This window comes from Crocuta crocuta, unplaced genomic scaffold (assembly GCF_008692635.1).
Source record: "Crocuta crocuta isolate KB4526 unplaced genomic scaffold, BGI_CrCroc_1.0 scaffold343, whole genome shotgun sequence".
Classification (NCBI taxonomy): domain Eukaryota; kingdom Metazoa; phylum Chordata; class Mammalia; order Carnivora; family Hyaenidae; genus Crocuta; species Crocuta crocuta.
In genome coordinates, this window is record NW_027532679.1 from 2,417,740 (window position 1) to 2,489,828 (window position 72,089).

Consider the following 72,089-nt stretch of genomic DNA (forward strand, 5'->3'; position numbering starts at 1 on the left):
CAAATTTTGTTCAAGTCCTGCACCCTCCATAAAGCTTTATCTGGCTTATGTCTGTACTTTTGAACTCCAGCCAGAAGGATCTCCAACGTTAAGTGTATACTTAAGGCTTTGGGTGACAAGAACATTTTCGCTATGGTTATGAAAACATCAACTATCCCCAATTCGTCCCCTAACCTCTGAGGTGCCACTCAAGCCTCTCAGCCAAGGAGATAGGAACCCTACTTGCAAGGTGACAGCAGTTGGTTCAGGGACAGAACATGACACCAACATAAACTTTCCTCCAGGGATATCTGCTGCAACCAGTGAAAATGATCATCTCTTATCTTGTTGCTGTGATGATACTAAAAGGCACTAAGTCTAGGATTACCAACACGCCTATCAAATGGGCACAGTTAGATATACCCAAACACCCCACCTTCAGTAAGGGGAGAGGCAGCGTTGAGACAAACTGATGGAGTGAGGAGTCATGATGGTTTTCCCTGAGCCCTGCATCTTGTAACACCTCTCATTCTTACTCATTTCAAGCCAAAAAATCATTATTTAAGCTTATTGAGTTTCTGCTACTTAGGAGTCTCACCTATAATCAGACTTTGCTAAGAAGGAAGGTCTAGAGATGGTCTAGTAAAATTCCAGGATCCTCTGCCTACCATCAACTCTGGGGCTGGTTTGGCCATGAACTTGCTGTGTGATCTCAGAGAAGTCTTTGATACCCTCAGGTTTCTCACCTATAAAATGGGGAAACTGGGCTTTCCAAATAACCATTCACATGCTGATTGCTGAGGTTTGCCTGCCCCCATCCTCCAGGAAAAGAAGCATTTTTATCCCATTACTTTAGGCCCAAGGTGACGGTTTTCACAGAGCATTATTTGACTTTGTTCCAGAAAATTTAATCTCGAGCCACACATAGAAGCAGGAGTCTCTGTTTACACTGGACTTCTCATTCCGCCTGCTTGGGCAGCATCCACACACAAGGCAGTGACGTTTTACCGTGGTTACATCAGGTATCTCATGAAATACCTCAAGTGCTTCTTCAAAAATGTAACAAAAAAACATGAAAAGATTTACAAATGTCTTAGAGGCCAGCATGATCTAGAAGGAATTCTAAACCTGGCTGGAAAGGTTTTCTTGTTTCCTATTAAAGGCACCTTATTTAAAAAGGAAAAAAAAAATCAGGAAGATTTCTGACAATGTTTCTGTCCTTAGCTGCATTCTCTCCTGAGCTCTGTTAGTCATGGATCAGCCTGGTCATAACACAGATCAAGATCATCACAGTGTTTCTCAACTGGAGCACCGTTAACATTTTAAATGAGATTTTTCTTTGTGCTTTAAGGTCCCCTGCATTGCAAGACAGTTACCATCCCAGCTAAGTGCCAGTAGTCTGGTCTCCTATCATTGTGATGCACAGTCCAGAAAGACCCTATTCATTTCCAAGAATCTGAGGAAGCAAGTACTACCTTCCATCAAGCTCTCATTTTACAAATGAGTTACCTGGGGCCCAGAGATGTGACATGATTTCCCAAGGTCACACAGGTGAGAAAGGGCCAAAGGATGAATTTGAAGCCACACATTTTGACATCCAATCCTGGCAATCTTTATTCTATCTTAACCCATCTCTGATAGCTGTGGTTTTCACTTCTACAGCTGATACTATTATAAAACTTACAACCAAGCTATTAATATCAATACTAACCATTACCTTCCAATTATACTTTGATTGAATTTGATATTCTTATACTGTAGTTCAGCAAGTCTTTTCATACTCATGAGTCTTCATTGCCAGAAGTAGCTCATAATACTTGCATTTGTTAGTAGATTAAAAAAAAAAAAAAAAGCCTATCAGCATCCAAAAGCAGCCTTCTAATTCTTGTCCACTGGTCCTCAAGGAATGGAGCGAGGAGCCCGTGGGCATACACCCAGAGTGATCAAAAGATATTCAGCAACTGAGGAAGCTACTCGGTCCATAAAATCCTAGCATTTCTGACATTTGGAGCACCGTCTGGTCAATGCTTAGGTCTTCTCATGAGTTGCTCCTACTAAGTGATTCCACAAGTGGCCTGGGATACTTAGAGACGTGGGTCTCTAAGTTTCTAGCAGTAATAAGGGATTAGGGTGAAATATGCTCATCTCTATCCATTACAGTCCCCCAAATCCTACCCCATAACTAAGTGCTAGAGAAAGAGATAAACAGATAGGAAAAGAAAGATTTTAGATTATGGTTACCGGTATTTGCGTTGCCAACTCCTGCTACAACAGTCACTGGCAACAAGGACGGAAAAGCTTGCCTGCAGATCATCTGTCTCAGACGCCTCCTCACGCTCATGCCTACCAGATCCATCAATATTGCAAGAAGGTGAAAAAGGACAGAGCCTCAGGACTCTATGTTCTCATGGTATTTTCAGTGCAATTCATGAGCCTCTTTTAATGCATTTGCTTCCTCAAGATGTGCTTCAGACAAGCCCACATGATCAATGATCGAGTGATGCCTAGTCACTTTTTCAGAGTTTGGTAAACCAACAGGTCTGGAGTTGCATTTTAATAACACCTCTCTCTTATAACCCAGTCTTTTTTTTTTCTGCACAAGAAATTTGAACACAGAAAATAGATTGATTCAAAAGTTTAACAAGGGAACAAAGCTATGGTCCCAACTTTGTATACTTTTTAGTCAAAAATATTTAGAGCAATAAATATGTTGTTGGAATACCAATGTAAAGCTAATAACCATCAGGGGAAAATGATAAATAAGTAAACACACAAATCTCAAAGAAAAATGCGGTAGCAGCAAAGAGTTTTCCCTTTCGTGTTTTCAGCAATGTTATTAGAAACCCATTAGGAGTCAATTACCATTTAATTTCTCTACAATATCCAATTATGGTTTTGCTGTCCAAATGTTCCTGCATGTCACATTGGCCATTTAAAATGAAAATTTTGGGGGTGCCTGGATGGCTCAGTCGGTTAAGTGTCCAGCTTCCACTCAGGTCATGATCTCACGGTTCAGGAGTTTGAGCCTCCAGTTGGGCTCTGTGCTGACAGCTCAGAGCCTGGAGCCTGCTTCAGATTCTGTGTCTCCTTCCTCCTCTCTCTCTCTCTCTCTCTCTCTCTCTCTGCCCCTCCCATACTCACACACTGTGTCTCTCTCTCAAAAATAAGTATTTTTTAAAAATTAAATACTTTTTGGGGAGCCTGGGTGGCTCAGTCGGTTAAGCATCCCACTTTGGCTCAGGTCATGATCTCACAGTTCATGGGTTTGAGCCCCGCATGGGGCTCTGTGAGGACAGCTAGCTCAGAGCCTGTTTCAGATTCTGTATCTCCCTCTCTCTCTGACCCCTCCCCTGCTCACACTCTCTCTCACTCTCTCTCTCTCTCTCTCTCTCTGAAATAAATAAAACATGAAAAATTGTTTTAAAAATTAAATACCTTTAAAAAAAACTATAATTTTGCCCTTCTCCCCTCCCCCCACACCACCAATAAAGGGTCAATTTTGAAATACAAGTTCCAAAATCCCTTTTTTGACAATTATCTTCCAGGGAAACTAGAGAAGCTAGGTGAGTCCTAGAAGAATGCTGGCGGCTAAGCACAGGGATGCCCTCTTTATCTCCCCTTCCTTTGTAAAGCTGAGAGCTATCCAAAGTGTTGATCCAAATCCATTCTTCAACAAATATTTGTTGCAAACAAGTAAAAGGTATACAGAAATACTGTTAGCAAGGAAAGTGAGGGAGGGAGAAACACCACATTTGTGACAGAAAAAAAAAAAGGACTCTAAAAAATGCAATTATCTGGCATGCCTTAAAGCTAGTCATAACTATTTTAAATTACTTTGTATATAAATATCAGTTATCCCAATGGGAAAATGTAAAACCCAAGAGGAAATGCCTAGAAATGATGGAGTTATAAATCTGGTATTACAGTTGGTAAAGTTATACAGTACAAAAATGCCTAACTCCCTTCTTCACAACCGCAACTCCCCTTCAGTTCTTTCCTGTGAAGCAGATTTGCAAAGTAAAACTTTCTGATAGTGGAGGATGGAAAATAACTTGGAAGTCAGTCCAAATAATGGTATCACACAAAAACCACTAAGACTAGTCTTCAAATCAATTGTTTGCCCTCTAGGGATGAGGAGCTCTCTGGACAAGGGATTTATAAATATTCTTCTGGCACATGTTTTTGTTTTTTTTTGTTTTGTTTTGTTTTTTAAGAGAGAGAGAGAAACCATGCACAAGTGGGGGAGGGGCAGTGGGAGAGAGAAAAAGAATCCCAAGCAGGCTCCATGCTCAGCACAGAGCCAGACTCAGGGCTCCAACTCATGAACAAGGAGATCATGACCTGAGCTGAAATCAAGAATCAGATGCTTAACTGACTGAGCCCCCCAGGTGCCCAGTGTATTGGTATATATTTGGTTTGCTTGAACATAACCTTGCATCTTGGTCTTTGCTGCTATTTCATTCTTCTCCCAAGACCTCAGCTTCATCTTCAAGAGGTCCCAATCAGGAAATATTCACGGATTAGGTTGTGGTCTTGCTGCAAACTGCAGATGGTAAAGAAGCAACAGACTGGATTTTGAAAATCTTGACACAATACAGACATCAGAGTTTTTAAAGCAGAAGTGAATAAACTTTGATCATTTTGGTTCCAATATTCTTTGGCCAATAAAGGAGAATCTCAAGCCCTCTGATCCTAGTCAATATAAATACACACACACACACACACACACACACACAGGCTGATTGTTGAAATAAATCTTCGGGGCAGAAACATTTTGGCAGAACGGTCATCAGAAATGTTGCAGATGCAAAAGGCAAGAACCGAACAGAGAGTCTCTCCTTAACCAAACATCAGACTTCTCAAAACCCTTTTTGAGGAGGCCTCATTCTTGGGCCTGGTTTTCAAATGCAAGAATCCCCTACCCTCAGAGGAGAACAGATCATCTGACCAAATTCCCTTCTCCATCCCTCCCCATCTCCAGGTATACGGGATCACTCTGGCTCACCATTAGCAAGGCTCCTGGGGATACTGACTCAACCAGAAACTTTCCATTAGTAATTTCCCATACACTGATCCCTCCTGCTCCTTGGTGTTAATCCTCACTTGTTCATGTTATATTTGGAATTGAGCCCAGTTCTGTACGGAGGTCACTCTTCCCCTATTGGCATAGTTTCTGAGTAAATCTGTTTTTACCACTTTTACTACTGTTCAGCTCTGTTTTGCCTTGACAAAAATCACAGAAGTACAACAAACAATACAAAGTGTCCATGGGAGGGCATTTCTGGGGTGGAGTTCAGGTTTGGGAGCACTTCCTGTCTTTTGCGGGTTTTTTGGTTTTGCACCAGTTGACCGTTCGTGTTCAGGAGAGGCATGGATACAGATGGGTCTTTTCTTTTTGTTTTAAAGTGTTAGTTCAGAAATTCTCTCCTTCTGACTCTCTCTTCTACAAACGTGGGTGATAGCTATACAAATTCAGGGTTTTCTGGGGCTCCTGTATAAGTGACATTTTTAATCTGAAAGGGAGCCAAACTGGGGGGAAAAAAAAAAAGATCATCCTGAGTAACTTATCAAAAAAGAAATTTTCAAAGTGGTCAGGTCACTTTGAGCCTAAATGGTTCAACTTTTTTCCTACGGTCTTCAGTGATTAGTGAAGTTCAGAATGTTGCCCTAATTACGCTTTCTCTTCTTCATCTTAGCAATTACTAAGAGGGGAAACAAACATTTGGAAATAATTTTCACAACAAAATCCAGGAGTTATCTGTGATTGGAGGATGGATCAAGGAAAACAAAAAATTAATGATGTAGGTAATGGGGTTACTTCAGAAAACGCCAACCCCCGTACATCCCCTTCTGTTTTATTAGTGATGTGGAGATTGTTTTTGAAATGGTCTTATAGGATAAAAAGTAGTGATGTAAACTGGAAAGGCAGTGGTGAGGACCTGGATTCCAGCCTCTATTCTGACTATTTTCACAGAACAGAGGGCACTCATAGGAAATGGTAGGAGCTACATGTGGAAAGGGAGGTGGGGAGCCAGGGGTTATGTACAGCCCACAGAACCCACTAAATGCATCTGGCAATGGCATCCTCTGGACAAGGTGAGCCAAAGATTTTGAAGAAAGGAGGGGCGCCTGGGTGGCTTAGTCGGTTAAGCGCCCGACTTTCGCTTAGGTCATGATCTCGCGGTTCGTGGGTTCGAGCCCCGCGTCGGGCTCTGTGCTGACTGCCGGCTCAGAGCCTGGAGCCTGTTTCAGTCTGTGACTCCCTCTCTCTGACCCTCCCCTGTTCACGCTGTCTCTCTCTCTCTCTCCTAGAAATAAATAAAAAAACATTAAAAAAAAAATTTTTTTTTAAAGATTTTGAAGAAAGGAAAGGCCTTGATTGGAATTATGATTTAGAAAGCTCCCTCTGGCAGCACTGGTCCTTAATGAATGGACAGCAGAAAAGCACCACAGAGAAACCAGTTAGGAGGCTACTGGGACCTCGCACACAGAGGATAATGAGAGCCTAATGTGGACAAGGCAGTAGGGACGGGAGACACTGGATACGAGGAAGCCCTGGAAGGAGAAGCAAGACAACAAGATGCTCGGTTTGGAACATGCTGGCTTCATTGAATGGCATTTGGAGCAGAGCTGTTTGGAACAGCAGGACAGGAGGCCGCAAATGGGTAACAAGTGATCAGAAATACAGAACCAGAGAATCAGAACCAGCTAAAATTCATCGCATTCCTGCCAGGTGCCAGACCCCTGAACTCTATGGGAGGTATTAAAACAGCGAAATCGTCTATACAGCTAAACATATGCAATATGCTTCAAAAACAAACTGAAAACACAAACAGATCTAAGGAGCAGCCCTGCTCCATCAGCCAGGCTTGCAAATGGCTTTACACAGGCTTCCCCACTTGGTTATTTCTTTCCCCCAGCACACTCAGGTTCCTCAGGAACAGACTCTGGCCAGTTGCTGGGTTAATCCAGTAACCCATGGCGTCTATCCCGAGCTGAGGGTATTGTTAGCTCATAAATGCTGCAGCCGGAACAGGGTGCTGGCTCACCCTGACCCCAAGAGAGGTTTGTATTCTGCCGCTTACTTTCTGTGCATCTCAGAGAACTTGAACAAAAGTAAATCATTCCTCTGACTTGGTAACAGCCTTCTTAAATTATCCCTCATTGTCATGGCCCGCAATCTGGGAGAAAAGCCTTCCTCCCAGTAAATATTTCTGAAAGACTCAAGTAGACTCCAATAGTCAGGCCTGACTGTTTGACTCCCTCATCTGGCTTCAGGGAACCAGACAATTTCATCCCTTTGTCTCACTCCCTATGTAGTAAAGCTGCAATTTAAAACTAGTGGGAAACATCCTAAATGCCCATCAATATATGACTGTAATAAATTATGGATCCTCCATGCAGCTGAGAACCATTTGACACTCAAATTCCATAGAACTTGGGGCACCTGGGTGGCTCAGTCAATTAAGTGTCCGACTCCTGATTTTGGCTCAGGTCATCATCTCATGGTTGGGGAGTTCGAGCCCCTTTGGGCTCTGTGCTGACAGTGCAGACCCTGCTTGGAATTCTCGCTGCCCCTCCCCCCCCAAAATAAACCAAAAAAATTGTTCAGTGAAACATCTGCTTATGCTGCTGTGGAACAACCCCCACACTCTCAGTTAATTGAAGAAAAATTCAAATCATGTGCTTGATCACCATTTGAGCCAGGAAAGTGGGCTCTGAATTTGTATCAATTAGCTCTGGTATAGCAGGAGCTCAATGGGTTTGTATGGGGAAAAACTGAGCCCCAGTAAAGCAGGGTGTAGCCTTTTATGCAATTTCTACTTCTTTGTTTTGCATACATGGTGACACATATAGTCTGACTGGACACAGTCCAAGTTACAAAGCTATGCATTCATATATAGGAGTTGATTGGGCCACCTTGCCTTCCTTTGTTCTGAGAGCATCTCCTGCGCATTCCTTAGGGAGGGGCTTTACCTCCACCACCCTGGTCAAACACTGTTTTTAAGTTACAGGCAGTCAATCTCAGAATGTAGTGCCCAGAGGTTTATCCCAGGAGTGGGGAGTCAGGGGAAAACGAATGTACAATGAAATGACTCTATTCACTACTTTTCTTCTGTCCTATGGAAATTGGTAAAAACAAGTTTTCTGTTAATGTCTTGTTACCAGGATACCATTTTTCCAATTACTCGCAAAGAGCAGAGATTATTAGCCCTGTGATTTTTTTCCAGCAGGACTGTTCAAAACTGTACTTCCTGCCATCCATGGAGGTTAAATAATGAAGTATGAATGGCACAATGATAATGAAATTCTCCGAATGAACTTTTGTAAGCTTCAAATAGGTTTTCTTGGTAGGGTGGAAGGGGGCAAAGAGAAGAAAGGCAAGTATTAATAGTGTGAAGGTCTGATGTACTCAATTTGATTTTATAAAGCAGCGAGAAAGTCCCCAAAGCCTCTTCAGAATTGTCTCTAATTCCATTCAACAAACATTAACCACAGTTCTGGGAGATTTCAAAAATAAATGCCGTAGGAACCAATTGCAATGGCGCCTGCTGCCGTATTACCTTTGGAAGAGCCACTTTGGAATTTCCACCAAACCAGGATTTGTTGCCAAACTCTGACGTCAGCAGCTTTCCCTGCACAGGAGGGGAATCAGTCTGGAAACGCCAACCCTGCACCATGTTCCCTTATATTGAGTTCACAGCAGATCTGTGAGGTGCTCGGCTCAGCCCACCAGGTGCAGATCATTGAGGGGCAGAGGTGGCGCAGCCAGTCCTAGGAGCGACTGAAGGCTGAGCCTGGGCTCTCCTTGCAACCCAGCCACCAGCAAGCCAAAGAAAAGCCATGGCAGCCCCTGAGAGCTTGTTAAAAAATGCTGAGTCATGGACCCCACCCCAGCCCTTCAGAACCAGCAATTTAACCAGATCCCCAGGTTATTCATATGCACAATTGAGTAGCTAGAGTGTTAAGCCGATAATGAGGAATACCTGCTGCATTGAATACAAAGCAGCAGAGAGAAAAAAAAATCGCTCCCTTTTCAGCCTAGACTTGCAAATTACTCAAAACTTATTATTTTCTCACATTTTGGCCTGGCACTGATGGCCTTGGGAAAATACTCCTGCAGAGAAGCATGGCCTCCGTCGTTTACTCTGCACCAAGGGGAGGGGCGGAAGGCGTAATAAGACGCAGTGAAGCTTCTGGTCTAGGTTCAATTGCTAATTTGTTTTCATCTCAGGCAAGCTCATTGCCCTTTCTGCCTCTCATTTTCTCCACAGGTGACATGAAGACTTTAGAAGGCGGCCATCTCCTCAGCCCCCTCTTGGGCAGTGACAGTCTAGTTCTATCCATGGCAAGAAGTGTCCGCTGTGAAGTCTTCAGATCACAGCGAAAAATGCCCTCCAATTTCTCCCCTTCATTGCCCCCTAGATTAGACAAGGGCCTCTTGCCAGAGCCTGTTGTGATCTTTTAGGCTTTCTTGGTGGTGCCTCGCAGCCTGTCAGTCTGCCAGAACTCAGCTTTACCCTAGGCCAGCCTGCTCTGCATTTCCAAGAGTCTTCTCGAGGAGGTTCCTCTTAGTCACTCAGACACAGATGTGTAGAAGTCTAAGCTTCTCTCAGGACAAAAGACTTCTTCACAGAAGGAAGGATAATGTACATACAGAGAGAGAGAGTTTATGAAGATGAATGGTTTAGCTTCTTTGGTGTTTGTTATGTAGTGATAACTAAGATCAATTTAGCACAGCCCACATAAGCACAGCTGATTATCCTTAACACAGAATCCCAGGGTAAAAGGTACCCTTAAAGATCAAGCATCCCAAATTATATTTAACATCCCCTTTACAATACAGTGACAAACACATCTTTTAGTCTCTGTTTAAATATCCCTATTTTAAGGAAAACTAATGATCTCCAACGTAGCCCATACCATTCCACCTGCTTTCTTCTAGAAGTTTCCATCAGCTTATGGGTCATAAATCTGACTCCTGGTCACTCTGCCTACTGGGACTCTTCTTCCTCATAATGCTCCATAACCTGTCTTCTTCAGGGTAGCCTCCTAGCTACTGTTCTTTGACTAGGCATCCCCGGCTCCTCCCAACACATTGTTCCAAATCTCCTTCATCTCAAAGTTCATGTGGATTTAAAGAGCAGCACCTGGACTTGGAATCTGTATTTTTGGATGTGGAAGAGCAGGACTCATTGTGGCTGCGTTACTGGCTCTCTTTTTCAGGAAGTGAAAAGGCGGCATGACCTGGCAGGATGATTTATTGAGATATGGTTTGTGTTTTGTTCTTCCTATTTGTCTCACCGTGCTACCCAGAGCAGGTAGTGGGACCTTTGTGCTCCCATACTTCTGGGGAGGTTTGTGTTGCAAAGTTCAGAACAGCAGTTGCTCTCAAAACACTCTTGGCTTTTGTTTTCCAGGATCTTTTTTTTTTAAGTTTATTTATTTTGAGAGAAACAAAGGGAGGGAGGGAGGGACAGAGAGAGAGGGAGACAGAGGATCTGAAGCGCGCTTCATGCTGACAGCAGACATGCAGGGCTCGAACTCGTGAACTGTGAGATCATGACCTGAGCCGAAGTGAGATGCTTAACTGACTAAATCACTCAGGTGACCTGTTTTCCACCGTCTTATACTCCTGGACAGACTTGGAGAGCAGAGAGAGAGGAGTGCCCTAGAAACAGAAAGGTTGAAGCAAAAGGTAAAAAAAGAGAAGATGCTCCAAGAATGAAAAGGCGATGGAAATAATCCATAAAGTAGTGGAAACCTTTGCCAGGGTGGTTCTTAAGAGATGTGGCATCCCATGCAGATAGTCATAATCAATTTTCAGTAATCATGAGATATATTGCTTAGGATATGGTTTCAAAGCTTAAGCTCCAGGGTCATAACATCTAGGTTTAAACCCTGACTCTGTCTAACTCTGGGCAAGCTTATTACCCTGCCAACATTTCAATTGTTGATAAAATAGGAATAATAATAGTAGCTAATTTGTAAGGTTTTGTGAAAATTAAGTAATATAAGCCATGTAATGCTGCTAGCAATGTGCTTGGTGCATTCTAAGTGCTAACTAACTATTATACATTGACGAAGTTGAGATGAAAACATTTGACAAAATTAAGCACATCATAAAAATGTAAGTCATCACTATTAAGTACTTGGTATTTCAGTTGACTTGAAAAGAAATTTCCCCATTTCTTAAAATAAATTAAACATCTGGATCTAAACCCATAGAATTATAACAACAAAAGGAGGGAAAACATTTACATCCATAGATGGGGAGTATCAGTTTTTTGGGCCTAAAAATAACCCAACGCTGTCATATAACTCAGATCCTGTTCCATAAATAATCATGGGAAGATTAAGTGATGGAGCATTAAAGTACAGTACTCAGAACTTCTTTTCTGCATATACATCTGAATACGAACATCTTTAAAATTAAATAGTTTTCCTTCATCTGCCAGGCAGATGATACAAAAGTCTAATCAATAATTCATTCTGGCGAAGAAACTCATTACTCAGCCAAGGCTATGACGAAACTCCTGTCAAGAAGTCTTGTTTTGACTAAATAAGACAACTTAATTTAGTGCAAAGTGAATAATCCAACTCTAAATCATTCATTCTAGGATTCAACATTATGCATTTGTCCATTAAATATGCATCTCGGGCCTGGACATGTATTAACTTCTGCATTGCTTGGTCCTGAGGGATGGCCAACCCAGTGGGTATTTTTTTTAATTCTCTTTGAAGCTACCAGGTCTCCTGGGCAGAGCAAAAGCCAAGTAAAGTTCTTGGAGAAACCAAGAACTTAGAGTTGGAAGTCCTCAAAGCTAATCTTCCATGTATTCTGGTGTCCCCTCCATAACGACTCTGAAAGCTGGTCATCCTCTTCTGCACAAATACTACTGTTAATGAGGAGTTTACTACCCATTTGAGTTAAAATTCTTCACATTTCAATAGCAGAAAGCCTAAAGCAATCTAGCTTAGGCAAAATGACAGTTTATTTCCTCGTATCAGACAGCATGAACAGTCTTCTAGTTCATGGTAAACATTTAGCTTTTATTAGCTTTATACTTTTAGTCTTGGCATGACCAGGACTCAATCAATTTCACCAAGGTTTATTTTTTACTCCCCTATCTGAGTTCCACTTCCTCTTGAATAGTCCCCCCTTGTAAGGGCACAAAAGTGGCAACAGCCTCTTACTCTCTTTGTAGTCAGTGGGAAAAGATCAACATCCTGCATACCTGAAACACAAGTCTTAGAATTGCATCTTTTTGGCTCTAGTTGGCATCACTTGGGTCTTTTGCCCATCCCTGACCCACTCTTTATTGTGGGGAGTAGGGTGAGGCAGTGCTCTGATTCCCCAGGCTCAGTGTACATGCCATGGTTGGATAGGGGGTGAGTCAGGTGCAAGAGAACTACAAATAATGAAAAGGCAGAAGAGAAGCATCAAAGAAATCAGTCTAAAAGGAAAAGCAGAACAATGAATGTTAGGGAACCAAAATCCTACTCGCCACACTATTCTAAATTATTCTGGTAAAGCATTCCATTGCTTAGATAGAAATTGATTTTTGGAATTTAAAATTCCCAGTCCTAAATTTGCCTTCTGAAATAACACAGAACAAGGCTACTTCCTCTTTCCAGTGGCAGTTCTTCAATCGTCTGTAAACAGACATCAAATCTCCCTTGGTCTGTTCTCCTCCAGGTAAAATGTACACACCTGGAAGTAGACTTTGGGATTGGAAATAAATCAATGCATGCTACTCAGTAGACACTCATCTTTTTGTCACTTATAAGACACTAATCTTATTGTGGAACTAAATATATTTTTGTTGTCTTCATCTTTGTTTCGAAGAAAATGGTTTTATTAATAAATTTGATAATTAGCATTAGCTAGGCCATTGGGGAAACAGACGTTTTCAAGAACAATTGGTTCTGACAATGTTGATTAGGTAATTTAGACTAAGCACTGAAGACATAGAAGCCTCAACAAAATATTTTTCAATGTTCTTTAAAATGGCAAAAGGCTAACAAAATCATGAAAAATCACTAGGACTAAAGCCAAAGAATATGCTAAATCAGAAAGGCAAGTCTAGAACTTAAAGTTGCCTTTGTTTTGAAAGTGTTTCCTAACATGGAAGGAATATCTACAGAGTTGAATTGTGGTTTGACTGCCTCATGAAGTTAGATGAAAAGTGTCAAGGTTTAGGGATTCCTGGGTGGCTCAGTCAGTTAAGTGTCTTGACTCTCGATTTCAACTCAAGCCATGATCTCCCAGTTTCATGAGTTCAAGCCCCACATCAGGCTCTGTGCTGGCAGCACAAAGTCTGCTTGGAATTCTCTCCCTCCCTCTCTCTCTGCGTCTCGTCCATTCACACTGTCTCTGACTCAAATAAATAAATAAACTTTAAAAAAAAGTTTTTAAGTGTCAAAGTTTAGAACTCACAAAGTTAGGGACTTTGGTGAACCACTACTCAGCGTTCGTTAGGTCAAAAAAGGCTATACTCTCAGGTTAAAGGTGAACCAGTAGTAACTCTGGTCTCTCAGGAGCTTGCAACCTGGCTTCAAGTCATCTAAGTAATCCGTGGAACTGTGAGCAGTATACTTGAGTTATGGTGGTCCTAGACTGATGACACACAAAAGTACCTGGCAGAAGCAAATGCAAGTTCTTTCTGGAGTAAATCACATTAAGCTGGAACTCAAATTATTCCTGCAAATAATTTTCAAATGCAATAACCCTTATACAATCAAGAGAGCCAGGCACACAAGAAATTAAGACACCATGAATAAGAACATGCAGAGACAAAGGACAACAGAAATAGAGCCCAAAGGACCCCAAAGAGTGAAATTTTTCAGACAAACATGCTTAGTATTTTCAAAAAATAGAGTTAAGCTTGAGTTTCAAGTCTATTCAATGGAGAAAAGGAGCATCTCTTCAGCAAATGGTGCCAGCAAAACTGGATTTCCACATTCAAATAAAAAATAAAATAAAGTTGGACTCCCTACATTACATCATAAACAAGTCAAAATGAACCAATGACTTGGAATGTTTGGGTGGCTTAGTTAGTTAAGCATCTGACACTTGATTTCAGCTCAGGTCATGATCTCACAGTTTCTGAGATCAAGTCCCACGTCAAGATCTGTGCTGACAGTGTGGAGCCTGCTTGGGATCCTCTCTCTACCTCTCTCTCTGCCCTTCATTCACCCTGCTCGTGCTCTCTCTCTCTTTCTCTCTGTCTCAAAATAAATAAATAAGCATTAAAAAAATGAATCAATGAACTAAATATAAGACTAAACCAAAACACTCTTAGAAGAAAACACAGAGGTATATTTTCATGACTTTGTATTTAGAAGTAGATTCTTAGATATGACATTAAGGTAATAAGCAACAAAAGGAAAAGTATATGAAATGGACTCCATTAAAATTAAAAATTTTTGTGTATAGGACATTATTAAGAAACCAAAAGACAACCTATAGAAATGGGAGAAACTTTCCAATCATATGTCTGATAAGAAATCGATATCCAGAAAATATAAAGAACTCCTACAACTCACAACAACAAGACAAGCAACCCTTGAGGCACCTGGGTGGCTCAGTCAGTTAAGCATCCGACTTCGGCTCAGGTCATGATCTCACGGTTTGTGGGTTCAAGCTCCACGTTGGGCTCTGTGCTGACAGCTCAGAGCCTGGAGCCTGATTCGGATTCTGTGTCTCCCTCTCTCTCTGACCCTTCCCTGCTCATGTTGTCTCTCTCTCTCTCTCTCAGAAATAAATAAAACATTAAAAAAAAAAGAAGACAAGCAACCCAATTTAAAAGTGAGCAAAGGGCTTGATAGACATCTGTTCAAAGAAGATATACAAATGACCAAATAAGCACATGAAAAGATGCTCTACACTATTAGTCATTAGTGAAGAGTATAGATCAAAACCAGGAGATTCCATGTCACACCTACTAGGATGGCCATAAGGGTTTTTTGTTGTTTTTTTCTTTAAACAAATGAATAACAAGTGTTGGTGAGGATACAGACAAATTGGAACCCTCATACACTGCTCGCGAGAATTCAAAAAGATAGCCACTGTGGAAAACAGAATGGTGGTTCTTCAAAAAACTAAACATATAGAACTACCATATAACCCAGCAATTCCACTCTTGGGCATATACACCACAAAATTCAAAAGCAGAGATTTGAACAAACATTTGTATGCCAATGTTTCACAACAACCAAAACATGGAAACAACCCAGTTGTCCATCAATAGATGGATGGATAAACAAAATGTGGTATATATGTACAAGGGAATGTCATTCATCCATAAAAAGGAGTGAGATTCTGATACATGCTACAATGCAGACAAACCTTAAAAACATGCCATGTGAAATAAGCCATACATAAATGGACAACTAGGATTTAATTCCACTTATATGAAATATCTAGAATAAGCAAATTCAAAGAGACAGAAAGTAGAATGGTGGTTGCCAAGGGCTGAGGGAAAGGGGGAATAAAGAGTTATTGCTTAATAGTTACAGAGGTTTTGTTTGGGATGATGACAAAATTTTGGAAATAGACCATGGTGATAGTTGTACATCGTAAATGTAATTAATACCACTGAGTTGTACACTGACAATGATTAATTTGGTGAATTTCATGGGGTGCCTGGGTGGCTCAGTCGGTTAAGCGTCCGACTTTGGTTCAGGTCATGATCTCACGGTTTGTGGGTTCGAGCCCCGCATCAGGCTCTGTGCTGACAGCTAGCTCAGAGCCTGGAGCCTGTTTCGGATTCTGTGTCTTCCTCTCTCTCTGACCCTCCTCTGCTCATGCTGTCTCTATCTCTCTCTAAAAAATAAATAAAATGTTTAAAAACAATATGGTGAATTTCATGTTTTCTATTATATATCCATAATTTACAAATTATCTATTTACCTATCTAATATACCCACAATTTAAAAAGAAAAAAAGAATCCAGAGAGAAACCAAAGCATTTTTCTATTTTCTTTTTTTTTCAGAGCATTTTTCTTATATTCTTAATCATTTTGCAGGGGTGAAAAACCCCCACATGAACCAAGATCTATGAGATGGATTTAAAATTGAAATAAAAAATAGCCCAGCATATGTCTTAAGGGCAATAAAAATTCAGTACACGGTCCACTCTCCACATTCCTGGTGTTTCAAAATCATAATTCAAATTCAAAATGGTGCCCTTGCCATCTTCCTAGATTCGTCATCACACTGGAAGTCCAAAGGGGTGCCTGGTACCAAAAGCGTGAATGAAAGGCAAGAGAGGATGGCAAATGACCACTGTAACTGGTGCACAGAAGCCGTAGGAGTGATGGCATCACTTGGGAACAATTGAGCATGGAATGCAAGATGCAGCCAGGGCCAAACCCCAGGCAGGTAGGGGAAGCTGAGGCTAAGAACCAGAGGGTGAGCATGCCCTGGCATTGAGCACGGTGAGCCAAGAAAGAACACAATCAGACCAAAACCAGAGCTGAGACCAGGGTCTAAAGACAAAGGTAAAGCAGGGTCAGAATTGAGGACGGTGTGGCAGGACAGAGTGCTTAGGAACCAGGCTAGCTGCCACGAGCACTCTTTGAATGTGAGCCTCTGAGTCACACTCCCAGAGGATCCACTGCTCCCTGTGTCAGAATTCTACCGAGGTCATAAAAAATCCAGGTAGGAGGGCCCAATTCCAAGTCACTGAATCAGGATCTCTGGGGGTCGAACCCAGGTATATGTATTTTAACATGTTCCCAGATAGGTCTTAGGGTGTCTAAAGTATGAGAACCCCAGATCAGGGGACATTTGTGCAGCTTCTGAGATAGACTGGAAGCCCGCAGGTTCAACATCCCAGTTCTCCAAGTGCACTGTACATATCCTTCCCGGGAGCCTCTGCGGGGCCTGCCAGCAACTCTCAACTAACTTAGACAGGTAACTCTAAACTTGCCAGGGCCACAGAGTGAACTAACAACAGTGTGTACTAGTCGTAGAGCACCTACCCTGTGCCAAGCACTATGCCAACTGATTTACTGGCATTGCTGCGTTGAATGCTTACCTATGAGAGTCTGGTTACTATCCCATGTTTATAAATGATAAAGCTGAGACTAAGAGAAGCCAAAGCAACCTGTCCTGGGCCACCCAGATGGGCAAGAGCAGCTTCAGGTTCCAGGCCAGTTTAACTCAGAGACCTGTGTTCTTTTCATATACCAACATGTTACAAAATTTTCATAGTTAAAAAAAACAACCAGGGGGCTGGTTGTGGAGGTTGTAGCATTAATTGACAATGAGACTTTGGTTAATTAAAAAACTTTTCTCAGCACAACATACCCAAGGTGTAGTAGTGAAGTAAGACGCTGCTGTCTTTTCTAATCATCTTGATCCCCAAGCAAGAAGGTATTGTCAGGTAATGTAATCACGTTCAGGCCTTTTTTTTCATCTAAGTGAAGAAGGGTCTGAGATTAAGTTTGGGAGGAGATTGAAAACCAAAGCTCAGAGGAACAGATTAAAATGATTCCAGGCTTCCTGAAGCAGGAGGAAAAAAATGATAGGACTTTGCTGACGGAGCTGCTGAAGGGAGATAAGACACATCTCAGAGGGACCAGAGAAGGGAAGGAAAGAAGCTGAGGAGGGAACAGAGATAAACAAGGTAGAGAGAGGAGATAAGAGGCATCATGGGGGCTGAGGGCGAGGCAGAGAAGAGGAAGGCAGGACCAGAGGCTCTGCAGGAGAGTAGGACCCAGGCCCTTTGCTTTCTCTTCTCTCGGGGTATGTTTTTAAAGGGAAAGGGAGCCAAATTCACAGAATACTTTTAAGTGCCAGATCCTGTTTTTCAACCTCTGAGCTTGAATAGATAGCCCCATTGAAGGTAAAGCTAAACTTGAGTCTCTTCAAGAATAGGAGACCCTTCTGGCTTCATGCCCTCCACACTGTGCCACCCATTTCCAGGTTGGTCTAATCAGACAGACTTAGAGAGGGAAGACAGTGAACCTCACTAAAGCAATCGGAGGAAAACCTAAGATGCCCCCAGTCCAACCGCATCCACCTCACACAGGAATAGAGTCATGAAGGGATCACTAAGGCACTTTACATACTTGGAAGGGCCAGAGTGCAGGGGTTGAGGACATGGACTTTGAAGCTGCTCCAGAGTTTGAATCCCAGCTCAACTGCAGACTCGCTACTTTATGAATCTGAACTTTCATTTCCTCACCTGTCAAACAGGGATAAAACTGACAACCCCCTCATGGAGAGATTAAATAATGCATATAAAGTGCTAGGGTAGTGCCTGACATACAGAAAGTGCTCAAATACTATTAGTGATGACTGCCAGCCCCGATATTGGGCTCAAGCACAAAGCTAGGTGCACACACAAAACTACTTATCCATTGGATTGAGGAGGAATCAGGATATTTGATTCCCACTATTGTGGGAACACAGACAGGGGATTTACCTCTCTGTGCTTCCATTTTTCTCCCCTATCAAATGGAGATATCCTCTTCCTCTGACACATAGCACCATAGGTTTGGAGATGCTTAGAAATAGAAATAGGAAACAGCACAGAAATACAGAAGAGGTTCTTTCCCTTACTGTACCATTGCACTTATACCAACCTACCTACTCCCTGCCATACTTATGAAGTTTCACTGCAGCAAAGAATTTTTGCTACAATTTGCTTTCCTCTAGTAGAGCTGAATGTTTCTGCCTCATTCCTCTATTGACTCCCGATACTTGTATGAAAGGTATGGTTCCTCAGCTTCAAGAAGGTGTGTCTGCAGAATTTCTAAACTTTTATCCTTTTTAAATCTCTTCAATCTTTTTGCCTCTCAGATACATTAAGAAGATCCAAATATTTGGAATCATGAAATGCATAATACAGACGGAAGTTGCTCTGGAGACTGTAAGCTGTCTGGGAAGAGGGCTTAGGTCTGTCCAGTCCATTACGATATGCCAGCACCCAAAAGGGCCCTTTGGCACATGGCAGACACCCAATATACTTTTGTTGAATGAGTGAGTGTGTCAGAAATCAAGGTTGACAAGCCAACAGCCATTCCCAGTTTCTTTCATGCTGGTTGATTGTAAGTTTTGGTTAAATGGTCATGTGTACATCCTGTGAGGGCTGAGTAGTGATTGGTGTACATCAGTCCAGGTAGCTCAGTCCCCTTTGCCAAAGGGTGGACATGTGACCCAGTAAAGTATATGTCCAACAAAATATATGGAAAAGTCTTCTGGTAACTTCTAAGGAAGACTTCCCTTTTTGAGAGCTTGTTTGGAGGTTCTAGCAGGGGAGCGCAGCTACTCGTATACCCTTGACCGAGGAACGGTCCTCCTCTAGCGGGGAAGGTCGTCCTCTTCGACCGAGCGCGCAGCTTCGGGAGGGACGCACATGGAGCGGTGAGGGAGGAAGGGGACACCCGCCTAGCCAGCCAGATCAGCCGAATCAACCCTGGCGATCAATGGGGTGACAGATGTCGCAGCCAGATCGCCCTCACATCCAAGACTTCCCTTTTTGATAAAGGATTAAGAATCATATTAGGGGAAGAGTCTCATTCTCTTCCACCTCTTTGCTTACTGCTGGGGATCCTTTTGTGTGAGGGCACATTAGAGCCATGACAGCCATCTTGCAACCATGAGGAATGAGCCAAAAGAAGTCACAGAGACTCTAATATCTCAGCCTAAATCCAGATTTCTAGTTATGTGAAATGATTCAAAGTCTTTAAGTCACTACTTTTAAGTATTCTCTTACTTGCAGCTAAATACAATCTTACTAAGATAATGAATAACTGTGCCCTGAGGGGGGTTTCCATTTATTTTTAGGTACAAGAGTGCAGAGTGCAGATACTTCCCTTTTTACCAGGTTCCTTATTCTACAACAAAGGTTTCCACTTAACCAATCTTCCATGTTTCTTTTATAATCTTAGTGTCATCTCCTCATTATCCCCTGGATGTCTCTGAAAGATTTATAGCACCACCTTGACCCCTAGACATTCTTTCCCCGTTTATCTTTTCTGTTTTCTCATTATCACTTTCCACAGACCAAATATTATATCTTGATTTTTAATTACTTTAATGGGCCTCATCCATAGTAATTGGGACATTTAGGTCATTATCTTGTCTCCTCAGATCTTCTTGGACAATTTTATCGATCATTTCTTTGGGCAAAATCATGTGGGGGTACTAGACCCACATAAACTTGTAACTTAGGCCAAAAGTTGTCCTGCTTAATTAGCAACATTACTTTCTGGTGCAAAACTGCCCTGTCTTTAGAATAGTGGCTCATAGTCATTGCGGGGTATTAGCGTTATCTGCTAATAAAGAATAATAAAATAAAAACTCCTGAGAGCCAGGTTTCCCCCGTGCCCATTAAAATCAGGATCTCAGAGGGGACTTGAACATCAGTAGTTTTTAATACTGAAATCCCCATATGATTTCAATGTGCCGTGGACTTTGAAAATCAATGCTTTAGGCCAGTACGTCTCAATCTAATGTTCACACGAATAACATGGAGGGAGACCTTGTTGAAATGCAGATTCTGATCCTGTGGCTCTAGGATGGGGACTGACATTCTGCATTTCTAACAAGCTCCCACATGATGACAACAGCATGGCCTGACCCCCACATTCTAAATAACAAGGGTCTAGAATCCAGAGTTAGGACTGGATCTAAACAAATTAAACTCCACTTGGGTCCCACTGCAGTGAAAAAGTCATCACTGCAAGAGAGCCAAGGGCAGGTGACTGAAAGAACTCAAAGGGTGGTTGTTTTCAGCTCTAGCTTAGTTATGGACCTGGGCCGACCGATCATCCCAGTTAGCCCAGGACTGAGGGGGCTCCCAGCAAGCAGAACAAGTTAGTCACCCTAGTTATGGGAGTGTTCTTCAAAGAGCAACAGAGCAGCCAAGCTTTGCACTTCCACATTCTGATTCCTCTTTCTGGGAGTGTCAGTCACCGTAGGGTCAAGGGTGTGCTGGGAATGATGGTTCAAGGGAAAGAAACGCATGCAGCAAGAATGTAATGTGACTTCCAAAGGGTAAATAATCAGGCAGATCCAGGTGGACCTAGAAAAATCCAAAAACAGGTTTGTGACAAGGCCATAGAGGTAGGTCCAGGGGAGATGGTTTAGATCTGTGCTCTGGCACTAGTTTACTATGTCGCCTGGCGTAAATAAGTCCCCCTGTCTGGGCCTCTGTTTCATCAGCTAAAACATGGGAGTTGAGTTGCCAGATGTGTGGGGGTCTTTCCCCCCAGCCCCGCCCTCCACTCCACGTGCAGCACCTAATAAAGCAAACAACTGCAGAACAGCCTCTTTCCAGCTCAGCTGGAGAGTAAACCCACCTTCCGTTTCATGAGCAGCCGTCTCCAGTGCATCCCTCGACCCTCATAACAGCATCCACATTCATCTTGCTCCATCCAGTACATTTCTCTTCGCTGTCCTCTGATGTTCAGAAAGCTGAGAATGCACAGTGCCTTTTTTTTTTTTTTTTAACGACTATAACGTGTTTATGAATCCAAATGAAATTCTATTTTGAGACCCAGGCTTTTGGTTACAAGTGGCTTCCTCCTTCTGATCCTGTCTCCACCCAGGGAGCTCACTTCTCAACTTTTTGTTTTCTTTAGAGAGACAAAGAGTCTCCCCAGCCACCCATCGCTGGATTCCTGTTAACCTTTCATTAAGCCTGCTGACAGCTTGGCTCCAGCTTTTCATGAGTTAGTTCAACACATTCCCATTTAAATGTGTCCCACCTGGCTTCATTAAGGCTCCTGCCAGGTTCTCCACTTCCAGCCTCCTCTGCAAATGCAAATAAGATTTTGAGTAAATAATATAGGGACAAGGGAAGATTGAGCTATAAAGGGTTTGGGATTGGAGAACCATCAGAGAACCATCAGAACACCCAGGTTGCCATGGATTCGAGCAAACTAAAAGCCATTTGGGACCAACATAAGCCAATACTGCAATTCTGTATGCACAAAGTGTTAAATTAAGGCCCTCGCTGTGAAGCACAGGGTAGTGGTTAAGAGTGTGGGGTCCTTCCAGCCTGGTTCAAAGCCCTGCTCTGTCATAGGGATGGTGGTCCGCGTGACCTTGGACAAGTTTCTTCACCTCTCCCTGCTTCTGTTTTCTCAGCTCCAAAAGCAGGAGTAATTTGCCTGTTTCACTGGGCTGCTATGAGAATCCAGTGAGAAATTGCCTTGAAACACTTAGTAGAGGACCTAGACCATCGCAAAGGCTGTTTAACGACCGGATGTTATGTCATTTAGCCTAGAAAGGCCAAGGTCCAGGTTGCAGAATTAGGTTGTTCTAAATCCTCCGGGTTTGATTGTGGACCCACCATGTAAACACCAGTTGTCAGAACCATGTCTGCATCAAAGCCCTTCCTTGTGCAAATGGAAAGTCAACACCGATTCCATTCTGTTGCATTTCCCATGCGTGTTTTGTCTCATTTAGATTTTTAAGCTCTGTAAGGGAAGTGATTCTCTCTCCTGGGCCCAAGATACTAGGAAGTTCTTTGTAAGTGGCTACCAATTCATCCTGATTGCACAGAGAGGGAAAGAGAGGAACAACTAGACCAATGATCTCTTCTGACCAGGGAGTCTCAGCATAATTGTATATTTATTAATTCATCATTTAGTAAAACCCACACTCTACCCCCTGGACTTTGGAGTCTCAGACCGGTTGCCTTCTTCTAGCCCATGGCCATGTGTTGCTTGGCCAGGACATTATTGTAAGTTGGAGTGTTAATGCCTTCAAGTGGACACAGACACATTCCACTTTGTAATAGCCCAGGCACTTTCCTTTGCCTCACTTGTCTGTGTCGACTGCCTGTCCTCTGAAGTCCCTGGCCACCCAGCGTCAGGCAGAGCCCAAGTGCTTCCTCTGTACCGAGAGTAGAAGTTGGGAGACAGGAACCTCTGACTTGCATTTAGAAAAGGATATCTCTGCCACAGCATGGAGAGCAAATCCCAGAGGGAAAGGGGTGTAGAGGGGGAGGCAGCTCAGGAGCTGCTATAGGAGTCCAGGGAAATGCCAGCTTAAATGAGGTCTCTGACAACCAACTCTGCCTGGACCTTTTCTTCCTGTTGTAGGAAAGTCCTGACTCTGTGTGACCACACCTGCCACTCCAGAGCCCTCCTTAAGGGAGAATCTTTTCTTAAAAAAAAAAAAAAAGAGCCAAAATTATGTACAGTTCCACATCACTTCCTGAATTATTAATGAGACTCAGGGCTGCACATACCACACCTGGAGTGGGGCACTGAACCCCGTAAGCTGGGCATAAAGAGAGAGATGCAAATGCACACAAGGCAAAGGCAACTAGGGTAGAGAAGGGACCAGAAATCGTGTCCCAGAAACAAGGCAATTTGGAGAGACATGAAGTTCTCCTTCCAGTATCTGGAGTGCTGCCAGAGAGAAGAGAGATTACACATGTTCTGGGTAAACACAGTAAGTTCAACTAGGACTGACAGGCAGGTGCTATCTGGAGACAGACTTTGTTTTAAATATTTCTGGGAGCTGCCCTGAGATTGAATGATCTCCTTTAGGTGTGGCAGTGAGCTCACCATCACTGAAAGTATTCAAGCATAGTCTGGAAGATCACTTAGCATGATGCTACAGAAGAGGTTAAAACACCCGGCAGGGAAGGTGCGGTCTCTAAAGTCCTTTGCACCTGTGAAATTATGCAATACTGGACTGATGACACCGATGGAATAGATGGGGCTTTAGAAACAAAACATTCTAAGACTTATTTTGACAGTTCCCACATCATCCCCCCAATCTTCAATCCTAAGGAAAAGTGGCCTGTTAGAGTGTGAAAAGACCATCTTCATCTTCTCTTCCATGCTGCATGTCTTCAGAGGTGTTTTTACATTCTCCAAAATTGTCAAGCCTGTAAATAGAAAAGAGAGGCTGAAAATGGGAAACACCAAGACCAGAAATAAATGGATGCTGCTAAATCACAAGGCAACTAACCATGGCTGTTAGAGTTAAAAGAGCTCAAACTCCATCCAGCCGAAGCCTCTCCATTCACAGATGGGAAAACTGAGGCTTCAGGAGACAAAGGGCTTTTGTAAATATATTCTACTAAGGGAATTAAAAGTTTCTATATTGACAAAATACAAAATTATGGTCTAAATGTGTTTATGACCTTGGAAAGTCACCTTCTAAGCCCCAGTTTCCCCACTTGTTAATATTTGTTAATTGATACTTTGGCATTGACACAATTGTTAAAGGAAAGCACAGTCTTTATCAGTTTACACCAAATCTTTTCATTTCTTTCCCAAAAAGCTATAGAACAGGACGCATATTCAAAGTGTCTTTCCAGAGACTCCTCAAACTATCTTTAGAAAATTGTTACAACGATCTAATTGAGCAGAGGAACCAAATTCCAGAAATGATATTCTACATGTTTTCATTTTCCCTAATGCCAGTTCTCTTCTCCGGACATTCCTGTTTAACAGTGTTCTTTTAAAATGAATTGCCCAGAGTTGAACAAAAAATTCTGAACACAGAGAAGAGTGACATAGCACCTTCTCCCTTTTGCATGCCATGCTTCTATTAATGCAACCTGCCTTTGTATTTATATTTCGGGCAGACATAACACAGTGTTAACCAACACAGAGGTTAATGTGAGCTGAATCCCACATCTTTTTCACCTCTAATGCCACATTTCTCCAACCCTGTATTTAATCAGAACACAAGAACAAGTCATTAAACCACTGAGTAGTATCTAATCATTCGTAACAGCTTGTACAATCATTACAACAATCAGTCATGCAAGATGAATTACCTTGTGTGTTTCTGGAAACAATTGGTTTTCACAACTTTCCCTGAAAAGACAAGGCCATGGTATAAGCAGAGTAGCTGTGTTAGGACGTGTGAAATACTGGGTTAAGCCAGGAGCTGCCTTACCCAGGAGCAGAGGTGGACCAAAGGTGAGAATTTAGGGACTGGTTTAGACAGGGAAATCCATTCCTTTTCCCAGATCTAGTGATTGCCTCTTTGGGTCGCAAGGCAGGGCCCACCAATTACACAGTTGTTCCCATGTGTGGGCCATAATGTTAAGCCTCTTCATTCTTAAGTCATTGCCCACCCAGAATTCAAGCACTCGAGTTTTAAAATACTTCCTTATGAGATATACTCAGAATTTCCAAAACTCTATGAGGACCGATGGCCTCTGCCTTTATGAGGGTGTTGTATGAAGGCCAATGACAGGCTTCCACTGAGTTTCAAATTCCTTTTGAAATTCACTAGGGACAGGTGCTGAAATGTGCAAGTCTTACTACTGCTGCTCGAGCCAGCTGAGATGGTCACCAGTCTTAGCTCCTCATCTACCACCTCAAAACAGTTTCTGTTGATGACTATGGAACAGTTTCCCCCCATTTTACAACAGGACCAGACGCCACACCCTATACTTTGCATGACAACTACAAACCCTGTTTCATGACTCCTTTTTACTGTGTTTCAAAACTACTTTTTTGAAAGTGAGGAGCGGTGTGGCAAGGTCACAGACCAGCTGGAGAATCTAATAACTCCTATGGACGCTGCCTCCTGAAAAACGCAGATACAACATGTAAGTACCTTTGCACATGATTTCAAGGGATTCACTTTCCCCTGAGGTCTCTCTGTGGAACCCAGGCAAGGAAAGTTTGCATTAAGGGGATGAGAAGACCAAGACCCTTCATGGCTTTCTTCCCGAGGCAGTTCCAGAGGAGGAAGCCAGGTCGGGATTTCCTCCACCCCAGACAATGATAATAATAGCACTTTCCACTTAAGGCAGTAATGAGGAAGGAATGAGTTAGGCACATCAAGAGCATAGCATCAGCACTGTCACCAATTAAGCGTCTAGTAAATGAAGGCACTCTTTTTTTCGTTTCCAAAATATAAACTCCATCAGGAAGATGATACATGAAGACTTTAGCATCTCAGGGAGAATGAGTTTCCCTTGACCAGGATAGGGACAAGGATGGACAGAGGACTCTGGGGGCTGGAGACAGGGGCAGGAAGTACAGTCTGTCCACTCCCACACCCTCCTGGAGCCTCCAGAGCTCTGAGCCCTCCATCCCCCCTGGGCCTGTCCTCCTTACCTTGAAGGAAAAATGCCACAAGCAACACCAACAGCACAAATCCCACGGAGGGAACAATGATCATTAGCAGGTCAGAGCTGATGAACATTTTTACCTGGTGCGACAAAAAGGAAGTGGTAGAGCCAGTTGTTTCTGAATGTCATACTCACACAGCTTCCTTCCCGATCATACCTTCCCTCCACTAGCAGCCTCACTGCCTCTCACTCTATTCTGCCCAGCATGTCTCAAGATTACAACAAAGCAGCCTGACCCATCAGAATTTTAAAAAAACAAACAAACAAAAAAAAAAACCAAAAAAACTACAACTCTGAAAACCTAGAGCATTTACCCAGACCCCCACATTTTTCTGTCTTCGACATCAGGCACGTGGGTTGTGGGGCTCAAGGGTCTGAAGATAGGAAAGAGCTGTGCTGTGAGCCCTGTGTTCTCCACGGTCAAGTCTCTTCATTGGCCGCCACCTAAATCCTTTGAGTTCTGCCCAGTCCTGTGCAGCTCAGGACCTCCACTGACTTAGACCTCAAGAGGCAACAAGATTCAGGAGAAAATGGGACTCAATTTCAACTTTTTGACAGCAGTGGTTCTCAAAGTGTAGCCAAGGGACCCATGAGATCAAAACGATTTTCATGAGACATTATTTGCCATGTTCACTGTCATTCTCTAACCAGATGGAGGGTAGGGTTTCCCAGAGGTTATGTGACAAGTGATAGACTGCTGTCATCATTCCGAGGAAAGGATATGCAAGCAGATAAGAGTATCTCTCTGTCTCCTAGGAAGCCAGACACTAATGAGATTTGCAGAAATGTCAAACGATGCCACTAATGCCATTTCTCTTGCTAATATTTTTTCACTGGGGGGAAATAGAGTTATTTTTCATAAAACATTATTTAGGTCAACAAGTAATGGGTTTGTTATTCTTGCTTTTAAATGAATTGATTAACATTGCTTTAAATTTGTTTTAACTGTTATGAGTGTACAGAAGTCCTGATACCGAATCATTTGAAGAGTTTTGCTCTGCAGGCAGCACCTAGTTCTGGGAGGGGCTCAATGCCACCTCTGCTGCCCAGGCCAACACTCCATTTCCTCACCTGTCCCGTTCTCCCACACAGCAGCAAGGAGGGACAGCAATCTCTCTCTGTGGAGGGAGAAGGGAAGGAAGAAAGAAGGGATGGGAGCCTTTCCTTTTCCCTTACAGGTGTCTATACTGCCGACAGTTTTTACTTAAAGCTGCCTGAATCACTTTTGTAATGATAAAAATTAATGAAGGGTACACTCGGCACATAAGAGGTATGCTGGTGGCAAGGGTTGATTCTGCAGGATGTCACTAACCCTGGGCCACACAGGAGGAACACATAATGATTTCCATGTTTTTGTACATTTTTTTTCTTTTTGGTTTTCAAAGCATCTGCACATACAGAAGTAACGATATGAATGTTAGTTCTGCCAAGAGCACAAGTCTACAAATTCCTCAGCTAACTCACAACAGTTGCTGCTTAGATAGATCTGCCCTCCCCAGTTCATTTCTACAAACCTATATTGTGGATTTTTTAAAAAATTTTTTAATGTTTTTTTTAAAATTTATTTCTGAGAGAGAGAGAGAGAGAGAGAGAGACAGCGTGAGCAGGGTAGGGTCAGAGGAAGAGGGAGACAGAGAATCCGAAGCAGGCTCCAGGCTCTGAGCTGTCAGCACAGAGCCCAACACAGGGCTAAACCCATAGACCGTGAGATCATGACCTGAGCCGAAGTCGGACGCTTAACTGACTGAGCCACCCAGGCACCTCTATATTGTGGATTTTAAACATAGAAGTCACAGGCTTCAAATACTTCACAAAAATTTTACCTCTTCTGATTCAGCTTCGTTCTGTACAAGCATTGCTGTCTCAGATGCTGGGGAGGAAAAGGGAGGGAAATATTTATGTTTCCTGTGGAGGAATAAAATACCACATCCTGAAATAGGCATTTCAAAGCTCATCTGGAATTTTGGTTGATGTGTTTAATCCTTTCACTCCACCTTTCCTTTTTTGTATAATTTATTTACAACACATTTGTTTTGAGATGGTTTTATCTGATACTCATTTGCTATCCAACATTATCCCATAGGAACATCTCCATTTTATAGATGGGTGGAGCGTGGCATTAGGTCAGCAGGAAATTGGGTGTACACTTTCTGTAGATCCCAGCAATGCATTCAGGATTTTTATCCAGCTAAAAAAATGTGTCAACCTATCAGCTAACAAATATCTATTATGCATTTATTATAGGGCGTGTACTATGCTAGCTGGACCATCAACCTTGTTGATGAAATTTACCACTTAGGGCAGAAAACCAAAATTTTTTAAAACAATTAAAAACAACTCTTTTTATTGTTGAGAGAGACAGAGAATGAATGGAGGGGTAGGGTGGAAGAGAGGGAGATGCTAAATCCAAAACAGGCTCCAAGCTCTGAGCTGTTAGGACTAAGCCTGCAGGGCTCAAAGTCACAAACTGTGAGATCATGACCTGAGCCAAAGTAGGATGCTTAACCAACTGAGCCACACTGGTGCCCCTCAAAAATCAAATTTAAACAAATAAGGTGAGTCGTTGAAAAAATAATGTTATGATTGTGCAAAATTCTGGGAATAACTAATACAAAGTGTAGGGGCGTATCACCAAGATGGCTGACCTGTTCTGGAGGATCAAAGGTAAGTGTTCTTAAGAACATGAAGTTCTCATGAGACATGGATGTATTTATTTATAACCAATAGTTGAGTTCATCAAAGAAAACATACTGAGAATCTACTAAATGCTAAGTGCCGGTCCAGGAGCTAAGAATGCTAAGATGAACACGGCATGACCCACTACCATGAAATTTATAATACATCAGAGAAGGAAGACCAGCAGCCTCACAGGCCAAGGGTAATGATGGAGTGTAAAGGTTGCTGGGGAGGGCAGGTAGGGGGAGAGGCATGTGGCCTAACATCCTAGTTCAGTGAGAGCTGCTAGAATTAAGCTCCATGATGACAGTGTCCTTCTCTGTCTGCTCCACGATAGGACCCTAACACTGCCTGGCACACACTTGGTGCTCAGTAAGTGTCTGTTGAATGAATAATACCTGAACTGAGTTAAGGATGTGTTAAGAATTAGTGAAGAAAGATAGTAAAGGCCCTTTAGGTAGGGCAGCATCAGCAAAGCCATGAAGCATGGAACAGTGTGGTTCCAAGTGGAATGGCAAGCAGCTGTGAAGGTAGAAAATGAGGAATGGGAAGTAGCAGGGGATGACACAGAGATGGGCAGGAACCAGTCATGCTGGTAAGTCTCTGTTTAATTCTGTAAGCAGTGGGGAACTACAGAAACATCTTAAGCATGTTATGGTGTTGTTAAAAGAATAAGGAAATAACCAGGATGAGATGATCAATTATTATCTCATCCCAGGTCTGAAATTCAGAGCGAGTAGAAGTGAAGGGAGAGAGAGAAACAGATTCCAGAAATGCTTAGCAGGGAGATCAAGAGGAAGTGAACATTGAACATGACGGTGAGAAAGAAACAAGTCTTAGATAATTCGCAGATTCCTTCTTGAGACTCTGGGCCATTGCCCGACCGTCTGCTAAGCCTGAGCACAGAAGAAGCAGAGCAGAAGTGTCCATCTTGGGGGAAACAGGTGAGCTTAAATTGATGTCATTGAGGAAGGCGCCTGAGGGACACACACAAACAACACTGGCCTAACACACAGTTGGCAGATTCAAATCTGAATAAAACTCAGGGAAAGGTTGGAGTTGCAGATACTTATGTGGGAGCCATCAGTCTCCAAGGAGCAGTTAAAATCCTCAGAGCATATAAGAACTCCAAGGGCTGCATGTCCAGAGAGAGAAGAGCAGGAATCCTAAGAAATGCCAGTGCTTAAAAGGTGAGCAGAGAAGGTAAGGGAGAAGGAAGCAGAAGAAACAAATGGCAGAGAGCAGAAGGTGCGAACAGTGTCAAGGAATCCAGGCCAGGAGAAAATGCCGAGGAACGACGCAAAATCACATGTGCAATAAAACCTGCCGATGGAAGCAGAACATAAAGTCACACATAGACGAGGCCTGAATATAATAAAAAGCTAGGCTGATAATTACCGAAATTGATCATTGTTTCTCCCAGGCCTCCTTGCACTCAAGGCATAAGAAAAAAATACGATGGGTTTTCTAAGGCTCATAATTTGGTACAAGAGAGTTTATTTGTTCAACAGGGAAAGTGACCTGTTGAATGGCTAGGAGCATAGAACTCTGAGGGGAAAATTCAGCATGTTTTCATATCCTACAACTCAGTTATTGTTGTTTTTGTCTCTGCTATTATCCCCTAGAGCTGGAAACTGCAGGTAGGAATTCAAAACTCTACCCCTGTTTTGTGAAAATCCTATAGTATTACCATTATTTGTGATGGATAAGCTGGAAATTGAAACCATCGAAGAGAAAAGCCAGCCTAGGTCAGTTCTGTCCCAGCTGATCTGTATTTTAAATTGGAATTGTCTAATGGGAGAGATGTTTTGCAAACACAAACACTGCCGCGTGATACTGGTCTCCTCTGTCTCCTCTTCCTCCTCCTTCTTCTTCTTCTTCATAAAATGCCAAAAGCCCCAGTGGAATCACTCCAAATCCACAGTGTTAGATAAACACCGAATAACAATAAGAAACACAAATGGCTGGTGACGTTTGTTCTTCATGAAACACGGCAATGCTAACAGCTAGGGGTTGGCGTAGGCAAGTGAAGACTACATGCTTCTATGTTTTCTGTGCTTCCTTGGTCCTTCCACTCTCAAGAGCCTGACTTCGTACACAAGCACATTCAGGCAAAGGCAGGAACCCCCCAGAACTTGCAAGGAAAGCAACTCTGTGAGAGGGGAACTGTGACAGACTGAGTACAGCCTTCCTCAAAGTTATGTGTACTCAGAACCTCAGACTGTGACCTTTTCGAAATAGGGCATCTTTGCAGATGTAATTAGTTTAAGGATAGTGAGATGAAACCATCCTGGATTTAGGATAGGCCTTAAATCCAATGGCAGGTGTCCTTATAAGGAGAGAAGACATAGAGAGACACACGAGGAAGGACATGGAAAGATGGGCAGAGACTGAAGACACGTGGCTTCAAGCCAAGGAGTCTCTGAGGCGCCAGAAGCTGGAAGAGACGAGGAGGGATCTTCCCTTGGAAACTTCAGAGGGAACATGGCCCTGCTGACACCTCAATTTTAGGACCTCTGACCTCTGACAATAAATTCATGTTGTTCTCTGGCGCTACATTTCTGGTAAATTTTCACAGCATCCTTGGGAGAGTAATGCAGAGACACAGTGATAAGTGGCTCTGGGGATGGGCACAGGGAGGACAGGAAGACTGACCTTCACTTAAAATGTTTTTGTACACTTTGTACCTTCATCTTACATGTGTGGCTATCTACCTAAAAGAAATTCATTAACTAGTAATAATAACAACAAAAGAATCTTCAACTCAACCACACTTTTCTCAGGTCTATGGACTCACCGATACGTCTGATTAATATTAGATTTCCCTACAGGGTGAGAATGCGTTCCTGTTTTTGAAAATACCAAATATGGACCCTCTTGGCAGTGTTCTCACTGTAAATTAGCAGACTGGCTTACTGGTTTAATTTTAGGCTCTTGACTTCATGGTATGCATGGGCACTCTGGCCAAATAGAATTCCTGTGAAACTCTACCCCAGACCTTGGAGCACTGTGAGAATGCACCTGGGCACCCTCCGCACTGCACTGTCATTGCTGAGTATGTATCTACCAAAGGTTTCCTGGCGTGTGACCTTGGGCATCATATTTCCTCTCTCTGAGCCACAGTTTATTCATCCAAAAATGCTGATATTGCCCCAACCAGTCTCCTATGTCCTTCTTAGCCTTTAAATTTCTGGATGGCTTTTTACAAGGAATTGGAATGACCTGAGAAAATGATCATTTTTTTTAATGTTTTTAAAAGGGTGTAAAGCCATGCTTAGTATAGAAAGTTAGTATGTAAATACTTATGAACATACAAACACATGCATGCCTCTTGCTCCACAAGGAAACCTAAAACGAAATACTGAAAGACTATAAACATCTGACCTTGAGTGGAAATATTATAGGCAATTCAAAAGTTTTTAATTAGTGCTTTTTTATAATTTCTAAACTTTCTCAAATGAGAAAGTTTTAACTGTAAAAACATGTATCATGTGTTAATTACTGGAAGCTCTCCAAGATGCCTTAGTCAGGAACAAACTTTCAAGGTGTGTATCATTTCTCTGAAGCACTGAGACAAGGACCTTCTAAGTGAAACTTTGAAAATCACTGTTAGAAATGCATTAACACACAGCTAAAGAAGAGCTCGATGATGCTATTAGTAAAAGACACTCTCCCCCCGCCCCTTCCCCCAGATACTAGAACTGGTCTACAAAGATGTTCAGGATACACACACACACACACACACACACACACACACACACACACACATATAATACATATAAGTCTCTAGAAAGAGAATATAGACATATGTAGAGAGACTTTTCTGTATATCAAAAATGGTTTGTTTGCTTTTAGATAATGATTGCATGTAAAAACTGGTGAAATCCAAGCAGAGTCTATAAACTTGTTAATTGCATCATGCCAATGTCAATTTCCTACTCTGACTGTGTGCTATAGTTATGAAAGATGTTTGTGGGAAACTGGAGAAACATATAGATTTCTCTGTACTATTTTTGCAAGTTTGTGTTGAGTCTAAAACTGTTTCAAAATAAAAAGTTTTTTAAAAGTGGTTTAAATATCAGTATTTCATATGGTTCAAACTAAGACAAGCATGATACATAGTGGCTTTGTAATAAAGATTTATTGAAAAAAATGTTGAATACATTTTAAAGTATGTTGAAAAATGATTTTGTAAAATAATTTTTTTGTAAAAAAATGATGATAGACGTTACTCTGTCATGAGAAAAAAAAATGATCTGAAAAGATATAGCCCAAACTGTTATGGCAATTATTTCTTCATCTTGGTCATTTAGGGTGAGGGGCTAAGAAGGATGTTTGAAATACAAGGACATCTCACTTTACAGCGGTTTGCTGATTTCTTTTACAAGAACATGTATTTTTTTTTATTTGTTTATTTTCTTTTTACAAATAGTTTATAGTCAAGTTGGTTTCCATATAACACCCAGTGCTCATCCCCACAAGTGCCCTCTTCCATGCCGCCACACCCATCAGTCCTCAGTTTGAAGATCATGTATTTATTTTATAACATAAAAAAATAAAGTGTAAAGGTTAAAACTGCAACATGAAAACACTGCCTTTACTTGTAAAGGACTTATAATCTAGTGGGGTAGCAAGCAGTATTCAGAGCATGTGCTCCAAGAGCTCTGTTGAGATAGACTTACACCTGCCCTTTCTAAAGAATGTGTCCTGTATCTGGATGATATAGACTAGGGGTTGTCAAACTATAGCCTGAGGGTAAAATCCAACTGCCTGTTTTTGTACAACCTGAGAGCTAAGAGTCATTTTTATATTTTTTTAATTGGGGAAAAATCAAAAGAACAACTCATAACACATGTAAACTACAGGCAATTCAAATTTCAATGCCTATCAATAAAGTTTTATTGAAGTACCCATTTGTTCATGTGTTATCTGGGGCTGCTTTTGTACTACAACTACTCCCTGAGTAGTTGAGACCACCAGCATGACTGGTAAGGCCTAGAATATGTACAATCTGGCCCTTTACAGAAAGAGTTTGCTGACTTCTGGTATAATTAGTCCCCTGATGCAAAACCAACACCCAGAGTCAGTGAATTAAATGTGTTTCATCAGAGCACAATTTTAATGCTAAAATCTTCAGACCTTCAGACCGTAGGGTGATGAGACATCCCCTTCAAGATGGTTATGCCTAAGGTAGTGGACTCTAACCTACTCACTGAAATAAAACAATGTGCTATGTGCAGATCTGGAATGGCATTGAATTTTGAGATAAGAAAATCTTTTAAAATCCATTTTGAACATCACCCCTGTTGCCATCCCATTGGTGGAAATTTGCTTCAAAATTACTTGGAACCCCTGTAAAAGTCAATTTATTGAGCACTACAGTATGTCTGCAGAGTGATAGGCACTTCATATAAACTGTCTCATTTAATGCCTATACCACGCATTCTACAGACATATAAACTGAGGCTGAAAAAGTTTAAATCACTCATTCAAGGTAGCACAGATAATAAAAGGAAATTTGAGCCCAACCCTGAACGACTCAAAAAATCATGACTATAACCACTCTGAGAGGAAAGAAAAAGAGCATATTAACATCCTATTTCAAAATAAAAACTCTCTAGCCAGTGGGCTTCATGCCAAAACTCAACTGGATATAAAAGCACTCTATCTTCTCAGTGGGTCTCTTTTAAAACTAATAACTACATATTTTGACTCATCGTTAAATTCATAGACACAGGACTCATCTGTATCTACTTTTAAGCAAATTTAGTTCTGATATAAGTCAACTCAATGATACAGTCCTAACACAATCCTAGAATTTTAAAAGCCATAACTTGAAGCCTTTGGATGTTCTTCCATAGGTAGCATCTGGTTTCTGCTGCCCCCTTCTGGACCACTGGTGGTATGGCCTTAAAAATCCAAAGGCAAGAAAAATGATCCCAAAATCTGTCTGAGAGAATTTTAGAGTTGAAAAGAATTCAAAATTATCTCCTCTGACCTCCCCCCCCCTTTTTTAAGGGAAAAACTAAAATCTAGACATAGTTTTACTCATCCAAGGTTTCACAGTAATGAGTAACAAAGGAAGTGACTAGAACCCATATTTTACGGACTGGCCTGGCAGCACTAATACAGATCTGGAATTTCAAAACGCCATTTGAAAACAGAAACACAACTTTCTTGAATTCACCTACTTGCTTTAAATTTTGGAGATTTCTGAATATTTTTAATATGTGCAATGATCAAAAGAGCACCATATACTTCAACAAATCAGTCATTATATACATGAGTCAGGTGTTCCTTAGCACCAAAGGCAAAATTGGGTAAGGACCATTTTTTTTAATTTTGAAAGGCAACAGAGAGCAAATGTGGTCAGCACCCAATGTGGTTCATAAAGAAGAAGGAAAGGTAAGATGACTTCACATTTCATGCAGATGAGTTAACAGAAGGAAAACAGACAGTCCAGACCACCATTATTTAAGAGTCACTGAGTTCCAGGGCACCTGGATGGCTCAGTCGGTTGAGTGTCTAACTTCAGCTCAGGTCATGATCTCACAGTTTGTGAGTTCTAGCCCCACACTGAACTCATTGTCAGCATGGAGCCAGCTTCAGATCCTCTACTGCCCGTCCCCCTCTCTGCCCCTCCCCTGCTGGCTCTCTCTCTCTCTCTCTGAATTAAAGTCACTGAGTTCCAAACTTTGCCTCAAACTTCCACTGCCTCCAAGGATGCCCCACCAACAAAAATGTCATCATCATGTGAGAGCCAGAGTTGTCACCTGAAGCCACTGCTCTCACATGCCAGTATCTCAGGGGCTCAGTGAAGCAGAGGTAAGACCGCATCCCTATTCATTCTCCCCTGGACTCCTCTCTGAAGGGCAATGTCTGGCAATGCTTTTCCTATTCCAGCTGATTAATAAATTTTGATTGAGGGAGGTGGTAAAGTCCTTATTTTACCAAGGAATCTCAGATATATTAACAACAACAACAATAATAATGAATGGATACCATCTACCAAGTACTTCGCTATACTACATGCCAGCCATAATGCAAAGCACTTCCATGTTTGATCTCAGAAAATGCTCTGCAGCCAGGCACCTGGTGGTTCAGTGGCTAAGCATCCAACTTTTGATTTCAGCTCAGGTCATGATCTCAGTTTGTGAGTTCGAGCCCTGCATCGGGCTTTGCACTGACTGTATGGTGCCTGCTTCAGATCCTCTGTTTCCCTTTATCTCTCTCTCTCAAAAATAAGTAAACATTAAAAAAAAATTTTTTTTAAAGAAAAATGCTCTGCAAGAGACACCATTGGTTTTCTTATTGCACAGTGAGAATCCTGTGGCCTATAAATGTCAGACGACTTGCTCAAATCACGTAGCAAGGAAAGGAGAGAGCATCTCAGAGCCAGGGTTATCTGCCTACGGAGGCCACACTCTTATCCTCTGAGCTCGACAGTCTTCGGAAAATGTGGCAAATGCTATACGGTTGCTATAGAAGGATCGGTGCTGGAGAGTGAATAATCTTGCTATTTTGTGGCACAATAGGAAGAAATCCATTTGAAATGGAACCCTAACCTTACGCTGCTTTGACGGGTTCAGTTTTTGGAAAGCAGATCGTAACTATTATTCTTGATGATGATAATGAGCACAATGTTAGCAGCTGGAAGTGTACAAAACAGTTTCACATTTATTACCACTTTTGAACTTCAAAATAAATCTACTGAGGAAAGTAAACTTTGGCAGAATTACTGAAAGAGGAGGAAATTGAAACTCAGAGAAGTCTCATATCTCGCCCGAGACTGCACAGCTAGTAATAATCACTAGTAAAGAGTAAAGCATTGCTCGGTGGCAATATCATAGCCAGTGAGGTTTATCTGAGGCAGATTATTGTTGACTGAAAACTCTTCACAATGGCAGAGGAATGATATCTGATTCCAAGTACTGTGTCTTCCCCCCTGCTGTGCTCCTGAGCATCCCAGAGTTCAACAGGCTGCAATGCCAAAGGGCATTGGTGCCTTCAGTCAATGACTTATTTGCAGTGGGAGAAGCAATACCTTGCCTCATCACAGACCTTGCTGAGGTATATCATTTACCCTTCCCCCTTTGAAACCAAAGATCTCTCCAGGGCCTAGCTCAGTGTTGGAGGAACATTCTGGTGTGCACAAGGGTCATTCAGCTCACTTGGTTATCTATCAGTGAGGACCCATCTTAGAACTGGCTCCCTGCTCGATTTCAGAGGTTGATAACTTACTTCTTTTTCTCTTTGTCACAAATGTACCTCTCTTAAAGCTTGGCAACCTTCTTTGTTTTTATTTGGTTGACCTTTCTGAAGGTGAGCTCTTAGATGCTAGAATTACACGGATTCAATCCCAGCTTTATTAATGAAAAAATATCATTTGTACGGTTGGTAGAATATAATGCTATTGTGGGAAGAATCATGAAAATCCATTTTTTGTCCTTTGCCTTTATCCCCAGACTGCCAGGCTACAACTGATTCGAGCCTGTGAACAGCGTGGGCATGAGAGATAAAACAAATCAGCTAATGCCTCACGAAAGATGTTGACTTTGAAATCAACTGCATCCAATTTCTTTCCTCCTAACAATGGCATTTGTGAGTGAAAATGAGCTTCGCTTCATTCCCCTCCCTTCCTCTGTTCCTTCTGCTGAACTTGTTCTGAAAACAGCAATTCCCTGCTACAACTTCTTATGTCCTTGATCAACTGAGGATCCAGAAAAATGTTAAGTTCTAACATGGCTCAGCTTTGTCTTTAGTAAAATAGTGCAGTGTAGGGGAAAGAGCTCTGATTTGAGAGCCAGAAGAGAATCCTCTCTGGGGCCTTCTCTTTGAACTTTTTCAATGCCTGTGTGCCTCTGTCTCCTTCTGCATAGAACAAGGATTGCACACTACACCAGCAACTCCTAAATGCCTTCCTGGGGCCAGGGATGGGGTAGCTTCAAAAGAATCTCCTAAGGAAGTTTGTTAAGCATACAATTTCTTAGACTCACCCCCAGAGGTTCTAATTCTCCAAGCCTTGCATAGAGTAAAGCAATCTATATTTTTAATAAGTACCCTGCATTTTCAACCCATGGTTAGGTCTGGTATATACATGGACTCGGTGACCTTGAAGTTCAAGGTCTTGGTTCCATCCCCCTGGGAGGTGAACATGAGATCAGATAGCTCCACACCTTTGTTTATTTATCCTCCCTCCCTTTTCTCTCACCTCCATTTCTAGACCCAACCTTACCTCCCTCATTTTTTACTGATCCCTTCTTCTACACCAAGACCAACCTTGCTCCATTCACTATCTCCTTCTCTAAATACCCATCCTCAAAGTTCTTGAGCTTCTCTACCCAGAGAGCTAACACTCTTCACCTAATGGTTCACACTCACCTAAGTGTCACATTCTACTTGACCAGCATTCTGAATTTCCTAATATTTGACTCACCCCTCCATAACCTTTGTCAGCCCAGCCCTCTTTGCCCTCATGCTCTCCTGGATCCCTTCCTACTTTTGCTGTCTTCATCCCTGCCCCCTCCTCCAATGTAGTTGTTCCTTTATAGGGTTGTACCTTTGCATTTCTCCCTCATCTCACATAATATCTTTAGGTGATTTCACAGGAGCTTTCCATTACCCCCTTTGCTAATGAGACAATATACTAAAGTGCTTAAGAGCTCAGTTTCAAGAGCCAAGAGACCCAGGGATGAAACTCTGGCAAGTTTTTTAACTTCTCCAAACCTCAGTTTCTTTTCCTTTATAATGGAAGTAATAATAGCATCTTTCTCACAAATGCAGACAATGCCTCACAAAGGGACAATGCTCCCAGGCCTGGTTATATAACAAGCACTCAATAAGTGATTCCCCAAATTGTATCTGTAGCCCTGAACTGTCTTTTATGAGACAATATGTATTAAAGTATTGGCATAGTATCAAGTTCCTGTGCAGCAATTGTACTGTGAATCACAGTCATTATTATTTGATCAGAGGTAGGTACCAATCATCAAAGACACCCATTCTCACCCAGGCATCCATAAGTCAACCCAGCCCCATATTTCCAGCCACTCTTTTGACATTCCTCAGAGGCCCTTCAAACTCCAGCTCTCTCAAACAAATTTTACCCTTCTCTCTTGGGTTCCTTACTAGTTAACCTGTCACATCGATCTAATATCCCAAGGACAGAGAATGAGTCATCCTTCATTCTTACTCAGGTCACTGTCCTTTCAGTCCTAACTCCTAAGTGGCTTTTACTTTGTCCACTCTCTATAGATACTGATGCCATTATTCTATTCTAGACACTCACCTCTGATATGAATTATTTTTTTTTAAATGTTTTATTTATTTCTAGGAGAGAGAGAGAGAGAGACAGCGTGAGCAGGGGAGGGTCAGAGAGAGAGGGAGACACAGACTGAAACAGGCTCCAGGCTCTGAGCTGGCAGTCAGCACAGAGCCCGACGCGGGGCTCGAACCCACGAACTGCGAGATCATGACCTAAGCGAAAGTCGGACGCTTAACCGACTAAGCCACCCAGGCGCCCCAACCTCTGATATGAATTATTGCAAAAGCCTCCCAGGTAGCCTCTCTGCCTCAGGCTTACCCCTTCTCATACATCTCGCACACTCTTACCAAAGCAACGTTTCCTAAAACAGAACTGGAAGTATCATTCTCTACCCAGAAAACATGAACGGTTCCTTAGGACCCTGTGATAAAATCTAAATTCTTCGGACTATCAATCAAGTCCCTTAAGAACCTAGACCATTCCCAGACTCTTGCCTCCATTAGATTAAATTAGACTATTAGACAAGGTCCAAAGATTTCACACTCTTATCAAGTCCTCCTCTTTTTGTTCATGCTATTCTCCCTGCCTGTTCACCCTTCCCTGCACAATGAAATGTTCTCATCCTTGAAGACCCAACTCAAAGATTATTAAGTTATGCTGGCCCTCCTTTCCAAGACAGAATCCATCTCTCTATTCTTTGGGCCCCCAGGAAACCTCTCCATACTTCTATCCCAAAACTAAACCCACTGGAAAATTGTTTGCAATGCATGGCCTGTCTAACTTATTAAAGTATGACTCCTTTTAGAACAGATGTCATGACTCATTTATTCCCATGCCATGTATAGAAAAGCAACTCAATAAGTCATGTTAAATGAATGACAGATTTGAAAGGCCTTTACCAAAAATCATGTTACCTATTTCCATGTAACCAAACCAGGTTCCAAGATAAAGAGAAAAGTTCCCTTCTCCAACCTCTTTGTCCTCTGAGAATCCTTTGACTCCTTGGAAAGGCCAGCCTGCTCTGGACCATGAAGCTTGGGTTGATTTTGTAAAACAGAAAGACACAGTCATAAAGCAGATGTTTCTAAAAGCATTCTCTCCCATTCTCTCATCATCCTACTCTGGATCCAAGAAAAAGTTACTATAAGAATCTTAAGGAAAGTAAAATGTCATTATTATCAAAGCCTGTTCCTTTTTTCTAATTTTATTGGATGGACAGCCAAGTCCTCCTGCATATTTGGTTGTCTTAAATTTGAAGTTGTTGCATACCTTTAACTTCATTCTGGTGATGGGTATGATGATCCATCAGGGGGCTGAGAAAAAGTCAATCATAATACTTTAGTAGGAGCAAGTATGAAATCTTCCCTTGGGGAAGCTCTGTTGAGAGATAGTGGCTGCCAGTCCTAGAACAAAGGCCAACTCTACATGGGATCAGGAGAACTGGCCTCTGGTCCTTCCAAGTCATTACAAGAACTCTCAACTCATAAGCCTTTTCTGGGCCCCGGTTTCCAATCTTCTCAGTTTCCCAGTTTTCCACAGACAATACTCCTCCCTGGGAGTTAATGAACACAACTTTAAACCTCCTGAAACCTGAATGTGAGTCTTAGCTCTCCCTCTGTCTAGCTGTATGATCTTGAGCAAGTCACTTCATATCTCCAAGCTCTGTTTCTAGGCTGCCTTAGAGTGGAGGCAAGGATTTGCCACCCTAGGTAGGGCATCTTCACATGATATCTATAGCAAATGCCTTAAAAGAGTGGAGACACTGAAGCAGGAGATAACATACTTCAAGTTGCCCTATGAAATGAATAACATGAATCTGGAAGCTCTTGTGTGGCACACTCAACCACAGCTCTTTTTCAGGCATGGCTTGATTTCCAAGCCTACATTGTAGAGTGGAGCCTCTACAGATTGAGCAGTATGAGAAGGACAAAACAATTGAGAGCCAGCAGAGGATGAAAGGTATCCATAAGCAGGAATAAAACCAATAATTAAGAAGGGAGTCAGCGAAGAGCTTTCAGAATCTCAGATTTACTCCAATAACAAGTAGAGAATTACTACCGTGAGATTTTAAAACCTTTTGTAACTTTCCCAGGTTTGTAATTTTGTCACTCATTGGCTGTTTCCCTGGTGCGATGAGTATATTAAAAAATCATAAAACCAAAAGTGCCTGTGTGCTTATAAGCAACAGCAAGTCAGTTGGGAGCTGGTGGAAGGGGCCTCTTGTTAGCCTGCCAGAGTGGCTTAAAAATGAAGGTGTGAGTAGGAATAGCAGATGTGTAAAGAAGGCAGGAAATGAGAATAGGGCATGATGACTATCATTTACTAGCCAGGAATGAGGTACTAGGTGTTTTTCTCAAGCATTTCCTCACTTAACAGTTCTATGAAATAAGTACTAATATTATCATCACTGTACATTTTGGGGAAACTGAGGTTTAGAAAAGAACAGAACAAGTAACTCACCTGAGGCTTTAAAAGACAAAAGAAACACAAAATGGTGGAGCTGGGATATAAGCCGAGCCTTCAGTCTCCCCAGTGAGCTCTTTCAACCCCTACCCAAAGCTACCTCGGAGGCTGTGAGGATAAAAGACTAGAAAGAAAGGATCTGAGATGTTACTGAGGCAGTAAAGGAATAGGAGGCATAATCGGTGGCAGACTTAATGTCAGGCCATCTGATTATGGCTTCAGAGTCCCTCCCCAGTAGAGTCTAGGTCTTGAGGGAGGAAATTGGAACAATTTCACAAATTTCTGCTACCAAGAAAGAAGTGAAATTAACTCTCAGGCTGGATGGAATGATTTGAGTTCCTAGGCACCTGGAGGGGTCAGAGTTTGCATTCTTCAAATGGACTTTTAGCTGGGAGCAGGGGGATGGGGAGGAGAGAAACCTATGAGAGTTTTTATTGTTGCTTGTTTGTGTTTGAATTGTGGTTCCAAACCATTTGTAGCTTTGTAGTATTCTTGGAGAATCTAAAGATATATCCTAGACTTTTCCCTCAGAAAAGTGTGTGTTCAGATAGACACACATAACTATATATGTAATTTCATTGGGTTCATACCACCCCTGGTCCATCCACAGACAACTCCACCCAGGAGACCACAGACACAATTTAAAATCTCTGAGGCCTGGTGTGAGTCCCAGCTCTCCCTCTGCCCAGCTCTATGATCTTGGGCAAGTCACTCTACATCTCTCAACTCCATTCTAGGGAGCCATGGATTGAGGGTGAAGAATTATCACTCTGGGTAATGCTGACTTTAGGGAATAATAATTTTGACCAGATATTATTGAAGGATTTAAACCAGCTCTTCCATGGAAGGCTTGCCATCCAAAATTACATGAAGAAATGAGAAAGGAATCAGGGATATTTGGCCAGGAAAAGATACCCCATAGAGTCATGCAGGCTCTCTGAAAGGAGCTGAAAGCATTTTCCTGTGAATGAGGAAGTAGAACTTATCCTGACTTATTCTGTAAGTGGCTCCAGGCTGGGGAGGGAAGGTGGGGGGAAGCAGCACAGTATGGTGTTAGTATGGCAGCAGAGCCGAACAGACATGGGTTAAACCCGGGCCATCATTTACCAGATAAGTTATATAATCTTCATGAACTCTAAAATGGAGGCGATAATGGTGTCTATCTCATAGGATTTTGTGGAAAGCCAAACGAAATAATGCACTTAACATGAGCAGTGTTAAAACAGAAGCTTCAGTAGATGTCAGCTACTCTAATAAACTCTTTGACCCTCCATTTCTTTATCTCTAAAATGGGTATAATATCTGTACGTGATCAGAAGGTCACTGTGAGATTTAAACAAGAAAATGCACATTAAATACCCTTATTCCAGCACCTAACACATAATTAAGTCCTCAGCATATAGGAAGTGCAATTATTATTACAAATGTTTCATTACAACCAATGGGATGAGAGAACAGTAAATGGAAAGACCACAACATTTTATTTCAGACAGGAAGGCAAGACAAAATAAAATAATATCTAAGAGCTTGGACTCAGAACTAGACTTCCTGCATCTGGCACCTGAGAGCAGTGTGGCCTTGGGAAAGTTGCACAAAATAGGGATATGAGCATTTGCTAAAGAGGAATTGAATGAAGTGGCCCATGAGAACAGCTTGGCACTGAACCAGCATATAATATATGTTCAATAAGTCCTGGTTTCTTCCATAATGAGTAAAGGTTACACAGAGATAGACCTTCTTATAACAAGCTCCTCCCCAGCAGTGCAGCCTCTAGATATTGCTGCAAGTATTCTTCCTCCTCCAGGATTTATCAAGGAGGAGTGAAATGAAAATTATCTGGGATATTACCGAAGAGGGTAAAACATCAAGATGACCTCTTGTTCCCTTGCAATTGAATGTAAAATAGCCCAAGATTTAAATGGAATGAATGATAACATTTTGAAAACTCCTTGCCCGCTCTCCATCATTTTTCTAGTTGCTACCTTCTCTTCTGCCAGGAAAGAGCTCCTACCTTTACTCCATGCCATGGACAAAGAAGGTTTAGATCTTTGGCATCTAGCTTCCCTTAAGTTAGCAACAACTAGTCCAGTTTGTTCTCAGCATTCAAGAGTCTCTCATGCTTTGCCTCTCTCCCTCTCCCCCACTGTTTACAGGGATGGGGGGAGGGGAAGGGGGGTGATGGGCATGGAGGAGGGCACTTGTGGGATGAGTAATGGGTGTTATATGAAAACCAACTTGACAATAAACTATTAAAAAAAAACAAACAACAAAACAACAACAACAATTAGTCCAGATTTCCTATCTTCCCACTAATGAGGTAGTGCAAACAACAAAAACAAAAACAAAAAGCCCAACTTTTCAACAATAGGTCACCCTTGCATTTCACCTTGATTTATAGTCTTCCTTCAAAACATATCCCCTTTCCACTTATTCTTGTCCATCCTCTCCAATTCTATCTGCTGAGCCTTTGTGAGTGATGTTACACTCACTGCCTCCCTCACAGAGTTACAGGACCATTTTTTGGCTAATAAACATATAGAAAGACACTCAAACTCTTCGTTAATCAGAACAACAATAAAAAATGAGATGGCATTTTCTTCTCAGGAGATTGAAAAAAAAATTAAACAAATGATCATATCAAGTATAGGGGAGATGTAGGAAAGCAGACATTGTGGGTGGGAAAATAAATTGGCGAAGACTTTCCAGAAGACAATTTTGTAATGGCTAGTAAATTTAAAAGCGTACATTTCTTTCAGCCTAGCATTTCTCCTTCTTAGTCACCACCCTAGACGCTTAGACATAGACACTTAAGGAGGCCCTCACATACAAGGATGTCCCTGCAAACTGCTTATGGTAATGGAATATTAGAACACCTCAATATCCCTTGGTGGGCATTGGATGTTACAAGTATCTATAGTATAAAATACTATACATCAATTTAAAGTAATGATGTGTATCTACATGGACTGGAAAGGAAAGTAGTCTAGCATATAATGTTCGGTGAATAAAACAAAATACAGAAGGCTGCATACAGTATGATAGAATTCTTTTTAATTCACACAACAAAACAAAACTGTGTATTTCTTTCCAATTTTAGTATATGTGCTGCCGAAGCGAGCACCAAAACTGTGTATTTCTATACACACACATAAGCAAATAGAAAAAGATCTGAGGAATAGTCCTCTTTAACTAATAACAGTGATTATATCAGAGGACAGGCTGGGATTAAAGACAGGGAGTCAAAGAGATCTTTTTTCTACTTATTATGTATCCCTAACAAAAATACATTAGTGTAATATATGTGTAATTTACAATAAATTACTAATTTTTAAATGAATGGATGACTTTCTGGCATTTCTAGCTTCAAGACAGAAACAGCTAAGGAACAAGGCAAATCCCAATAAAGGAGTTTCAGAAATGAGGCAGAGGAAGGAAGAAGCCAACATGGCTGCTGTTAGCTGGTTTCACTTTCCCAGCTTGTGGGAAGATGTAGGATGTGACCACAGTGAGACCGAAATAGCCAAATCTCAAGACAAGCAAGCAGATGGCGGATGACAGATTGTTCTCAAGGTCAAAGACAAAACCACCCTCAGGAGAGCAGCCCCTTACCTCTTGGCTGAGGAAAAGTCATTGACTCACTCGTTTCCCACATTGATGAGTGGGATGTTGACTGGAGAACCCAACCTTCAGACTCTGGGAAAAAAAATTTAAAAAGGAAAAGAGAAAACAAAATAAACTTAGGTAAAAATTTGTCTTTTTTATTTTTGGTGCCCCACTGTCCCCTAAACTAACTTCTGTCATTAAATAGATAAATAAATAAATAAATAAATAAATAAATAAATAAAAGAAGAAGAAGAAGACCTAACATCTATGGAGGATTTAGTTCATGCCAGACACTGTCCTAAATGATCTACAAGTATCCTCTCATTTAATCCTCAGAAATAGACACAGGATAGGTGTTATTATTATTCCCATTTTACTAATGAGGAAGCCAAGACCCAAAGAGATTAAATAACTTTCCTAGAGTCATACAGCAGTTAAGAAGCAGGTCTTGTACCCAGGCAGCATGACACCAGAGCACACACATGAACCACCCTGCTGTACTGCCTCCCTATATTGTATTAACACAAGAGCTGATTAATTTATTTACCCCATCTTATACTTGATTATAAACCCCATTAAGTAAAATCTACCATTTGAGCACTTACTAACATACTAGGCACTCACTTAAGGCCGTTATATGCATGAAGTTGTATAACTCTCCAATTCACCTGGGAAATAAGCTGAGGCCAGAGACCCCAGGCAAAAAGGAGTAGAACAGGGAGCCCAGCCTGGGCACTTCTCTCTAGCACTGCCATGGATGTAAATTGTGCCTTATTTTAGGGTATTCTCTGCCCTTGGGTCCCTATTAAATACCTAAAGTAGGCTTGATGAATGGAAAGATCACATGAATGAAAGAATTTCTCCCTCTACTATAGAAAGTCAATGATCAAATGAGGATGTTCCTCAAAGGAGTCAACAAAGATCACTGTACTGGGAATTAGAAGGAGACAGCTTAGCACCACCTCACCTAGAATGGAAAGGCAAGTATTCCAGAAATGTGCTACCATGAGGAGTTGCTTAAACAAATCAAGGTCAGTCTTTCTCTCTCTGTCTCTCTCTCTCTTTTTGTCTGTCTGTCTCTCTCTTTCTCCCCTCCCCCTTTCTCTCTCAAAGCCACAAGAATGAATGAACCACAAATGCTGTCCAATTTGTCCTAGGAGGGGTTCATGGAACACAGGACCCAAAACTCATCTTCAATCATCTTCTTCAATACATCTTACTCTCGTCAACCCAAGAAATGAGGAAAAGAAAGAGAAAGTGTCCTCATATCTCTGTATGTAAGCAAAGCAATGTTTCCAGAGGTCACCTTGGTGCTTCTCTCAGAGTCACTGGAGAGAAAGAAAGTTTCTGATTTGGGAATATAAAAAAGTTTTGATAAAAGAGAGCTAAAAAAAATAAGTGTTTGTGCTAAGTGGTGGGATCCAGGGCTATTTTTATACTTGTCTTTGTAATTTTTTTTATATATTTCAGGTTTTCCTCAAGGATTGCAAGTAATTTTTTAGGATCAACCAAAACTCTATCTCTTAATGAGTTTCCAATAGCCTTACCTTGGTATCAGAGGTTGAAACTTGGCAGAACCTTTACTAAGCCCTATAAGTAATGGAGCTAGTAAGTCAATGAGGGTCCAAGATGGAGGATCAAAAAAGGACTTAAGGGGGAAGGGCCAGGGAGGGAAAAAGAAGAAAAGAATGGAAGGGAGGGACAGATTGAAAGAGGGAAGGAAAGAGGAAGGAAGAAACAAGAGTAGAACTAGTTCATCATCAAGGGATATTTTAAGGCATCTGGAGGCCTTTCCTCAACCAATCTTGAATGCCCAGGCAGAGACTTAACCCCTGGAAGAATGAAACTGGAGTATCATCCCAGGTGACATTTCCTGGCTGTTCCAGAAATATCTCTAAGATTTCAGGAAGGTCAACTGGAGAACCAAAATATCTGACTTTCAAAAAAAACATGGAAAAAATGGGGGGTGGGGGAGGAGGAAACCATAAAACAAAGAAAAGGAACAAGTTAATGAAACCACATACACACATACAATTATAAACTGAACTATATTCCCCAAAATTCATATGTTGAAATTCTAACCCCCAATACTTGAAAATGTGGCCTTATTTGAAGAAAGAAGTAATTAAGTAAAATTAGGTGGACTCTAATTCAGTACGACTGACATCCTTATGAGAAAATAAGGTTAGGACACAAACACAGAGGGAAGACCGTGTGAAGACACAGAAAGAAGGTGGCCATTTATAAGCTAAGAAACTAATCATACTGACCTTTGTCTCAAACTTCTAGCCCTCCAGGACTGTGAGAAAATAAATTTCTGTTGTTTTAGCCCCCTAGTCTGTGGCTTTTTTATGACAGCCCTAGCAAACCAGTACACACACACACACACACACACACACACACACACACACACACAAGCAAGTCTCTAAACTGCCCCATTTGGTAAAAGAACCCAGTTGCAAGGGACCCAAGATACATCTGACCAGCAGAAGGGAAAGAATGGCCAATGTACCATGTACCTGTAGTGAAGGCGGGTGCTCCCATTGAAGGCTCAGTGGTCTGAAGAACTGTGGTTGCTTCAGGAAGAAAGGTCGATATTGTTGAGGGGCATGTGGTTGCCACTGTTGTTAGTGTAGTCTGAAGTGGTGTTCTGGTTGTGAGCTCAGGTGTAGTCACAGCTGTTGTTGGAAGCACAACCGTGGTTGTCTTCATGGCAGTGGTGGTTGTTGGGAGATATGTTGTTGAGCTCTTGGTTGTTGGGGCTGTAACCGGTAGAAGATACAAGATACATCTGTACAAATATGTGGGGAGCTGTCCATTCCTCTTTGTGTCTGCTGCCCTCGCCTGGTCCACTGGCCTGGACCACCAGAATGCCCATGAAAGTTGGGTTTCTTGCCTCTACCCTTGACCTTTCCAATATGCTCTTCACACATTGGCTAGAACAATCTTTTAAAATGACAAATAATTATGTTGGTCCCATGCTTAAAAGATTTTACTGGGTCCTCTTTGCCTTTGAGATGAAGAACCCAACCCCCAATCTTGGCCCATAAGAATTCCACCTGATCTGGTTCTTTCTTTATCATCTCAGGTCTCCACTTTACTCTTCTCACTTTTCTCAAGTCCACTGGCTTTTCTTCACCTCTCTAAACAGTGACCTCACACTGGAGGGACATTGTACCTGTTGCTTCCTAGCCTTTCTCTTCATTAGACTCACTCCTACTGAACCCTCATGTCTCAGCTAAAAGGACACACTGTTGCAATGAGGTCACACATATTCTGCAATCAGTTAGTTTCTAGGTTTTGCACTCTATACTTTACCTTCACAGCCTTTATTGCACTTCATAACTGCACATTTTATTTTATGATTATAGTTGAACACCTGCTTCTCCCACTAGACTGTAAGCTCCATAAGGGAAAATCTGGTGTTTATTTTGCTTCTGCTACAAATCTAATACCTACCACAATGTTGGGCACATGGTAGGTATTCCAAAAAGATTGCATCAGTGAGCAAATGAATAATTGCATCAAAAGTGAGCCCAAACATAACATTTCAGTCAAGCAAGATGAAGAAGCTCTAGAGTTCTGCTGTACCAACATCGTACCTATGGTCCACAATAATATGTTGTATACTTGAAAATTTGTTAAGTGAGCAGAATTCACCATAGGTGTTCTTTCCACAATGAAATAAAATTAAAACCTAAATAAAAAATTGGTCCAAAGTATACAACATGGCATGAGAATGTAGTTTCTTTTGTATATTAAATACAAGTTCATGCCAACACCACTCACCCCCTAACATTTGAATTTGGGTTAATCAGCCACAGTTATTCTACATATGCTACCCTCTTTTAAATATGCCAAATTTCAATGAACTCTAACAGATTCTAATGAGCTTAGAAATGACCCATAGATATTGAGTTCAACAAGTTTTTTATAAAATAATAGCTGGTTATATCAGGCTTGAAAAGAGAAGACTTGGATTAGCATCATTTAACTTCAATAAAAAGACATTAAATCAGAAAAATACCTTTCCTATCACAAAGTCACTTTAAAAGAAAAATATACTAATGTGTGTGAAAGTTCTCTAATGAGAAGCATCCACATAAGTTGTTCTTGAATTTTAGAGTGTATTGGAGTCACCTGAGATTCCTGTTAAATGCGTGGCTATAAGCAGATGACCCTGCCTTCCAAGTTGCCAACCCAGTCAGAAACAAAGCACAAGAATCCCTCATCTCTCTTTTTTTTTTAAGTGTATTTCTTTATTTTGAGAGAGACAGAGATAGTGTGAGGGAGGCAGGGGCAGAGAGAGAGAGAGAGAGAGAGAGAGAGAGAGAAAGAGAGAGAATCCCAAGCAGGCTCCACACTGCCAGTGCAGAGCTGATGAAACTCATGAAACTATGAGATCATGACTTGAGCCAAAACCAAGAGTTGGATGCTCAGTTGGCTGAGCCACTGAGGTGCCCTAATAATCCTCCATCTTTCATACAGTTTGAACATAAAGCTTTCTCTGAGAGCCACCATTCCAGACAAGCAGGAAAGGTGATTACTTTTAGTATAATTCAACCGTACTGCCTTGCATGCAGCTAAAACCTTTAAGAATTCCACCACATTCCAGTTTCATCAAAAGCAACTGACAGTAACAGAAGGAACGGCCCCTTGAAAACTACTGTGATTGTCTCCAAGTCTCCCCTCTGCTGGAAGTCTCAAATTTTGGCTTATGGGCTGAAGCTGACCCATGGACACATTTTATTTAATTTATATGGTATTTTTTAAAACTCTTTGCCAACATACAAAAATCAGTCACATACATAAAAATTGGGGAATCTGAAAACACTGTGTACATATTTCTTCAAAGCAACAATCTCATAGATAAGAAGCAGATGTCCTCTGAAGACTGACCCTGCAGTTCACTGGTTCCCTTCCCATGCACCCCCTGCCCACTCATTTCTGTGGTCTTCTTGGCCCCCATGGGTATTTGTTCTATGCTGTGGCTCCTCTAGTCATAGCAACACAACTTAAAATTAATCTGCCCCTCAGTCTTAAGCACCTAGAGCTTCCCAACACCACCCAGTGAATCCATTCCCCATTAATTGTTAAATCTCTCCTTCCACAGACACAAACCCCTTCATGTACACACCTCTCCTCAGCTGCAGGTGAATGTTCTTTTTCATGTCATTGAACCAGCCAGGGACCTCTATGCGGCAGCAGTATACACTGTTGTCACCTTCGTTCGTGTTGAGGATGGTTAAGGAGACATTGCCTTCTCGGATATTGCCCTGGAGTTCATATTTTGATGACTTCCTGGACAGCATCCTCATCCCATCAGTGTGGAGAAGCTCATTGTTGCATTTGGATTTGGGACACTGCCCCTTGCCCCAGCACATGCTGTTGCTGCTCTCAGACCAGGAAGAGTACTTACAGGGCAAGGTCACCGACTGACCCAAATACCCTCTCACAGTCTCTGGTGTAGCTGGAATTGTGAGAAAAGATGAGAAAAATTACGGCTGTGCAGTACTAAAATCTCTCAAATATACTACATGATGTTTGTGCAGATAGACGCTTCCAGGAAGATGAAAAGGGTCATTAGGTATAATTTTTTAGCCTAAATTGTGATGTGCCCTTAGCTGATGCTGAGTCCCTAACTCCACACCCTTTTGTCCCTCAGTTGGAGACAGCTGACCCACCTGAGAGTATGAACATATCTCCATAATAAGACCTTTTTGCTGATTTTAAAACTAAGTTCTTGACTACCATTCCAATAAACCAATAACTTTTCCAATGAAAAATCCAACTCTTTAATCTAATTCCACTAACTCATGTAAACACATCCAGAACTAGCACTCTACCCAGCGTATCCTCAAGAAGCAGTGACCATGTACTAATGACCTGACTGCTTAGGACTCCTCCCATTTTCCAACCCAGAGAATGCTGTGGCAGTAAGATAGGCTTTGAACTACGCTCCATTTTCCTTCTCTCCTTTCAGTACTGGATCTAGAAATTAATTGCTCTGGACCATTTATTTGTTGTTAGATAATATGAAGCTAAGTGGAGTTTGAAAACTTTTTTAGTGTTAAAACTGGAAAGAACCAGAGTGCCTAGGTGGCTCAGTCGGTTGAGTGTCTGACTTCAGCTCAGGTCATGATCTCACAGCTCCTAAGTTCTAGCCCCCCGTCAGGCTCTGTGCTGACATCTCAGAGCCTGGAGCCTACTTCAGACTCTGTCTCCCTCTCTCTGACTCTCCCCTGCTTGTGCTCTCTTTCTCTCTCTCAAAATAATAAACATTAAATTTTTTAAAAACTGGAAAGAACCACAAGAATTAGAAAGAATGGCATCTATGACATACAAAAATGCCAAGGGTTAGTTTTCCCATATGAGCTGTGTGAGATGGAAGTTGTCACTATTCCTAAAATGAAGCAGTCCTATTTCCCAGCTTTGCCTGTTCATCAGCATGACCTGGGAAAGTTGTTAAAAATGCAAATTTTATTGCCCAACCCTGAATCAGAATCTCTGAGGCCAAGGCCCATGGAAATTCTCCAGATCATTCTGATATCACTTGCTAGTCACCCAGTATTTGAAGCCCAGTGGACAAGCTCCTCTAAGATTACTTCCATCTCTAAGAACCTGTGAAACATTTTCAGTGCTGCAAATGTTAAGCCCACTGGTTTAGTTGAACATCAGCAAGTGTTCTAAACCCTCCCAAAAAATTGCTACTGAAGACAGCTTGAAGCTCCAGATCATCAGGGCTCCATCCTGCTTTCTCTAGGGTACCTAGGTCCTGCTTATTGGTTTCTCCAAGATACCTTCCTGTGAGACTCTCCATTCACTAGCTTTGGTGGCCCATTTGGCTGAGTTATATAGCACATGGCCAGCAGCACCAGGTTCCTCTCTGACCGAGGTATCAGGAACATCCCCACATCCTTCTCTAAAATAAGGGAAGCACAAACCAAATTCAGACCAGCCTGGAGCCTTCCCTGAAATCACAGTTTATTCACTTCATTGTAGTGAAAATGTTTCAGTGATCGTAAATGCTCTAGAAGTCTTTAACCCACCATGAAACAAGGAAAAATAAATAAATAAATAAATAAATAAATAAATAAATAAACAAACAAACAAATAAATAAGACATTCATGGTCATCACCTTTAGCTATATTACCATCAGAACGTATGCATCTAAAACTAATAACCTTTTCAATATCAGCTTATTCCTAAAAATATTTGGAAAATTCATTTAGAATATATGCAGGAATTATTTCTGATGGAGATTCAACAGCTCATTTGTCTAGTATCATACTATAGAAAGAGGCATACCACTATTCAGTAAGAAAACACCCAATAGAAAAATTGACAGAAGACATAACAGGCATAGATAAGGAAATACAAGAAGCCAGTAAATTTCACCTGCAAGACTGGCAAAAATTTAGAATGCCAATAATATCAAAGTTGGCCAGACAGAGACTTAGGAAATGACATAGACTGCTAGAGTACATTGGAATGAAATGGGGGTTTAACTGGTATAGCCACACTGTGGGGCAATTTGGCAGTTTCCATTAATACTGAATATGCATGTATCCTAGCTAAGCCTTAGCCATTTCATGCTTTGCTATCTACCCTACAAAAAAAAATACATGCACAGGGAAACCTGTTTGCAAAAGTTTGCTGCACCTTTCATACATTTCATGTGAATGAAATGAATAATGTATATGGGGAATGGCAAAACTGTAGTACATGCATTCCATGGAAACATGAATGAATCATTCCTTCCATGTAATCATTCCAAGGTTATTAGAAGTAGAGAGATCTTTATCAGTTGACATGAAAACTCCAAGCCTTATCAATGTATAAAAAGGACAAAGTCAAAACAATACATAAAATATAAAACCATCATATAAAATAAATAAGACAATTTGCATTTTTTTTGTCTGTGGGCACAGACATATGAAGGTATATGCATAGAAAAGTGTTTGATGGGATATACACACCACTCACTGTGCCAGTCGCCTCTGCGATCAGGGGAAAGGAACTGGGGCTGGAGAGAGTAGTCAAAGGGATTTTAGCTTTGTAATGCTGTTGTTTTTTTTTCACCTAGGGTGTTTCTGTATTACTGATTGGATTAAAAGTTAATAGTAAAAAAAAAGGGAGCAGGCAATTTGGTGTGGCAGAAAAACACCCACTAGGCCTACACTGTAAACTTCATTCTGCTAGTTAAGACTTTTGTGTTCTTGGGGGAAAGCCACCATAATCTTGACCTCATTATCATCTAAAGCAAAGAGGATCTATAATACTTGCTTCAGAAATAGTTCTGAGGTTTACATGCAATGAAGTATCAAATGCCACATGAAATTAATAAACTATTAGTACAAGTAACCAAGCATTTCAGAATTTAGAAATAGGACAAGAAGCTGTGGCCTGCCATTACAAAAGTATCCTGGAGCAAAAGAATCACTGATAATCAAATTCCCTTTCCGGGAATTACCCAGGACGGTAGGTAAAACCTAGGTTCTGTTGCCAGCTTGGTTCCTTCTCCAAGTGGTGACCTCAGGAGTGATCCCTTCCCCAACTGGGGTCCCAGTTTCACTATTTATTTACTGAGGAATGAGTTTCATTCTGCATCTTTTAAGAATATCCAGACTGATTGATCCTTGGTGATTCTGAGCAGTCACTCTCTTCTAAATTGATCATTTTGGAAAAAGCACAAATAAAAAACAAACAGACAGTTCACTAGGTGCTGCTTCCTTCATGGAGGATTGGAGAAGCCCAGTCAGTGTCCAGCCAGGAGCAGGAAATGTGGTCATGGACTCCAGTAACCTCCAACAGAATAAAATCTCCACACCTCAACTACTCAGGACACAATAAAGACCGCTGAAAACACTGATAAAGAAGGTGATAGGAACTGTCTCCATTTCATTAACTGCTACAGAGTATCTAGGAAGAGAGGCAGTTAAATGATCAATTACTACAAGGTGACAACTTCTGTGACGGATGACTCCATGGAAGACAGGAATTCATAGCAGAATCACCTAAACCTGTCCAGAGGCTCTGGGTGCTCAGGAAAAGCCTGACTTGGGTGGAGACCTGATAATGCATGCAGTTACAGAGAAAAGAAAAGCAGGGGGAGGGGGGAGACAGCAGGACAAAGGATTGAAGGGTAGAGAGAACACACTTGTTTTCCTTGGAATGTAAATGCTTTCACGGGCAGCACATTTGAGAGATCATGTGCAAATAGGTACTAACTTTGAAAACTGCTAGGGATATTAGATACTGTCTAGTTCTAGAATCATGGATTGTTCAAACTCGTCTTAACTGGCTCCCTCATTTCATACATAGAAAAGTCAGAGCAATTTAGACATGTTTCCATTGTTAATGGTTAGTAACTGAGACACAACTGCAGCTCAGTGAGAAGCATTTTGCCCTATGCTACCAGAACACAGAAATCTAAACTGGCCCAAACTGAGTGTGTGCCTTTGCATCGTCCAAAACATGGAAACAGTAAACCTCACCTTTCTGGTGAGGGATGAAGCCTCATGCCCAGCAAAATAAAACAAACAAAAAGCAAACTAAAACTCCTGAAAATAAAGAGAAAAATACGAATTATAATAAGAGCACCCGCAGAAGAATTTCCCTGCCTCCAACTATGCTAATGACACCTGCAGAGGAAATTTCTTTTCCCCATTTCATCTGACCCTTTATTTTGTGCTTCTTCTTAAGCTGTCATTTTTTAAAATGTTTTATTTATTTCTGAGAGAGAGACAGTGTGAGCAGGGAAGGGCCAGAGAAAGAGAGACACAGAATCCGAAACCGGCTCCAGGCTCTGAGCTAGCTGTCAGCACAGAGCCCGACATGGGGCTCAAACCCACGAGCTGTCAGATCATGACCTGAACCAAAGTTGGACACTTAACTGACTAAGCCACCCAGGGGCCCCCTGGTTGTCATCTCTTATATGAATACAAATTACCCCACCTTAAAACTCTAAAACCAGTCTCAAGATAAAATCCTGTGTAACTAGGAAGGGCAGAGACCCTCCAAAGGCAAAAAAACAAACAAACAAACAAACAAAAAAACCTAGAAGGAATCAAGAATGAAGCAAGCTTCTGCTCTACTAAGGCCTAATCACCTATGAAAATCTATCACAGGATGCCAAGCTCTCCAAGGACTCCTACATGGAAGGATTCAGAACACTTACTCAGAGAAAGCCGCCCAAGTTCAATCAGCAGCCAGAGAATAAGAGGCCCTTTGGACATTTTGACTGTTGGTGGGCCCCAGGAGTCTGTCTGTCTGTCCAAAGCCCATTTTTTATACTCCAGTTAGTGCTGACGGGGCAGGACCTTTTAGTTTCATTTCTCTTTCTGCCTCATAATCTTCCCTTTCCTCCCTCCTGAATAGTCTCCCTCAAGAGATGTATGATAAAATGTACTGAGCGCTTTCTCCTGACCGTGTGTATGTGGAAATGTGTGGATTGGTAGTAAGGTTGCGCCTGTATTCCTTTGTCCGCATGTATCAAGAGATTTCCTATCTGTGTGTTAGCATCCATGCATGTGCTTGTGGGTATGTGCATGTATGAGCTGTGCATGAGCTACAGTCCCTCCCGCTCCTGTCTAGCCTGCCATAAAATGCACTGAATTCACCTCATTGGCTGCAGTTTAAACATGAACTCCTCATAGGGGCCAAAGGAAAGTTAGACTGGAACTTGGCTCTGCTCCCTTTACCTGGATCACCTGGTTCTCCATCACTTATAACGTTGGTCCCTTGACTCTGATAATTGAAAAAAAAAAGCAAGGCTGCAATCAACCATCACATAAGCCAAAATCACCATTAGAATTTACTAGACAAGGAAAGAAGAATTCAATAGAGGAAGCCTAGTGTGGTCGTTAGAGGACACGCTCAGGTAACAAACAAGCCCAAGGTCAAGACCCAATTCTACCATTTTTTAGTGAATTCTTTATCACTTACTGATGAAGAGCATAAAAGATAGCTCAGGAGCCAGATTATAAGGCTTGGGTGAGATGACATTCATAGCCCTCTGGACTCTATAGCTTCAGTGATCTATCCAAGACCACAGAACCAGTTAGAGGAGGAATCAAATCAACTAGACACATTTTCTAATATAAATTTAGATCATCATCATTGGTTACTGAATAGTTATATTCCAGGCACTCCACTACATGATACAGATGTATTATTTAATACTCACAACACTAAGAGATAGGTATTTTTTCCCATTTAACAGATGAGGAAACAGAGGTTTAAGGGAGCTAGATAAATGACATCGACAGCCCAGAAGATGTAAACACAACTCAAGCCCAAGTGTCCCTGATCCCAAAGTCCATGCTCTTGATCATGACACCCTCCTTTGGCCTGTGATCCTTAGGGTAATGCAGCCATGAGACCCACCATACCAGTGGCCAGCCAGAACATCACCAGCTCCAGAGAGGAAATTTAAGGATGCCCAAATGCTCTAGATTAAAAAAGAAAAATCCTCATTTGATTGTAACCATCCAAATGAGTCTCAGACATTCAACATTGGATGAGGCTCTACACTCAGAGAATCTAGAAAAACAGGCGGAAAGGATGAAAATAGAAGGATTCATAGAAAATGTTCCCACCAAATACCCACTGAACTGTGGAATCCTCTTCCTGGAAAAGTGGGGAATTTAGTCTCTGGATAAACTGGATGGTCCTAATAAAACACTTACAGATATTGGTATTTAGGTGTTCCCCAACAATACCAACACAGTTCCCCTTCAATAAAGTCACCAGTTCATGAGGCTCAGTCATGTAGGCAGCATTCCTAATTAGTTTTTAGTGTGTCTTTTAAATATGAATAGGCAACTAAGGATCTGAGACATTTGGGGAAAATCTTCAATATGAAAAAGATACAAAGACAATACCCAAGATGGCGTTTTTACTCACATGTCTAGTAAATTGATAGGATGACTAGAAGACCTAGTAGCTGGACAGGTGCCCCGAGCCTCCACATGGCCTTTCCACAGGCATCTTGGGCTTCCTTCAGTAGAGCAGTCTCAACGTAAATGAATTTCTTACATAATATCTGGCTTTCTCAAAAGTGAGCATTCCAACAGGCTCAGGAAGAAGATGCAAAGGTTATGACCTAAACTGACATGTGATTCAGTAACATTTCCACTTCATTTGATTGGCCAAAAAGAAGGCTGTCCCAGGGGCGCCTGGGGGGCTCGGTCAGTTAAACATCCAACTCTTGATTTCAACTCAGGTCATGATGTGAGATTGAGCCCCCATGTAGGGCTCAGTGCTGACAGTGCAGGAACTGCTTGGGATTCTCTCTCTATCTCTCTCTCCCTGCCCCTTCCCTGCTCTCCCACTTATATGCACTCTCTCTCTCTCAAATAAATAAGCTTAAAAAAAAAAAACCCGGAAGGCCATCCTGGATTCAAGTAGAGGGAACAATACAAGGGTGTGAATAGCAGGAAGTTCACTGGAGGTGAAGGGGAAGCATCTTTGCAAACTTGTTACCACAACAAGCAAACCAGGCTGGAGCAGAAAGACAGAGGAATAAGGTTGGCAGTGGCTGTGGTGAGTGTAATAGATAGATTATCTCATGCATTTAGGCATTTTTGAAAAGAGATCTAATAGGTCTTTTATAGAAAGGGCTTGAATCCTTTAAGATGAATTTTGATAAACACTTGGGAAATTAATAAAAGGAAAACAGGAGACAATTATTACAATCAGGAAACGCTAAATATTGTACAATATGAAATTGGAGTACATTTGCTCAATGGGAAAGATAGTTGTACAGTCATAATGTAAACTCTGGCTACTAGTTTAACACAAAATTGTGATGGGAATACATTGAGAAGATGGGCAAAGAGCAAGGGGAATGGGGGTGCAAGAAAGCCAAACTCTACTCACCCTTCAGGAGGTCAATAGATGGTAATCAAAGTGATCAAATAATAACAGTAAATGCACATTATTAGTAATATGGAAGGGATAAAAAGAAGAAAAATCTCAAAAGAATTTACATTCTGTGGGAAGGAATAGGAAAGATATTGACTGTTTTTTTTTTTTTTACTTACAAGCCTTTCAGAATAATTTTACTTTTTAACAAAATGTACATATTGAGCACACCTCACACCCAGATCTTAGTCTCTAAATACCACTCTCCAATTAAAGGAACCAGGGCTCCTTGGAGAAATACCTGGTTCTAGGACTGGGGCAGGAAATACTTACAATGAGTCTGGAGCATCTTGTGCTAGGAAGCCTGAAAGTGCTCAAAAAATAAATAAGAAAACCCACAATGGTGTGATTGTTAGATGGACACGGGAGGCAACCAAAAAAGCTACCAATGACCGAAGCTGGGACAACCCAAGCAACACAATAAACTAGAACTGGATTATAACCCAAAGAATAAAATAAATGTCTATACAGATGTAGTGATCGAATCAATAAAGAAGTGAGGGAGAAGAGACAAAACTTCTGCCCAAAAAAATTCCAAATAATTTATGTGGTCACTTCCTCCTCAAAGGACAAGTGGAGCATAACTCCTATCCTTAACTGTGGGCTAAACACAATGACTTCCGTCCAAAACTTCCGGTAAAGACAGTGAGAACAACTAAGTTTAAAATGGAGAGATCTGGCAAACACTACCTCAGGCAGGTGATCAAGGTCAGCATCAACAGAGACAAGTCATGTTGATGGTTTGCACGCTTGACATGATATGGTATATATAAATAAATCGTACTTTACCTGTGTGGTAAAGTCTTCTTCACAAGAAACATAATCCCAGTATAATCATGAGGAAAACATCAAACAGCGAACTGAGGCAGATTCTACAAAATATTTGATAAATACTTGTCAAAATGTACAACATCGTGAGTGCCTAGGTGGCTCAGTCATTTAAGCGTCTACTCTTGATTTCAGCTCAGGTCATGATCTCACAGATTGTGAGACTGAGCCCTGTGTTGGGCTCTGTGCTGTCAGCACAGAGCCTGCTTGGGATTATCTCTCTCCCTCCATCTCACTACCCCTTCCCTACTCTTTCTGGTACATGTTCTCTCTTTCTCTTTTTCTCTCAAAATAAAATTTTTACACATTTATTTATTTTTGAGAGACAGAGTGAGACAGAGTGTGAGGGGAGAGGCAGAGAGAGAAGGAGACACAGAATCCGAAGCAGGCTCCAGGCTCTGAGCAAATATTCAGCACAGAGCCTGATGTGGGGCTCGAACCCACAAACTGTGAGATCATCACCTGAGCCACAGTCGGCACTTAACCAACTGAGCCACCCAGGCGCCCCTCAAAATAAATTTAAAAAAACACCTTAACAAACCTGCCAAGGTCATTAAAACAACAAGGGAAAATCTGAAAAAATGTTACAGCCAAGACTAACCTAAGGAGACATGACAACTAAATGTAATGTGGTATCCTAGCTAGGCTCCTGGAAGAGAAAAAGGCCATTAGGTGAGAATTAAGAAAATTTTGGACTTTGCCTAATAATAATGTATTAATATTGGCTTATTAACTGTTACAAGTATACGATTACCATAATGTAAGATATTAACAGTAGGGGAAAGTAAGTGTGGGGAGTATGGGAACTGTCTGTACTATCTTCATCATTTTTCTGTAAAGTTAAAACTATTCTAAAATAAAGCGTTTTTTTAATGCACATATGCTTTTATTTTAGAAATGCAAATGTTAATAATTTAGTATCTGTAAGGGGTCACACACTGGAAAGAGAGGCTAAGCTTGGTTATCCTCTCTTCCTAAGTTAGGGTCCCTAGACGATCTTCATCCTAATATCAGATGTTCAATTTGTATTACTGTACTATAGTATATTATTCTTCAGAGAGGGCCATAGCAGTTTTAGGTTATAGGTTATTCATGTCTTTGCCACCGTCCTCTGCATATGGAGGTTTGCATCTGGAGAGCCAGTCCTCCCTCATTCTCAGTCAGAGCAGTTTAGATGGTATTGATTTCATTCATGGCCATGATGTTTGAATCAAGGATGAACAATTGATCCAAATAAAGTCAAGGATACACAACCTTGACACATTTACTAGAACTTTTGAGAGATAGGAACACTCCCTATTTTCTACTGATTTTTCAGCTGTGAGGATATGAGCCTGAATCCAAAGTTTTCCATTATGCCACCAATGGGGGAAGCCTACCTGATGAGAGAATCAATTAGGCAGAAAGCAAGTGGAGAAATAGAGAATCCTAGGTCCTTGACAAGGTTTGAATCTCTGAAACAAGACACATCAATGTGCCAATAAACATCCTTTTGAAATAAAGCCAGTTTGTATGGGGTCTTCAGTCATTTGGGATCAAAAGGTCCCATGTTCTTGGGGCACCTGTGTGGCTTAGTCGGTTAGGTGTACGGCTTTAGCTCAGGCCATGATCTCACCACAGTTTATGAGTTCAAGCCCTGTGTCTGTGCTGCTGACAGCTCAGAGCCTGGAACCTGCTTTGGATTCTGTGTCTCCCTCTCTCTCTGCTCCTCCCCTGCTCCTGCTCTGTCTATCTCTCAAGAATAAACAAACATTAAAAAAAATTTTTTTTCAAAAGACCCCATGTCCTTAAATCTAGAAGGACTTCTATATACCAGTAATTCAGCTGGACTACTAAAGTTTTTCCAATTTTAAGAGTTTACACAATTATCTGGTCCAATTGCCTGCTTCGCCAAATACCTGTTTTCACCCTGACCTTTCAATCATTCAGCAAGTGGCTTGTCAATCTATTTATTTTTGGCATGTGCAATTCTGCTAGGTTTTGAGGGTAAAGACAAACAAGGCATAGATCTCACTCTTAAGGACCTGGCAGTTGCAAATTTTAAGCAGAGGAGATATTATTAATTTAAATTACTATTTAAAGATAAGGCTGTTGGAGACCAGAAGATAAAAGACTGTTAAGTGATATGAAGAAAATAGAATCCATGTTTTCTAATAAAGAGTTCCTTGTGGTAAGCAATACTTCCTTTCTGATAAGTGAAGCTAAATATAATCCCACTCATTCGTTTTCATTCATTCATTTCTTCATCAGTTATAGCAGAGGTCAGCAAACTATTGCCCATGGACTAGATCCAGCCCACCACCCATCTTTGTAAATAAAATTTTATTGCAACACACCCATGCCCATATGTTTACGTATAATTTATGGCTGTTTTCATGCTACAGTGGCAGAGTTGAGTAAATGCAACAGATGCTTTATCGTTCATAAAGCCAAAAATATTTACCATCTGGTCTTAACAGAAAGAGTTCACCAACTTTTGGACTATATACTGAATTCATGCTATGTGCCATGCACTGTGCTAAACACTGAGACAGCAATATGAGACCAACCATTCTTACCCTCAATTAGTTGGCAGGCTAGTGCCTCCTAGTGGGAGACAAGCAAGTTAACAGACAATATAACACATGATAAGGAAAGGACAGAAGAGTATGGGAGCGTTGAGAAAAGATTCCTAGCCCAGTCGAAGATAGAAGAAGAGAGTCAGGGGTACTTTTTAAATACAGACATCAAGGACATTGGAGAAGATTGGTGCAGCATAGAAAGAATTTCCAGCAGAATGAAGAACATGTAAAAGCTCAGTGACTATAACAGCGAGGCATTTTAGACTAACCGAAGAATTTCAGCTTCACAGGTCTTTAATCATACTATTTAAAAGTAAATGTAAAACTTAAACATTCTAACCAAAAAAAATTTAAATGAACAGATAAAATAAAACAGGGCTATGCGTAGACTAACACTGAGACAATGTAGTAATCTGAGGATTGTGATTGGTGTGTGTGTGTGTGTGCCTGTGTGCATATGCGTGTGTGCACACGTGTGTGTGTAAATTTCTCTATGACTGGACCTCAAATCAGAAGGGAAGTAGTAGCAGTTAGTGGATTCGAACACAAGCCAGGGGCAGATCATGAAAGACCTTATAAGCCACATGAAGGAGGGCACTGTCTATGGGCAAAGAGGAACCCATCTTTTGTAGATGAATCCTGAGCCTGATGGTAAAGCCTATAAAGCAAGAATTCCACAACTGGGAGTATTTTCATTAAAATGTGCCTAGAACTAACTTGCTACATCTCTAAATCTCCTCCAGCTTTGGAGGACTACATATTCTGCTAGGTCAGGAATTGACTTTAACCTGGAAGAGGAGATATTTTCTGAGTTCTTTTATTGAGGTAGGACAGCCTCTCTTGCTCCTCGTCAACTATGGGAGTCTATTTAGCAAGCTTCCTCTCACTCTATGACCCATGCATCAGCCTTTTTACTTTCTATTATTTTCTGTGGGATGGGAAATCACACTGCTTGGGTTCCATCTTGACCACATACCAGATGTGTGGCTATGAGCAATTTACTCAATGTCTCTGTGCTCAATTACCCTTCTATGAAATAGGATAGTAGTACCTATATCTTAGATTACTGTGAGAACTAAATGAGATGGCCTATGGAGAACATCTATCAGAGTACCATGAATATAGTGAACCCTCAACAAATATTAGTTATTATTGAAGTAGTTATTATTCTGGTAGAGTTAGAAGAACACTAAAGATAGAATGACCTATTGTAGTGGATATATCTTGTTGTTGTCTGTTCAACATCCTTTCCTCTGTGGAACCAACCTTTTTTTATCAATATGGATCCAGTCTGGCATATGAGTAGGGTGAGCATATGCCTTAGGTATAGCCATTCATTTCAACCCATTCCCTTGTGGGGACTGATACAAGGCAAAGAAAATAGACTGGTTTGCTTGGAGAAGCGGGTTCAATCACAGACATGGAGATCCATGGAATCTTGAAATCTTGGAAAACAGTCAAATAAAGAAAGGATCACTAATTTACTCATCAACCCAAAGCTTGATAATATATGGTTACACCTCAGCTTTCATACTTCCTTCCAAGTAGTCAATTCTATTTCTGTACAGCCCTAGTTGTTAGGGAAATAAAAAGCAGTTAATATTCACTAAATTGTGGCTATGTGCTAAGCACTGTGATAGGTGTTGTTCACACATAATCCCAATAAATCTATAAAAAAGATATCTTTTGGACTACAAGGAAGAATGGACTCTAATATGTTTAAAATACAGCGCTTATTGTCTAGTATTTAGTTAGAACTTATTTGAGGACAAGAACAGAAGTTCAGTAATACTGCTCCAAGGAAGAAGGGACTCATGACAAAGGTAAACATGGTCTGGAATCAGTACCCCATTAGGAAGCTCCAAGGCATCACTTGCTCTGCTCTTCGTTTGGATCTCTCTGCCTCTCTCTGAAACTCTCCCCGAGACCAACTCCTTCATTATTTCAGCTTGCTCATGGCCCATATCATACACCCCAGCCCCAAATCCTCTCAACTCAGTTCTCTGAACTGACTTATTCTAAATTCCAAATGTCTGAAAGAGAACTCCAGTCCCTCCAGTTCTCATTTTCCATGTAGGCCCCAGGCTGTAGTTCAATGGCAGCTTTGTAATTGGCTACCCTAGGACCAGCTTTGCCCATGGGGAGAAAGATCCCACTGTGCAGAACTCAATCATTCCATTTGTAATTTGGGAAATGGGAGATATGGATGAGATACAGTCCCTCAGAGGTGGCTGGGGTAGACAGGCAAAGACTAAGAACTCTAAAACGAATAAGAATTTGTGTATTAGTTGGTCACCAAAATGGTCTATTGAATCACTTGGAAATCCATTCAACTGTGAGTAACAGAAATTCCAATTCACAAAAGCCTAAACATTTAAGGCGTTTGTTTTCCTTATCATAACAAGAAGTCTAGATGTAGGCAACCCAGGGATTCAAAAATATCATCAAGGACTCAGGCCCATGTTGGTCTGTCACAAGAAGGTCATGGGGGAGGGCTGATGTACTTCCAAACATCAAATTCATCTTTGGGAAGGGGAAAGGAGAGTCATAGTGGCTTTCACATCATTATTCCTTGACTTTTATTTGGAAAGGAATGCCCTTGTAAGACAATTCTCCTTATAACTTATTACCCAGAATAAGACCACCAGTCAACATTCAAATCTATCCTATGACATATTTATGACTGGTTTAAACCAATTAGGGCCATCTGCTGAGCTTCTGGTAGGGACCTATGGTCTCTGAAATCAAGAAATTGAATATACTGGTTTCCTGGAGTGGGGGAGGGGGGGACTTAAAGGAGGAAATTAAAAGAAGAAAGGCTGTTGGTTTAGCATCAGATAGCATCTTCTTTAACAGAGCAGTCCTCCAGGACAAGGGACTATGTATGTACATCCCCTGCAGCTGGCCCCGTGCCAGGCTTCCAGTAGATAACTAATTCTTGTTGACTGACTGAATAAATATTTTGACTCATTAAAAGCCTAAACGGATAACAAAGTAGAAAAAAAGCTGTTAGGAGATGAAAATATCTCAGAAATCTCCATGAGACCTTGTCTCACTTCTCTGATCCTCAATTTCCTCATCTGTAAAATAGGATTGAATAATCTCTTCACCACAGAGTTGGTTTGGGAATTAAATGAAACTACTTATGGGCAAGTTCTTTGAAATCATAAAGAATTAGGAAGATACTGTTCTGATTTATAAGCTATGGAAACAAAGATGGCAGGAAGCTGGCATGAGTCAATTGGCCTTATAAAGTCATCCTCACAAATAGAAAAGGAGAAATGGTGTCTGGGTGGATACATGTTCTGATTGGTTCAAGAAATCATTGTTACATGGATTTTGTAAAGATGAAAGAGAATTTCCATCTGAATAATATAGAAAGTACTGAAATCTTGGAAACCCAACTCTTGTTTTTCTGGTAAGGCCAAAACATGGGTTAAGAAATTGAAAGTGGAAGAATTAGATGTAAGAATGAAAAAAGAACATCATTCAGTTTCCTTGGGGATATCCTAGTTGGCTCAAATGTTTTTAAAAAAAATCACTATTTCCACGTCACATTATTTTGCAGAACCTCAGATAAATATAACTGGCTGCCTTTGGCAGTTAAGTTCAATTTAATTTCATATCACTTAGTGATAGTAGTTTTTATAGATATTCCAGTGATCTTCCAGGCATATGGTGAAGTAGCATGCCCACCCCCATGATGTTAGATATGACCACAGGACTTGATTTGGCCAGTGCCTGTGGCAGGAGTGTTATGGGTCATTTGTAGGTGGAAGTCTATATGAATTGGCATACAATTCACTATTTTTCCTTCCCCTGACAGAGCAGCTGGCTCCAAACAGTGAAAGCTCCACAAGTCTGGGTGCCTGAGTGAGAATGACATCAAGCAAGAACCCCTCCCCCTAGGACATTCTATAAAAGCTAGCAAAAACAAAAACAAAATTTTACTTCTTTAAACTACTAAATTGTTTGTTTGCTTAACCATAGCATAATGTACCATATCCTAATACCACCTCAATCCTATGGAAACAGCAATGAGAAAGTAAATATGGACATGGATAACTTTACTATGATGTTCTAATTACAGAGATAAGGTGTGCCCAGCTTACTACTAAAGATCAAGTGGGACCTTTGAATTCAGAAAAACTTTTTGTAGACTATTCAGTCTGAGTGTTGAAAGATGAACAAGATAAGAAAAGTTAAAGAAAAGTGGTTCTCACTTGGTTAAGAACATTCAGGTGAGGCAGTCCACAATTGGAGGCTCTGATGCTTCCTAGCCACATGGCTACTATTTGCCCCTCTGTAGCCTTGCTCACATTCCTGTAATAGTCTAGATCCATGGTACTCAAATCTGGCTGCACCTTGAAATCAAAAGAGAAACTTCGAGAAAATATGCCCAGGTTTTACTCCCAGACATTATGATTTCATTGGTCCTGAGTGAGATTGAGGCATTAATATTTTTTGAAGCTCAAATGTGCAGCTAGGATGGAGAACCACTTGTCTTTAACTATGCTTACCTCATTTATCTTTCAACAGTCAGACTGAATACTCTACAAAAAGTTTTCCTGAATTCAAAGGTCCCACTTGAGCCTCAATAGTAAGCTGGGCACACCTTATCTCTGTAATTAGAACATCATAGTAAGGTTATCCACGTCTATATTTAGATCTCTTAGAACACAGGGATATAGTAGAATCTTCTTATGCCAGTCTCCTATCTACCATATACCAAAGTATATACCCAATAAACATTTGTTTAAACAGAAAACAAGACCACTTGATTAAAACTAAGAAACCATCGGTGACCTTCAGAAAACAGCTGTAAGAGAAGGGTGGAAGAAATAGTAATCATTCTACATTGAGAAATGAAGGTAAGTTTGGTTATCTATTTGAGAAAACAAAACTGGAGGCATTATGATTCCAGATTTCAAGCTATATTACAAAGTTATAGTCATCAAGACAGTATAGTACTGGCACAAAAACAATAGATTGACACATAGATCAATGGAGCAGAATGGAAAACCCAGAAATTGACCCACAACTATATGGTCAACTCATCTTTGACAAAGCAGGAAAGAATATTCAATGGAAAAAAAGATAGTCTCTTCAACAAATGGTGTTGGGAAAACCAGACAGTGAAACATAGAAAAGCAGAACTGGGTCTTTTCTTACACCATACATAAAAATAAATTCAAAATGAATGAAAGACCTAAATGTGAGACAGACAAAAATCCTAGAGGAAAACATAGGCAGCAACCTCTTTGACCTTAGCTGGAGCAACTTCTTACTACACACATAACCAAAGGCAAGGAAAACAAAAGCAAACATGAACCATTGGGACTTCATCAAGATAAAAACCTTCTACACAGTGAAGGAAACAACCAACACAACTTAAAGGGAGCCTGCAGAATGGGAGAAGATATTTGCAAATGACATTTCTGATAAAGGGTTGGTATCCAAAATCTATAAGGAATTTATCAAACTCAACACCCAAAACCCAAATAACCCAGTTAAGAAATAGGCAGAAGATGGGGAGCCTGGGTGGCTCAGATGGTTGAGCATCTGACTCTTGGTTTCAGCTCAGATCATGATCTCGCAGTTCATGAGTTCAAGCCCTGCCTCAAGCTCCGCACTGACAGCATGGAGCCTGCTTTGAATTTCTCCTTCCTTCTCTGCCTCTAACCTGCTTGCACTCTCTCTCTCAGAAAATAAAAAATGAAAAAATAAATGGGCAAAAGACATAAATAGACATTTTTCCAAAAACATCCAGACACATGAAAAGATACTCAACATCAATCATCATCAGGGAAATACAAATCAAAGCCACAATAAAATACCACCTCACACCTGTCAGAATGGCTAAAATTAACAACACAAGAAACAACAGGTGGTGGCAAGGATGTGGAGAAAGGGGAACCATCATGCACCATTGGTGAGAATGCCACTCTGGAGAACAGTATGAAGGTTCCTCAGAAAACTAAAAATAGACCTTCCCCACGATCCAGCAATTGCACTATTAGGTATATGCCCAAAGGATACAAAAATACGGATTCCAAGGGGTATATGCACCCCAATATTATAGCAGCATTATCAACAATAGCCAGACTACGGAGAGAGCCCAAACGTCCATCAACTGATTAATGGATAAAGAAAATGTGGCATCTATATACAATCAAATGAACAAAATTAAGACAGGGAAAATAACATACATATATACAAAAAAAAAGGGGCGCCTGGGTGGCTTAGTCGGTTAAGCGTCCGACTTTCGCTTGGGTCNTTGGTTGTCTACTTGAAGATGTTGTCTTGACACAAGAAATAGAAAGACAAGATGACGATGGTCAAGAGAATGGATTATTTTTAGGATGGCCAAAAAGCAGTTTTTGTAGCATTGGGAAAGATATCATTCAAAAGAGGAAATGTGTTTCTGCAGAAAAGTTTAATTTTTGTTAGTCAAAGATTCAGAAATAGAAGAAGGAGGCAGGGAAAAAGCACTGGTGTACAGAATGTCAAGTGGCTATTCTAAATGCTGTGATCTGGGTAATATGTTTTCTTTAACTTCTAGCAGGTGCTCAATAAGTATTTGTTCAATGAATAAATTTTCTTTGTGTAGTAAACATGTGCACTTCTTCACAGGTGCAGAGTTAAATTCACCATGCAGTTTAACATCATCATGGTCTGTTACACCTCCTCCTATTTTCTCTATTATCTCTATAACTATCCTAACTTTATCTCTAATGTATTGAGTAAATACAAGTATCCTAGATATGTAAGTATCCGTGAATGATGCATAGTAATGCTTTGAATGCTATTTTTTAATTTACAAAATATTTTGCTATAGATTTCATTCTGCTTCTGTTTTCATTTAACCCTATATTCTTAAGATCTCTATTACTGTATTTACATTTATCTTATAGCTTCTAATTGCTGAATATACCATTGTAGGCATATCTCCTATTATACTCATACAGTCTCTTAATAATAAATATGTTTGCCTCCAACTTCCCACTAACATTAAAAAATATTTCAAAGAACAATCTCATACCTATCTCTACACGGACCTGAGAAAGGACTTCTTAGAGGTAGATATCAAGGAAAAGAACTGTTAAACCAGAGGCTAGTCACACACTTAATTTTTGTAAGTGCTACCAAGTCTTTCCCCCAAACAACTGACCAGTTTTACTCTTACCAGCCATACATGAGAATTCTGTTCCCCATATCCTTCCTAATGATACCCTCCCCCTTTTATTCAAGGAGGTCACAGGTTCACACTAGGGAATCATTTGTTAATGATCTAACCAGAAGAAATAAAATTGAAATCCGGAGAAAAACAAAGGTACCACCAACAAAGGGAACCCTTTTCTCCTCCAGTAAATAAACAAATTCTGAATCTCTTATAACCTGGGCCAAAATATCAAAATTTGCAAATCCAAATAAATATCTGGGCGGATCTGGGCTCTGCTCAGAAACAGCTGGCTTCAGGGAGGGGTGAGTAACTATATCCTTCTTTATAATTTTTGCCAAGCTGATGAATGTAATGTGTTACTTTGTTCCCTTTAGATTTCTTTTTACTTCACATACTGGTTAACTGTTAATGTTTCTTCTTCAGTGAATGTACTTCTCTTATCTATGCCCATTTTTCTATCTTGTGTCTGTGTGTTGTTTGTGTGTGTGTGCAATATCATCTCTAAACATTATAAGTAATTTCTTCTGTTCCATCAACCCTCTACCAACTTTTTCCATCGAATACTTCACTGAACTGAAAGTCTTAATAATGATTTATTAAAAAATATCAAGCTTTATCCCTATGACTTCTATTTGGGAGGGTCTTGTTTAAGAGGTTTTTCTTTTTCCCACTCCAAGATCACTATATATTTGTCTATACTTTTTTTTTTTTTTTAACTAACTTTAGAGTTTGGCATTGCCAATTGGTCTGTAATCCCTCTGGAGGTCACCATTATTTGAGGTATGAGATAGAAACCTAACTTTATTTTGTAATATAATAAACTAGTTTTCTCATTACTTTCCCCTAAAAATCCATCATTTCTTCATTGGTAGGTGATGCCATCTCTACTGTAGTTATGTAGAATATCAGACAGGTAGATAAATGTATGTAGACATGTGTGTGTTCTGTGTTATTTATTGTGTTGCATTGGGCTTTTTGTTGGTGTTCTTGTTTTTGTGTCTTATTACATTATTTAATACTGTGAGTGGGTAGCAGTTTCTAATATTAAAAAAATGATTCTGAACATTCCCACTAACTTTAGTTTTTATTTTATTTTATTTATTATTATTGGTATTTTACATTTTATACTTTCATGAAGACTCTAGAATCAGTTGTTGAGTGCTTAAGTAGATCCCACAAGGAGCATGGGGGGTGCAGTGAAATGGGTGAAGGTAGCTAGATGGTACAAACTTCCAATTATAAGATAAATAAGCTCTGGATGTAATTTCCAACACAGTCACTGAAGCTAATAACACTATATTATATATTTGAAAATTGCTAAAAGGGTAGATCCTAAAATTTCTTATCACAAGAAATTTGTAACCATGAGGTGATGGGTGTTGACAAAACTTATTGTGGTAATCATTTTGCAATATATACACATACTAAGTTATGTTGTACACCTAAAACTAATACAATCTTATATTGCAATTACATCTCAAAAAAACTGGGGGAAAGATCCCTATTGGATTTTTATTGCAATTGACCTAAATGACCTGATTTATTAAAAAAGAATTGATATCTAAATGTAAAATCATTCCATTCATTAACTTGGCACATCAGGTTGTCCTGTGTTCCTTAATAGAGTTTCATTTTTTTTTCATAAATATTTCATGCATTTTTTGTGAATTACTACATACTATATGATCTTTCTTGCTAATGTGATTTATACCTTACTTTTATGTTTTCCAGACAATTTTTGCTGAAATAGAGATTACTGTTTGCGACTACTTTCTATTTTGTATTCACTTAACATGGATTATCTTTCCAAAAAAAAAAATAATAATAAAGTAATGAAACAAAAGAGGGGGAAAGAGTACATAAGAAAAGTTTGTCTTCCATGAACAGACACTTCTCCAAAGAGGACATCCAGATGGCCAACAGACACATGAAACGATGCTCAGCATAACCTCATCATCAGGGAAATACAAATCAAAACCACACTGAGACACCATCTCATACCAGTCAGAGTGGCTAAAATGAACAAGTCAGGAGACTCTAGATGCTGGCAAGGATGTGGAGAAATGGGCACCTTTCTACACTTTTGGTGGGAATGTCAACTGGTGCAGCCCCTCTGGAAAACAATGTGGAGGCTCCTCAAAAAATTAACAATAGAACTCCCCTAGGACCCAGCAATGGCACTGCTAGGAATTTACCCAAGGGATATAGGAGTGCTGAGGCATAGGAGCACATGTACCCCAGTGTTCATAGCAGCACTCTCAACGATAGCCAAAACATGGAAAGAGCCTAAGTATCCATCAACGGACAAATGGATCAAGAAGATGTGGTTTATCTACACAATGGAATACTATATGGCAATGAGAAACAATGAAATCTGGCCATGTGTAGCAACATGGATGGAACTAGAGGGTGTTATGCTGAGTGAAATAAGCCAGGCAGAGAAGGACAGATACCATATGTTTGCACGTAGAGGAGGATTAGGAGGAATTTAACGGAGGGCCATGGGGGAGAAGAAGGGGAAAAATAGTGGGGGAAAGGGAGGGAGGCAAACCATGAGAGATTCTTGAATGCTGAGAACAAACAGAGTTGATGGAGGTGGAGGAGAGGGGAAGGGGGTGCTGGGCATGGAGGAGGGTACTTGTTGGGAGGAGCACTGGGTTTTATATGGAAATCAACTAGACAATAAACTATTTAAAAAAAAAAAAGAAAAGCTTGTCTTTGTAGGAACAAGACTATTTCTTTTTCTAAAAAAGGAAAGAAGGAAACAGGGAAGGTTAAAGAGAGAGAAAATGGGAGTTGGTTGAGTGAAGGAAGTTGAACAGATCATTTCTTGAACTGAACGAGTCCTGAGAGGTTTATGCTGCACCCTGTAAAGACAAAAAATACTTTTCCATTAGAAAAACCAGTCCAGTCAAGGTGATCAAGGAGTGAGTAGGGAAACAACTCTTTTCAAAAAGCATTACAGAAACCCAGAGCTGAAGAACTAGGTCTTTAGAGGAAAAGAAAACAAAGATCAAAATGAAATCTACACATTATATTCTCCACCTACTTCCTCCTCTATAAAATGAGGAGACTGAACTAAATAATATCTAAACTTCCTTCTACCTCAGGTCTCTTAAAATACTCTTTTTAGAAAATGAAGCAACGGAAGTGGAAAATAATTTTAAGTGTGAATTAATCTCCTCTGTTGACTTTTTACTCTACCGTTTTCTCTGGCAAAGAGAATTTGAGAAGAGGTATTCTTTATGGGAACTCAAGGGGAATAAGTTTAGCTCATATAACTACACAGAGATCATTTGGGAATGAACACTTTTAGAGAGGAACTGGATTATTTTTACCACTGTCATTTTGGCCGGTTACTGAATTGGCTCTTTCTCTGCCGTCAGCTCTACCCCCACTCTAATACTGAAGCTCTTTTCAACTGGCTCCATGCATTTTAAGAGTTTTCTCTCTCGGGGAGGGATGAGAAGGAGACAGAAGTGAAACTTCTGGAGTTGCATTGCTAAAGGCAGCTTGTTCTTTTCAGACT

General features: G+C 40.9%; 1 protein-coding gene and 1 non-coding gene across 2 annotated transcripts; one reads left to right on the forward strand and one right to left on the reverse strand.

Annotated features, from left to right (window-relative positions):
• Positions 1 to 22,561: 22,561 nt before the first annotated feature.
• On the reverse strand, positions 22,562 to 55,304 carry TIMD4 (T cell immunoglobulin and mucin domain containing 4). Its single transcript, XM_077780756.1, has 8 exons — positions 55,242 to 55,304; positions 50,198 to 50,530; positions 47,580 to 47,822; positions 45,067 to 45,150; positions 27,878 to 27,924; positions 26,041 to 26,134; positions 24,744 to 24,783; positions 22,562 to 23,843 (listed from the first exon to the last, which is right to left on the reverse strand). Exons 1-8 carry the CDS (start codon positions 55,297 to 55,299, stop codon positions 23,759 to 23,761), a joined length of 984 nt encoding a protein of 327 aa, XP_077636882.1. The 5' UTR covers positions 55,300 to 55,304; the 3' UTR covers positions 22,562 to 23,758.
• LOC144245414 (U4 spliceosomal RNA) lies at positions 36,555 to 36,693 on the forward strand. The gene has a single exon (XR_013339253.1). It is a non-coding gene; the product is annotated as a U4 spliceosomal RNA (small nuclear RNA).
• Positions 55,305 to 72,089: the final 16,785 nt, after the last annotated feature.

Bases quoted from the DNA above. Each gene is read 5' to 3' on its own strand.
- TIMD4 (XM_077780756.1), bottom strand. From the start codon at position 55,299: ATGTCCAAAGGGCCTCTTATTCTCTGGCTGCTGATTGAACTTGGGCGG. The intron at 45,151-47,579 runs GTACATGGTACA...TTTTTTTCCCAG, and splicing joins AGCACCCGCCTTCACTACAG to AGTCTGAAGGTTGGGTTCTC. The intron at 24,784-26,040 runs GTAAGGAGGACA...TTGTCTTTTCAG, and splicing joins TGTGGCATTTTTCCTTCAAG to GGAAAGTTGTGAAAACCAAT.